The following is a 60,948-nucleotide window of genomic DNA, read 5'->3' as shown; positions in this document are numbered from 1 at the left end:
ATAGATAGATAGGACCATAATTTGCAAAATCGCGATCCGGATCGTAGGATCGTACGATCCTATGATCCTAAGACCCAAAATCGATCCAGGATCGTGCAGAATCGAGTTTTGCAGCAGGATCGCAGCAGGATCGGTAGGATCGGTAGGATCGGAGCAGAATCGGAGCAGGATCGGTGGAAGCTTTGAGAGGTCATAACTTTTGACTTGGATTGAACCACGGGGCCTATAATATATCAAATCAAAGCTCGTTCAGAAATCTTTAATAAATTTCAAAGTTTATCCTTAACCACCCTATTTCAAACCCAAAAAATATTATTTAAATCCTTTTCGGATGCCTAGAAGATTTTATTTTTTATTATTATATTTTTTCATCTTGTTAGGGTTTTAAATTATTTAAACATATATTTAATTATTTTTGAGTTAGTTTTTTATCAATAATATTCTGTCATTTTTCCCCCAAAATGATGAATTTTTGGATGTCTATTGTCTAGTATTGTGTGACATCAATCAATCTTTAGAAGATTATTTTCGACGTTCATATTTGAATCAAAGGATCCAATAACTTTTGTTATGTACGTTAAGTGCTTTATTGACCTTTAAATTGAATCATCTTATAAACCAAGGAAATATTTTTGACGTTGAATGTGTTATTATTATTGTGTTAATAGAAATTTTATATTCTTTCATTTTATGATATGAAAATATAAATATTATTACTATGTGAGAATAGTAGTTAAATTACTAGTTAATTTAAATTTGTACATGTAGTAATGCAATCTAAGGTGTTGAGTGTAAATGATTGCATATATATGCAAAATTAGTTATCTATTTATATGTAAATGAGTTTTTTAAGTATTTTTTCTAATTATTAATCATGTATGATAAGATTTTAAGGGTTTTTGGTAGGATCGTACGATTCTACGATCTGATCCTGACCGATCCGATCCTGACCCTAAATCGATTCTACGTAGGATCATGATTCTACAAACTATGGATAGGACAAATATAATGGCATGTATTCGGTATAAAATATGCTTAAAAGACTACTTTTCGTTAGTGTATAACGATTTAAATTTGTGTAATAATTATGTTAGAACAGGTTTAGCTTTATTATTATTGTTTTGAAAAAAAATTATTTATTATTATTATTATGATTGAATTATTGTTGTTTTTTATTTATCTAGTGGCGAATAAAAAAATTTTACGGAACCCGAAACTTTCAGAATTAATAGGTGGGGACTGTTAATAAAACTGAATATCTGGATTAAAAGAAAAAAAAAAAGCGAGAAATTGTGAGGGCGGACCCACACGGAAGGGGCCCGCGGACGCGCCTCCACTTCTCCGATATAATCAAAATCGTCCCATTCCTCGGCTGCACTCCTCCTCGCCTTCTTCTTCCGTTCGATTGCTTTCTCTCCTCTGACCCCGCGGCGGTTCTCCCTCCATTCTCGCCCAGATGAAGAGCAAGAGCGCCGATGGGGCTTCCAGGATGGAGCGGAAGACGCTGGAGAAGAACCGCCGGGTCCTGATGAAGAGCTTGTGCATGAAGCTCGCTTCGGTCATCCCCAAAGAGCATTACGCCAGCTCGAAGGTGGTCGATTTACCTGATCCTTCTTCCGTATCGCGTCCTCGCATATTTTCTGTTGCTATCTGATATGGAGTTCTCATCTAGTTGCTGTTTGTTCTTTGCTCCATTTTGAAACCTAGACAAAAATCAAAATTGTGTGCTTTTTTCTCGATGAATTTTCTAAAATTGTGTTGGAGAACTGCTTCTATCCGCTTGAAATTATGATTCTCACGCTCTTTCTTTATTACGGATGGATTAAACCTAACAGGAACTTGTTTTCTAACTATTTCCCTTCAAATGTAAACCTTGCTGATGTATGATACTTTGTTCTCCTCTTATTTGTGACTCTGTTCTTAAGTTTGACAAATTGTTCTTTGTTCTAGTTTTAGGGAATGTTTAAAGTCCATGCCAAACATGTGGGATTATAAAAATCTTGCTAACCTTGCTGTCCATGTTTGGATGGCGTAGTTTTTGTCTCACCTTGAATAAAAAAAGTACAACCTCAGTTTATTCTCTTATTTTTTCCAAAACATTATAGAAGCCACTGCAATAAATAATCTCAGTTGGTCGTTGCAATATTAAAAATATCTCATTATCACCTGCTAATTGGATATGAATTAGTTGGTATGCTAAGTAATTAGCATGAACTAACCTGTTTATCATTTTAATAGACAAATTGAAGCTAAAACACTCAGTTTTAAATATTTTGATGTCTTTATAGTGCTGAGCATACTAGAGTTTGCATGCTCAATTTTCTTTATTTTATGGTGCAGGATATGTTGAGCCAACAAGATCAATTGGATCAAGCCACATCTTACATCAAAACTCTTAGATCAAGGATTGAGAAGATGAAGGAGAGGAGGAGCAGAAATATAATCATCCAAGATACGGAAAAGGAAATTGACAGTGCGACTACATCAGAGTTCTCATTGCCATTCGTCGAAGTAAGGCACCAGGATTCCAATTTGGAGGTGGTTCTAATAAGTGGGCAGGAGAAGAGGTTCGTGTTCCATGAGGTGATCAGTGTTCTCGAGGAAGAAGGAGCTCAAGTTATCAATGCCAACTTCTCTGTTGTGGGTGAAAAAATTTTCTACACATTGCATTCCCAGGTATGAACTGTGAAATTATTCACTACTCTTTCATTTACTTAATTGGCTAATATTTATTATGTAGCTAGTAGTTTGGATATATGTTGAGACATGCTATTTTAGTCTCTCATGAAGAATTATGGACTAATAAATAAACTTATAAGCTTAGATTGATTTTATTTAGACATTTTTTGATATTAGAGTGGATCTAATTTTAGATACAATTGAGACATTTGGAAATGATTGCTTGTGTGATGATGAACTTAAATTTGAGCCTCACATGCTATCAGCTGGGATGATTCTTGAATATGAATGAAACTTGTGTCTTGATGAAGTTGTCAAATCATAAAAAGACATTGCGGTTCCCTAGTTAGTTTCATATGAGGAGTTGTATAATGAAAGAGATCCATAGACTTAAATGTACGATGTTCATTCACTTTCAACTCAAAATTATTTCTCCATCACCTCTCAAATGATCCTAATAAAATTAATTGGATTAGTTCTTTCATCTAGATTACCCATGCGTTTTTCACATTGTGGAATGCTTACCTTGGATTTGCATCAGCTCTGTGTTCCCTTGTAAGACAAGATTTATTTACTAAACTTGTGGGCTAGTTTTTCTCGTATGTTATAGAAACAAAACTTGTTCGAGTCAAAACAAAATTTGTTATGTCTAAATGGAGGAATAGAATACATGCTAACTTCATCTGTTCGTAGCTTATACATTCTAGGAAAGAATGTTGCTGAAAACACAGTTGACTTTGTCTTGTTGTTTCACTTTAACTAGGTTTTGTTTAATGAATGACCAATTGTTGCAGGCAGTGAGCTCCAGACTGGGGTTAGATGTTTCAATAGTAACTGAGAGGTTGAAGCAATTGATCAGATGAGATGAGCATTCGTCTGCACAAGTCGCTTTCCTCCATAATTGTAGCGTCGATGATCAACCTATGCTTCATCGATATGAATGGTTGTTTGAGGAAAAGATGAAAACTGGAAGTTCTTGGTCTATTGTTTTGGTTAACTATTGTGTTGCTCACGCTCAATAAGACAATGCAATGCCAGCAAAGTCTTTCGTTGGATTCTTCTTCTAAGTCATTCCTTGTTACTTATTAGGAGGATTTTGTTTTCTAATAGATGATATGAAATGAATTTGACTAGTGAGTTTGTCAAAGTCTATGATGATCCACCACACTTAAAACTAGTTCCATACCTCTTTCGCCTTCTAATTCATTAGTCACAATAAAAATATATATAAAAATTGCAGCTCTTTAGAAATCAAGGCAAGTCATTAAAGAAATTTTAACTAAGTTTTTTGATGACACAGATGGAATGTATTTGTACAAGTAGCAATAACTAGATAAAAGAATCAAATGACAAGCATTACATTTGCAAATGAATCAATCTGCCTTAAGATACAATACAACTGCAAGTGACTTCATGACCTTTACAATTTTTTTGCACTTGCAAATAAAAATAAAAGCAAAAAAGCAACTTCCAAAAAAATAACCTCAAAATTGATATGGAATTCATATGCCAATGCATCAGAGGCATTAGTGTGCATGTCTTCACAATCACGGTTGAAAAAGGAATATTACATTTGTCAAAGAACTATGGAGCCAAGAGCAGCAGAGAGCAATGGAATACTCAAATCAAGAAACACTTCCATCAGCATTTCCAAGCATTCCTTTTTTCAATCCATTCCATGATGCATCGTACCTTTCTCTTCCACAAGTACAAGTTACAACTATTTCTATCAACTGAAAAAGGAACTTTAAATTATATGCAAAAATAACTAATAATCAATTTTTCCAAATGCGATTTGCATGTACATGTTTCAAAGTTACAGACATGAACTCTGGAACACCATAATTTATATGCATACAGATTTCTCCTCAGCTGCAGGGAGATTGAATGTCAGTAATGCTTCAGAGTCCCAGTAATGAGGTACAATAAGAAGAGGAAAGTTTTCAAAGATTTCCTTCTTCTGTACGTAAATAGTATTTGAAAAATGTATTCTAAATTTTATCCCCAACAGTTTAACCTGTTTCTTCTATTGATTCCAACAGCTGATAAGTAGTATATCACAGTGATCTCTATAGATTATGCAACAATAGTTTCTTTGCAGCAGAACCAGCTACTGAAACTATACCAACTTCTAGTTCTCTCTCAATCCATGCGTCTTCACTTGAATCAATGACAGTCCTAACCAAGTTATTCATCTTTCTTTCCCTCTTTCTTTTCTTAAGAGTTGCCCTGATGCGATCTTTATCAATTTCACAAAACCTATTTTCACTGGGTTCTCTTTTTGTCATTTCAGGTTGATCCACTAAGTGCTGATTATGGTCCACAGCACCCACTAAAATCTTGGAGCCAGACACCTGTCTCTGAGGCCCAGTGGTTTGGTGCTCCATTGAAATCTGTTCTGTCACTGCACTTGAGACGGAGGCCTGACAATTAGAATCAATGGGCTTATGACTGTTAAGATCTGCATCAGAATCTTGACTTGAGCTGCGTCTCAAGATGCCTGCACTTTTTAGAACAGAATCGGGACTGCATGAGAGCTTCTCGTTGGTTACTACAGGAGTTTGAATTGGGTTTCGAAGTGAAGTTGATACTCGGTTACATTCCAAAAGCTGTCTCATTTCCTGAATCACCCCTGCAATTTTACGTGCATTAGGAATAACAGGGGCCAAACACTAAACAATCTGCACTACAAGATATCTAACCTTCCAATTGGCGAGGAATGATATCAAATTCGTGCCACCAGACATAACCCCTCTCTGAAGGAAGCTTTACATTGTGAAGTTTAGCAGCAAGAAAAAGGGAACCAGCTGCTATGTAGTGGGGCTTATATTGCACATACAAAGTAGTCCAAAGCCTATGAATACCATTATATCAGGTGATTATCGATCAAGTTAACAGTGATATAACAAAATAGATCAGTCATGGGTGATTTGGTCAGTATTTTATATACCAATCATTCACATAGTTCCATGCAGTTTGTCTAACTTCTCTTTGAGTAATCTCGAGTTTCTTGAGAGCATCAAGAAGTGGCTTGTAGGGATGGAGCACATTAAAATCAAACCGAATTGTGGATAGGAGCACTCTTTCTCCAATCAAAACAATATTCTTTTGCTTCTCAAACGTAACCTTAACAAAAAAGAGACAAATCAGCACTTTGATTATGAATCCAGATAAAAGTAATAAGAGAATTACAGTATCAGTCTATATTCTAGTATTGTGCTAGTTCTTTATATGAATGATAAGGTACATGTGTACTCTATCAACTAGAATTTATGTCCATGCACAGAAGTTTATTGTACCTTCTGCAGTATTCTAGATGCAGCAGTAGGGTCTCTTTTATGGATTGTCTCATATGCCATGACCACAATCTTGTCCAAACGACGTGGCGTCTCTTCTACTTTGGAGGCAAGAAACATGCACACAGTAGCAATTGTCTGAAATAATGACGACAATAAACCCGTGATAAGGAAATTTTTTTTTCAGAAGAGTTAATTTATTTGTGAGAACAAAATTTTAGGTGCAAATCAATGTAGTCTAAAAAGTATGGAATAACTTGCACAGTAGTTGCACTACTAACACATCAATCTATTGACCTTCCACATGGGGCTTAGATGCCTCACCACAAAGGTTAGTCCAAAGTTCACAAGCTATGCCACCATGATTCTCACTGGGAGTACTAAAGAAATTAATAGAATTCCTCTATTTGGCAGGTCCATATGTTGTCAAATCCAAGAAAAAAAAGGCAGTGCAAGGTGTAATATACATTGTCTACTTACATGAAAATTTATTATAAAGATGGAGCCATCAAGTTTGTCAATTCTCCCTATAGTTGCAAGATATCTGCTGAGCATATATGGTAACTTGATTTCCAAAATGCAACATGCGCAATATAGCAGAATTAGAGTAGCAAATAGTTTTTTTTGATAGTTTCACAATCAGCAAAACCTTTTAGAGAAGACTATAAATCCAAGAAGACCCCAAAAATTGGTATGGTCTGGGAAAAAGTCAATATCTGATAGAAAGAAAAAAGGAAAAAAAAAGAAGACAAAACCTTGGAAGAAAATATTAGGAAGAAAAATGGTAGTCAATGATTTGAGAAGGATACATGTGGTTGTGTAGACTACTAAGTTGGCAAAAAAAGTTCTAACCCTATCTAACACAACTCAAGTATATTTTCTCAAACAACAATAATACTGAGTCCCAAATATTTGAGATTGGCTACATGGATCTTATACAATTATGGTGCATGTAAGGTCAGCTCATATCACTAGTGATGCCAATAAAGAAGATTTTCAAATCTTTAAAAGGATTATACATCAAAATACAAGATTCTACCTTTTAAACTTTTTGACAATGTGATTAAAGATTTATTCATTGAAATGAAATATAATAAAAAACATGTATGAGTTTTACTTTTGTTTTGTATTGAGAAATACTAAGATTCATATGATCTGGATGACTGACTAGGCAGCATTAAACAATGCCAGAGGAACCTAAGTATTACATATTACTTTAGATATGCAAGAACTGTTTCTGTTGTTTATGCAATTCTTCAAAACTAAGTGTACACTGTTTATTTTCTCTTTTGAATGCATGTCTGATCCACTCAACTTGTATATCTCTCTTCCTCTTTTATATGTCTTTTTAGGCGAATGGAATTCTTCAGTAACATACCCAACTCTGTGGAGGATATATTGATCAACCATAAAGTAGCAGACTGAGAAGATAACCATCCTTAACTGAACAATCTGGAATGTTAAAACAGGACCTTCAACCATAAACAAAGATTGAAAACAAGTTTTAATGGCTTATTAAAATGTTTGCTCTCTACGGTGACTAAAACTCTGCCCTGTTTATTCCTTTATCTCTACACAAGTTATGATGCCATTATACATAAAAGCTTTAACCAATTCTATCCTAAGATGTCTAATGTGTTAATGATCTGCCTAGACCTGTATGTTATCAAGTGATGATGATATGATAAATAAAATAATTTAATCAACTTAATTTACTATATTGGAAAAAAAATTTCTGGATAACATTTTTTTATAAAAAAACTAAATATATGTTCTCCCAACCTATTTTATCCACCCATAACATTGCCAGGCCACTATTGTGGTAGCCAAAATAGCAGAGAAGCTGGAAGAGAATTTCATGATGGCTAATCTCTGGAACTGAAAGTTGGTCAGCGCTTGGTCCTATGAAGGACTATATTGAGGTGTTGCAATCTTCAGCACTTTAAGATTTAGAGAACACAGAAGCTGAAAGTCACTCATAATCCAAACTAATCCTCAACAGCCTGTGTTGCACCTCCGTCATTATTGTTGGCTTGCCAACCTGCCAGATTACACCACATCTATTCTTACATGCATCAGATAGTATTGCTTTTCTAGCTAGGTGAGTGCTTCCACATCCTCATCAAAATGAACAATGTCTTCGAGGCTAGCTGGAGTATCTTGTCCACATTGCCTCTACCACCTACTTGGCATAATAATATTTGAGACACCCCTGACTTTTGAATTACTAATTGAGTCAATACTACATTCTCATCAATATCAATGAAAAAGAAGGCAAAATATTAGGAAATATTTGGGGGAAGGTTAGTTTTCCTTTGGTAGTCCATGTGTATTCCCTCATTGTCACTTTGCATTAACATTATTTACAAGTAAAACACATCTATTTACAATTTGTTCCTCAACACTACCCTCAATTTGTTCCTAGCAAATATATTCAATTTTAAGCCCCCTCAAACACTTATAAAATGTACTGCAATTGAGCCCTAAGTGCTCAGGTTCACCCATCCATTTTAATGTTTGAGCAAAAACATTTGTATTTGATGTGTGTTAAATTGTGCAAGAATTTAGCAGAAGACACATGGAGCTCACAAAGCTCGTGACTCTATGAGGTCAAGTGTGGATGATGATTTGGCACAGCCAAAACAACACTTGATGCCGTCCAACTCAGGCTCCTTGCTGGATGCTGATGATGAAGCTTCTTCCAATGATGTGGACGGACCTGCATATATCAACACGCGTTAAAGGTCGTCAGAGATGTTCAGCAAGCCCTCTGATGCTTAAGTTAATCTCTGAGAGAAAGAGAGCTTGGAAGAGAAGATGCAATGAAGAGAGAGAGAAAAAAAAAAACTAACGAGAATGAGAGAGACCCCCCACCACCACTAACTTTACCCTTTTTATATGACCAAGGAGCCCTAGGATCGTTGGGCCCTAGGGATCATGATGTATTAGTACAAACTATGAGGAGGCTCTAACCAGTAATGATTGGGGTTTGCCCGCACCATGCCATGTTGTACTAGTATGTACCACACCTAGTTGTATTCGTACAATTTGCAAGGAGGTTTTGACCAGTCATGTTCAATGTCTGTCCGGACCACGCCCTACCACAACCCCCTTGTCAAGGCTACACCCAAGGACGAGCTTAGGCATGTGGTTAGAAGTGAAACCCATCGTAAGGAGCTTGAGGAAGCCCACGATGCTTAGAGGGGAGGGTTGAGTACGAAGCTTAGGCATTGAGTTATAGGGCACCATGGAGGGCCGAATCATAGGAGACCTGGATGGTCCGGCCACTTGAACGGACTCAAGAAATCGAGTTGTCTAGGGAACTTGAGAAGTTGTGTTTAATCTATAAATGTACAATTGTCATCAAGTAATAAATCGAATCCACAGGATCGAAAAGTCAAGAACGGATCAAATTAGAGAAGCAATTACCTAGAGAATCGAAAGTCAACAAGAGATTGAAAGTGCGTCTAGAGCCAACAAGAGATTGTCAGCAAGCGAATGGTCAAAGAAGAAATTTGGATTGAGAAAACGATCCTAGAATTTTCATTATGCCACAATGATCGTTGACATCCTAAGTATTGTTTACTTTCTTATCTCTATGTTGTTCGCGTGTAGGTGGACCTATCCCAAAATACCAATATAGACTTTGGGAATTATACATTCGAGGCGACATTGCTAATTGACCGCTTTCTCATGGAGACCTTGTCACATGAACTCACAACCCCCTAGTTGTCCTCTACTTCGTGACACTGAATTGGGGTAAACCCATTATGCTATGTGATAGCCAATGGTGCCCCAGTTGGGCTACATCACCATCTCCTAGTGGCATGCCAACCTACTTTCATGACCGACTCTCCACGTCTTGGACATTTATGGATCGGAGAGTTGGGTTCACCTTTCGGTCCTTCCCCGCATCTCATGAGATACAAAGGTGTAGGTTAGTGTCACAATCATGTATGCACAATAAAACCAGACCATGGAATAAATATGTCATTCAATAGAGAAAGCTAAACAAATACTTGAATTGAAATTGAATGTCAACAATTACATTGGGACACTCCCTAATCTTAGAATCAAGAATATACTCTATGAAAATCAAGTTACAGTAGAGAGATATTGAATGTAATCAATTACAACTCAAAATTGGAAATAGAGAGAGAGGAGAAAACTTAGTGGGATGGTTGTTGGTCTTCGAAAGAAACTCTAAGCTCCAATCAGTGGATGGATCATTGCGACGGCTCTTGGAACGACGACTCTATGGTTCCTTAGAATAGGGAAAACCCTCCTCCTCAAGTCAAGAGGCTTTTTGGACTCTTTATAGCCCTCCCCAAAAAACGGTTGGAAAACTTTAAATTGTCGAGGAGATATCCATGCGACACAGCCGTGCCTGGGAGGCCCCACGGCCGGGGCATGTTGTTCTCGACGCTGGATCAAGGCCAAACACGGGCGTGCTTGGGAGGCACGACTCGGGCATGTCCGACTTTGATTGTTGAATCAGGACTAGACACGATGTTGACAGTACTAAGGAATATTCTGATTTGATTTGACAACATTAAATAATATTCTGATCTGATTTGATTTGATTTGATATGATTAAGGAAATGACATAGAAGGAAAGGAATTAATTTGATATGATTAAGGAAATGACATAGAAGGAAAGGAATTAAATCTGTGATTGAGAGAGATTTTTATTTTGTAATCTTCCTTTCTAATGTCTCTTGCATCCTCCTATTTTAGTCGAACTCCTTGTAAATTATACAATAATGAAAAATAGTTATGCTCTTTTTCTCTTCATACAATTCCACATGGTATCAGAGCAATAGGATGTAAGGATGAATTTTAAGGCAGCCATGGTTGGCTCTGGTCCAACATCTTCGAATGCTAGGAGTGAGATGATGCCTTTGGAGGCCAAAGCCCAAGCAAATGCTCAACCGATGGCGGGTTTTTTTCCTGACAACTCTACTGGATCTCTCCAGATTACTCTTCATAAACTGAATGGAAAAAATTATCTTGAGTGGTCTCAGACAGTACGATTGGCAATAGACGACAAAAGAAAACTTGGCTATCTCAATGGTGAAATCAAACCTCCAACCACAAAGGATCCAAGATTCAAGCAGTGGCGGTCTCAAAATTCTATGGTCACTGCTTGGTTAATAAACTCTATGGATCCTGTGATTGGAGAGCCATTTATATTTCTACCCACAGCTCGAGATGTGTGAGAAGCTGTTAGAGAAACGTATTCAGATTTGGACAATCATTCTCAATTGTTCGAATTAAACACTCGACAGTGGAAAATGGAGCAAGGAGATCATGAGATAACAGCTTATTATAATGAGATGATTGTTTGACAAGAGTTGGATTTGTTTGAAGAAGAAGATTGGGAAAATCCAAATGATAGTGCTCGCTGTAAAAAGAAGATAGAAAGAAGTCGGGTATTTGTGTTCCTGGCTGGTTTGAACAAGGAACTCGATGAGGTTCGAGGGTGTATCCTGGGACGAAAGCCTTTGCCTCCTCTAAGAGAAGTTTTCTCAGAAGTATGTAGGGAAGAAGCAAGACGATATGTGATGCTAAAAAATATTCCTGAATCAAAACCAGAAATGGAAGGGTTCTCTCTTGCAGTTCGTGGTGCAAAATTTGAAGGAAATAGACAAGGAAAGCAAAGGCCTTGGTGTGACTATTGTAGAAAACCGTGGCACACTCGTGAAAACTGTTGGAAGTTGCATGGAAAACTAGCATATAGGAAGAGGAAACAAGGCAGTGATAACAAGTTAGGGGGAGCACATGAAAGTCGTGCCCTTCATGTGAACCATTCAGATCCAAAGCAGCAATCTTCCTCAGAGTCTTTTCCCTTCACTAAGGAACAAATGGAGCACTTACAAAAACTATTTCAGTCTCAATCCTTAGGAAATTCTAATTCTTCATGTGCCCTTGCTGATTCAGGTATTGTTCCCATCGGTACCCTTGCATGTACCAAATCTAATGGCTTCTGAATCTTAGATTCAGGTGCTACTGATCATATGACTGGTACTTCGCAATATTTCTCTTCTTATACACCAAGTGCAGGGAATCAAAAGATCAAAATTGCAGATGGTTCCTTTGCAACTGTTGCAGGAAAAGGACCAGTACCTATTTCTCACTCTATAACATTGAAAGATGTTCTACATGTTCTCACCCTTTCCTACAATCTTCTATCCATCAGTAAATTCACCCATGATCATAATTGTAGAGCTAATTTTTGTTCCTCGCATTGTGAATTTCAGGATTTAATCTCGGGGAAGATGATTGGGAATGCTAAACAGGATGGCGGGCTTTACCTCTTTAATGAAGGGTCAGACCATAAAACTTGTTTCAGCTCTATTTCTGTTCCAAATAATAGTCAAATTTTGTTATGGCATTATAGATTGGGTCATCGTAGTTTTCAATATTTAAAGTTGTTGGTTCCCAAGCTGTTTATTAATAAAGAGCAGTCAATTTTTCAATGTGAATCATGTGAATTAGCAAAACATCATCGATATGTTTTTCAATCTCAACCATACAAAAAATCAGCACCTTTTACTATGATTCATAGTGATATTTGGGGCCCTTCTAGGGTGACCACTCTTTCTAGGAAACGATGGTACATTACTTTCATTGGCGATCATACTAGGGTCACATGGGTTTTTTTGCTAAAAGAAAAATCTGAGGCTGCAATAATGTTCAAAAATTTTTATAACATGGTTCAAACTCAATTTCAGACTCAGATTAAAATTTTTCGAAGTGATAATGAAATGGAATTCTTTAACAATATGTTGGGAAATTTTTTTTATGAGAAAGGAATTGTGCACCAAAGTTCATGTAATTATACACCCCAACAAAATGGGATTGTTGAAAGAAAAAACAAGCATCTCCTTGAAGTTGCTAGAGCCTTGAGTTTTACAAGGTTCTTAAGTATCTTTGGGGAGAAGCAGTTCTGATAGCAACCTATTTGATTAATCGAATGTCAACCCGAAATTTGTCGTTTAAAACTCCAATCCAGGTTTTCGCAGAATGCTTTCCTGATTCTCGGTTAGTGACAAACATCCCTTTAAAAATTTTTGGAAGTGTTGCATTTGTTCATAATGTTGATCCTAGAAAATCAAAACTTAATCCAAAAGCACATAAATGCATATTTGTAGGATACCCCAACAATCAAAAGGGTTACAAATATTTGATCCAATTTCGAAAAAAATATTTGTCTCTATGGATGTCACTTTTCTTGAGGGAACTTCATACCAGAACACTCATCTTCAGGGGGAGAACAGACCTAATGAAGATGAATGTGTTGATAAATCTGACTTAACCTTTGCGCTTGTTCCTAATGATGCTCTATTACTAAAAGTAAAAGAGGTAGAAAATGGGGAAAATATTGAGTCTACCGACAAACAAGAACAAAATGAAATAACAGAAATGAATGGGAAACGATATAAAGGTCTGGTCTATTCAAAGAAAAAGGAAGGCCCTAGTTCCCAGCATCCTCAAGTATCCGATCAAAGGTTCAATCATGAAATTCATGATTCACAAGGACCCAATCTTCCAGGTAATCCTGAGTTTTCTAGTCAACTGGATCTTCCCATTGCTCTTAGGAAAGGTGTTAGATCTTGTACAAAATATCCCCGTCAAACTTTGTGTCTTATGAAAATATTTCACCTTCCTATTGTACATTTATTTCACAATTGTCTAGTGTATCCATTTCTAACAGCATCCAGGAAGCCCTGAATGTTCCTGAGTGGAGAGAAGCTATTCTTGAGGAGATGAAAGCTTTGGAGAAGAACTCTACTTGGGAGAAAGTGGATTTTTCTAATGGGAAGACAGTTGTTGGTTGTAAGTGGGTATTTACTGTGAAATATAACTCAGATGGATCCTTGGAGAGGTACAAGGCCCGCCTGGTAGCCAAAGGGTTCACTCAGAGTTATGGAGTAGACTACTCCGAGACTTTTTCTCCGGTTGCTAAATTAAACAAAGTACGAATACTTCTATCTATAGCTGCTAACCTTGATTGGCCATTGAATCAGCTAGATGTGAAGAATGCATTCTTAAATGGGAACCTAGAAGAGGAGGTTTATATGGAACCTCCACCTGGATTGAGAAATTTGGGGATAAAGTGTGCAAGCTGAGAAAGTCTATATATGGACTCAAACAGTCCCCTAGAACTTGGTTTGACAGGTTTACAAGGTTGGTTAAAGGTCAAGGATATACTTAAGGCCTATCTGATTATACTCTATTTACTAAAAGATCCACCAAAAACAAGATTTCAATGGTGATTGTTTACGTGGACGACATAATATTGACTGGTGATGATGCTGAAGAAATGAGCAAATTGAAGCAAAGCTTAGCAAAAGAATTTGAGATTAAAGACTTGGGCCAACTAAAATATTTTCTGAGAATGGAAGTTGCAAGATCCAAGAAGGGCATAGTGGTTACCCAATGGAAGTATATTATGGATCTTTTAAAAGAAACTGGATTGAATGACTGCAGACCATCAGAAACGCCAATAGATGTTAGTGTTAAGCTTGGAGAAGTCAAACAGGGAACTCCTGCAGATGTAGGAAGGTACCAAAGACTGGTTGGAAAGTTAATTTACTTGTCACACACACGCCCTGATATTGCCTTTGATGTGTGTATGGTAAGTCCATTTATGCATTCTCCATTTAAAGAGCACATTAGCTGCATATCGAATTCTCCGATATTTGAGAGGGACTCCAGGACTCTTCTTTAGGAAAATTGATAAGAGAGGGATTGAGATGTATACTGATGCTGATTGGGCAGGATCAATCACTGATAGGAGGTCAACTTCAGGGTACTGCACATTTCTTTGGGGTAACTTAGTTTCTTAGAGAAGCAAAAAACAAAGTGTAGTTGCAAGAAGCAGTGTCGAGGCAGAAGTTAGATCTATAGCTCAAGGGATCTGTGAGGTTCTTTTAAAGAATATTCTGATCTGATTTGATTTGATATGATTAAGGAAATGACATAGAAGGAAAGGAATTAAATCTGTGATTGAGAGAGATTTTTATTTTGTAATCTTCCTTTCTAATGTCTCTTGCATCCTCCTATTTTAGTCGGACTCCTTATAAATTATACAATAATGAAAAATAGTTATGTTCTTTTTCTCTTCATACAATTCCACACACGACCGTGCCAAGGAGGCACGACCGTGCCAGGGAGGTACAACCTTGGCGTGTAAGGCCGGATGATGGAGACACGACTAGAGCATGTTTAGCTCGATGATGATATTGGGTCAGACATGGTCGTGCCTAGGAGGTATGACCGGGGCATTTCTGGCTCGGTGGAAGGAAACACGGTGGCTGGAAGCTCCGGATGAGGCACGACCGTGCCTGGGAGCAGGGATGGTAATGGATCGAGTTCGGGTTGGATTTCATATCCTCCGTCCCCATACCTATCGAGGATCGGATATCCATCCCCATACCCATACTCATTAAAGGATTGATATCTTCTATTCTGTTTTTTTTTCTTTCCTTCCAACTATCATCATTCATATTAGAATTAACATCACATTAAATATACATATATATATATATATATAATTAAAACAATAGATTAAACATCTATATAACCTACTCCTAACATCAACAAAAATATTTAGTGGGTTTTGAAAAAAAAAAATCTCTAATATATATATATATATATATAATCAGATATTTGTGTTGGATATCGGATGTTGCTAGTCCTCCAAACCCTCCTCCATTTGGGTCGGATATCAGATCCTCTATCAGATTTGGAGAAAATTGTCATCCTACCTAGGAGGCACGGTTTCGGCGTGTTAGCGTGTTTCTTGTTGTAGCTTATCGTTCCAAGGTTTAAATTACTCTATTTTTCTCCAAAAACGCATCCTATCAAAGAAAAGGTACAAGAGTAGTTCTCCAAACTTAAAAAGTACAATAAACTAAATGAAGATGTGAGAATGCGAAATATACTCATGAAATGCCACATAATGCATGCTAAACAATGCTAAAAACACGTAAGAAAAACATACATTAATACCCCACACTTAAACTTTTGCTTGTCCTCAAGCAAAACCTGCAATCTAGACTTATATGTATGAATCGTTCATCATAATCCCTAGTGAAGCAGTCTAATTCTATCATGTAATTTCATTAATGAGCAAGACAACTGAATTGTTCTAGTGTGGCATAAGTGAAAGTTTTCAGTGTTGCGTAAAGAGTGACTCAATTTTTTCAAATTTCAACTTCTAATTCTAGTCAAGTCGTTATCTAATCATGTTCCTAATGCTTTCAGCGATAAACACTTACCTGGCACATGCAAGGTTCATTCACCTCAAAAGTGTCATTCACCGTCTACATAAGGTCTCATAAGAATACTCGGTATCAAAAGAAACTTAACAAGTATTTCCCCAGTAACCTAATTCGGTCTCAAAGGGGTACCTTGTTAGTTTCCATTCACGATAACTATTTTTTTATCCCTTATTTCTTTCCTCTTGTATATTTTTTTTTCTTTTTTTTCGAAATGAAACCCGCTCTCATCTTTTTCTCTCATATTTTCTCTAGGATTTTGATTTTTTCTAATGAGTACCAGTTCATCTAATAACTAAAATGTAGTTGAGGGGTCATCTAGGAAACAAGAGTACTAGTCTAGTCCTATGAATCATGACTATTTTCATATGCATCACTATCAAAATTAAACATATGTGTAGAGAGATCCTAAACAAGTAGGCCAACACCAAAACTTTTACAAAAAAAAAAACACTCCTCAAGGTATGCTACTACAGATAGAATTAAATACCTCACTAAGCATATTATCACAAACATAAAGTCTATCATGATAGAATCATGTTATAAGAAACAAACAAGTGAATGCATGAATGATATGGTGACATGATAATGCAACAAAAGAAAAATTTTATGATGCAAAACAAAAAGAGACATGACAAAACTAAAACTAACAAAATCTAATCTAAAAACTAAGCTAACATACACATGCCTCGGAGGCATGACTTCCCCGTGTTGAACTTAGGTGGAAGAGCAGAGTCGTGCCTGAGAGGCAAGACCTACTCTTTTCTTGGCCAATCTTCTCTCCACGTCCGTAGCGGTTGCCACAGCCAACTCATGGGTATTCCTTGCCTTGAAATAAGATAAAATAAAAGCTTTATCCCTGTGAGGTCCATGCTTCATCCTAGCCATTCCTTGTCTTGAGGCCCATGCTTCATCCTAGCTTTATCCCTGTGAGAGTGGTTGCGAAGGCAGGAAGGTCTTCAAGGAGTTTCGACAGCCACCTTCATTCGTCGGAGATTAGCTTCACGGAGTTGTTCTTGATTCCGGATTCATCAAATCTGGCTAAGCAAGTTCGCCGTGATTCGCGTGGGCAGAAGCTCGGATCGACGGAGAAAGATCAACCCTCCACCTATTTTGCTCAACTTCGGTGGAAGATTCGCATCATTGTCGTTGTCGAAGCAAGCACCGCCAGCATCTTCACTGCTGTCCACCGACCCTGGGGGTTCCAGATCCGGGTCTTTCGTGTGGCGACGAAGGATAGTCGATTGGAGTTGATTGCGGGAGAGTGGTTTGGATAGTTTAGCTACTTATTTAATTGTTTCATGTTTGGTTATTTAGTTTCTTTTCTTGTTGATTGTTTCATGTTTACTTGTTATCAAGGTTAAATTTGTTAGTTGTGGTATTTTGTTTAGTTTCACTATGCATGATTGTTGATTTTGTATCATAGTGTGACAATGTGATATAGGTTATCAATTATGCATAGTTAGGTTTTGTTTAATCAATGTTAGTTTGTTTAGTTTAATTGCACTTGTTTTACTATTTTTTTTTTCCTTTATGCATGTTTGTGCTATTTATTCTGTTTTTTATATTATGTCTATTGATAGATGTGCTTGTGTCGTAGGGTGACAATGCGGTGCAGGCTTGTCTTTGATAGTTAGATAGGATTTTAATTTCATTTCTCACAAGTTATTTCTGTTGATGATGTTATCTGTAGCATAGAGTGACACTGTGCTATAGGTTCATCGTTGCTGGTTAGATAGGATTTCATTTATTGCATTAGGTTTAAAGAACAAACCCTAAAACAAAACCCTCTTGGTTCGATGTGGTCTGAAAACAAACATCCTGCCATTAGTTCCGTGAGAAACGACCCGGTCCTCTACTATGCAACCTTAGTGTAGGTTATGCGGATCGGTTGATTAGAAATTATTAATTTGATTTGAGCGAGCAACAGTCGCACACTTATCATGAACCTATCACGAAATACCAATATAGACTTTTGAAATTATATCGACATGTCTACCCAAATGCGACGCCTACTTTCTAGGCGACATTGCTAGTTCGACCGCTTTCCCGACAACGTGAACCCACGATCCCCTAGTTGCCTTCTTTTACTTCGTGACACTGAATTGGGATAAACCCATTATGTTGTGTGATAGTCAATGGTGCCTTTGCTGGGGAAGATCATTCCCCTCGTGACATATCAGCCTACTTTCATGACCGACTCTCCACGTCTTGGACATTAATGGGTCAAAGAGTTGGATTCACCTTTCGGTCCTTTCCCGTGTCCCATGAGATATGAAGGTGCAGGTTAATGTCACAATCATGTATGCACAATAAAACAGGATCATGGAATAAACATGTCATTCAGTAGAGAAAACTAAACAAATACTTGAATTGAAATTGACTGTCAACAATTACATCATGCTACTTCCTAATTCTAGAATTTAAAAAACTACTCTATGGAGATCGAGTTATGACAGAGAGACATTGAATCTAAGTAATTACAACTCAAAATTAAAAATAGAGAGAGGAGAAAACTTAGCGGAATGGTTGTCAGTCTTCGGAAGGAACTCTAAGCTCCAATCGGTGGATAGATTGTCGCGACGACTCTTGGAACGACGACTCTAGGGTTCTCTAGAACAGGGAAAACCCTCCTCCCTGAGTTAGAATGCTTTTTGGGCTTTTTATATCGTTCTAAAAAATGGTTGGGAAACCTCAAACTATCAGGGAGATATCCACGCAACACGGTCGTGCTTGGGAGGCACAACCAGGCATGTTGCTCTCGGCATTGGATCGAAGGTGAAACACGAGCGTGCTTGGGAGGCAAGGCCCGGGCGTGTCCAGCTCGGTTCCTAAATCAAGGCTAAACACAATTACGCCTAAGAGGCATGGCCTAGGCATGTCTGGCGAGATGATGGAGGCAAGGCCATTCCTGGGAGGCACGACCGGGGTGTGTTCAGCTCGGTGATGATTGTGGGCCAGACACGACCATGCTTGGGGGGCACAACCAGGGTGTGTCGGGCTCGGTGGAAGGAAACACGACGGCTGGGAGCTTCGAATGAGGCACGACCTAGGCTTATCAATAGCTAGAAGCTCCATTTCCACTCCGTTCTTCAGTTAATTTCATACAGAGGAACACGCCCGTGTCAGAGCGTGTTCCTCGCTGTAGCTTCTCGTTCAAAGGCTTAAATTACTCCATTTTTCACTGAAAACGTATCATAAGAGCAGTTTTCTAGAGTAAAATAAACAAAATGAAAATATGAGAATGAGAAATATGCTCATGAAATGTCACAGAATGCATGCTAAACAATGCTAAAAAAACACGTAAGAAACACACATCAGAAGGCGAGATGCTTGGAGCACTTCGGAAGTTGAGCTACCTAAGGAACTCAAGATGTCGAGCCGCTTGGGGGTCTCGGGAAGCCAAGCCGCCTAGAGCACTTGGGTTAGGGTATCAAATAGAGGGGGGTAACTTGGGATGTTGAGTCATCATGGGTTGTCGAGTTGGATAGATATTCAAGAGGCTAAGTACTCGGGCTACATAAACTTTGGAGACTGATGAAGGTGCTTGGGCTACCAAGCACTAAGGATGTCGAATGCAAGCCGCCAAGCATCGAGGTCACCACAATAGAAGGTGTTGAGGTCTGACTGAGCTAGGAGGAGTATTGACGCCACATGTAATGAGTATGTTGCCATGGAGCTAGGCCTCATAGGTTGATCCTACTGAGCTGGAGGGGATCATTATCTAGAGTATCAATGCTCAATGGTTTGGAGGTCTCATGGAGTTTGGAGAAGGTTGCATGAGACATCCAAGGAAAACAAAATAAGAAAGTTTAGCAATTTTTTCTATTGTTATTTTTTACTTTTTAAAACATAAAACTTAAAAGCTAAAAAAAGAGGTAAAATAGACATTTAGCATTGATTATTTTAACATATTTAAATTTATTTGAAGTAAATTGTGCGAAAAATATTTATACTTTATTTCTTTCTAAGATAATAGTTTTCCTTTACTTTTAATATATTATCGTAAACTGAAAATAGAAAAATTTTCACAAACCAAACAAGGCCTAACTTGTGGTTCTTCTTGTTCTAGTGGTGGTCAATAGAACAGGTCTTACAAAACTAACAAGGACAGACAAAATTAATTAAAGCACAACAAACCCTTTGGTCCCAAGTTCCTAACACAATCAGATAGATCGGAGAAGTAGAATTGGGGTGAATGTGGGCAATAAAACAAATATAAGTGAAAGTAAAAAACAAAAGCTGCAACACAAAACAGGTGATTAACAGTTGTTGAAAAAGTAGTCAAACATAATAGCCTTATTATTTCAGAAATCGATTAAAAAAACTAATGGAGGTATCTTTACTTATTTCCTTAGCCCAGTTCTGTTTGTTTGGGCAACCAATAAGCTTCTCTAGTAAAATTAAGTGGAAAAGTTCAAAGATAACAATGATGGTAGTTATATAAAATATGTCAATCAATCCCTAAATCTGTATATTCAGTAATGAACACTTAGTATAATTTATACAAACATCATGTTTTGAGTGGATGCAACACAGAGAAATTGGGATGAGAAGACAAACCTGCCAATCATTTTTGACATGGGATTGGTGGAGATAGAAGCGATGGCAATATACAATTGCTGTGGCAATGGTAACTTGTGGTCTGCACAAGTCAATGTTATCAAGGCCTTAGATATGTGGAAACAGTAGCATGAATTATGAGATAATGATGTATTTCCAAAGCTCAACATAATCATCTCCGAAAAGGCAATAACTAAAATTTAATGATCCAGAAGAACATTTATGGACCATAAGAGTGTAAGAAAAAAAATGGATGAAATACTACAGAAACTTATAAGGCAGTAATTGTATTCTTGCACTTAAATGAGTGTGATATGTCATCATGTAAGCATAAAGGATTCTATGTTGCACAGTACAAATCATCAAGAAAACATTTCTAATATGTATGCATGTTTTTACTCTCTGACTCTTATACTCAATAAACACCTATAAATACACTAGAATACCCTAACTATAAGCACTTTCTCTGAAGGGAAAACCGCTATCCACGGTTTGGAAGCCAAATAACAAATGTTTAACTGACATATCAATTTAGTCTCACATGTGAGGTTGTAGATTAATAATAGGTGGGTAAGGCTTAGATGAACATAGTTGGATCGATCAAATTAATGAGCCATTTCTCTAAGTGGATTGATTGTATTAAAATGGATTTCCACAGGTGGTATCACAGCATGCCTTTTTTAGCCATGTTGAGGTGTTTGAATTAGAAATGTTGCATGTGGTGATGGAGAGAATGGGAGTCTTGGCGCAACGGTAAAGTTGTTGCTTTGTGATCAAAAGGTCACGGGTTCGAATCTTGAAAATAGTCTCGTGCAAAAAGTAAGGTAAGGCTGCGTACAATGGATTCTTTCCCGAGACCCCGCATGGCGGGAGCTTCGTGCATCGGATTGTCCTTTTTTTTTGCATGTGGTGATGGAGAACAGATTGGGCCTCGGAGGTCGTTGATTATAAATTTATGTGCTGAGGCAGGGAGGTACCGATGTGACTTCTAGACTTCCTAACCATCTAACACCATACCCTTCTTATCACTCAATTCGTAGATCTATCCAATAGTAGGAGACATGACAATTGGGGCAACACCTTAATAGTGCACCCAAGCTATTCCATGATAGTAAAAAATTGAAAAGAGTCAATAGAAATATATTCACATGCAACCATGTAAAAAATGCTTGTTTTAGTACTTAAAAAAATGTTATTGTGGTGGTAAGGATGCCAGAATTGTCAATATGAGTATTGGTATCTAACATTTAAAAGACTTAGGTATTGATGGATCCTTATTGATAGGATTCGTATCAATATATGAAAAAAAAATCAAAGAGAAAGAATCACAAAAAAAATTATTGAAAAAAATAAAATAAATTCATCTAATGTATAAACTAAGAAAAGATGTTCAAAACCCTAAGAGCTTATGATACATTGTATCGAGTACAACATTTCAATTTTATTATAAACCACTTAATAAAATATTTATATTAAGTTTATATTGTTGTCATGAAGCACTAAGAAGGTGTTTAAATCAAGTGGCCAATGATCTTGGTAAAGACATTCTTTGTTTGCTAATATGCAAGTGAAAATGGTGAGGTTAAAAGTTGAAGAACTATTCCAATGAACAACCATAGGTAGCCCCTCTATTTATACATGCTATGAACTAATCTGTAAATGTGTATTATATGGGTGTACCTGTAAAATCCTTAATTTGATTAACAATATATATATATATATATATATATATATATATATATATATATATATATATAAGTAGAAGTGTACTTACTACCTAAGTTACTTAGGTTGTGTGTTGGAATAATTCCCCCTATAGAAGCATTCAGAAAACTTTATCAAAATGATCCTTAATTTGATGCCATTTAGAAAGCTAAGATGACCTTTTTCAATAATTATTGATTCAAGATGCCTTTTTTTTAAGAGTGTCGAACTTATTATGGAATAAAGATGCACTCTTAAAGATGAGTTCTTTTTAACTAGGGAGAATGACGCAGGGACTACCTGTGTGACTTCTATACTTTACGACCATTTGACCTTCTAACACTAGACTCTTCATCCAATTGCCAGAATCGAAATAGGAACTGGAGCAACCCATCTAATAACACACTTAAACTACTTCAACCTATCTGATTTTAGAAGTCAGCATGAGACCTGGAGCAACGCCTCTAATAGCATGCTCAAGCTACTTCATGATAGTCAGACAATAAAAAGAGATATGAAAGGGACAGCAAGCATGCAAGAATGTTTATTTGATACTTGGGGATTTTAATATGTGAACATGGGTAGTTTCTTGGGATGTGTGTGAGATCATTTACTCTTGGACTTACCCTCCAAATTTATCTAGTCTACAGAAGTCTCATTGTAGATCTTTCGAATCATGATACTTTCAATGTAATAAATTAAATTATATTTTCTTTGGAAGATTATTTTTGTGTCTCTTAAGTAAGATGGGTTTCTTCTTAATCCTTTTGAAGGTGGATTCCTCCATAGTTATCTTCCCTCTCTCTTCTTGGTAGATTCTTTGAAAAAAGAATACTTTTATCCTCCATCTAGTGTCAGTATAAATTCGACATTTCACCTTGAGGAGTACAACTTTGAATTGATGATGATTGTGATACAAGCCCACTAAAAAATTATGGACTAATAAGGCTCGTTCATAAAAATGCTTAGATAATGCAACTACCAATAACTTAGAGTTAAGAATGTGGAGTGAGCGGTTGGGTCTATATAATTAATAAGACGATTCTTTATTCAAGAAGATTGTGGCCTAACTATGGTTAAGACTTGGTAAACTTGTTAAAACAAGAAGCATTTCATGGTAAAAGTACTCTGATATCTTGAATGATCTTAATTGTTAACACTCAGTAGTCAGGACAATGAAGCAAGAGATACCATAATAAATTGTTTTGTGCATGCATGCGTATAAGCCGTGTCTTCACAAATGTAGTAAGCATATAAGAAAACCATGAAGGATAATGGAGGAAGAGTCAATCTATATAACAGACTAGGAAATAGGAAAAAATACATACAATCCAAGCCTGAAGCCGATATCCTTAAGGAATGAACAGTAAAACATCCGAAGTTTTGATTCCTTGATCAAATCAATCCCATCTTTCCTTGAAGGAGAGTTTTTTTCGATCTCTTCCTTACTAAAGTACCAACTTGACATGTACAAGCGGTGTGATTCATCTTTCATCCTGAAACCTCCATTTACCATTCCCTGGTCAAGAGAAATGGTAGAGGTCTCTCCCATCTTTTTCATCAAATTTTGCAATCAGAATTATAGAAGCAAACTATACTCTGAAATTTCTTATGTTTCTATGATGCCAAATTTCTCACTTGCTTGAAGGACCAACTCACCAACCAACATCCTGTAAATAGACATGCTAAATAAAAAGAGAAGGAATAGAAAACATCACGTGTTTAAGAATCAGCAATTGAAACCAAAATAAGTCAAGAACAAGTTACGTAATACAAACCTCTTTTACAAGGAACTAAAACATGCCTTTTTCAATGAGTGGATGACAAATAAATGGAATGATAATTAAGTATAGCATAGAACTTTCAACTTTAGTAAGATGGTTAGTGACATTGTCTACTTGCAGGCACTCAATCCACCGAAACCCACTGGAAAAAAAAATGCAAAATTATATGGCATAGTGTCTACCAGATTTGAGGGGAAAATAGCCATGGCAGCTAAACCAACCGTTCGCAATATAGATAGGGCTATAGTAGGAGAGGGGGAGAAAATGGATATAAGAAAACCTTACCTCAGATATAAAAGAGTCAGGGTAGAATAGATGGAGTAGGCTGACTTACAATATACCAAAATAAAAACCTAGGACAGAGAAAGGGGCACCAAGCCACTAAAACATCATGAATATTACACAGAACTGCAAAGGCCAAGGATGAATTATAAATTGAATTCAAGACATCAATAGCATGCCCAACAAGAGTTGGAGAATGTGGATAATCATATCTAACATGTCATACAACTATTGATGGATCACACGTGCAAAAAAAACGCATATTCTGATAGTTGGTGCTATAACAAAGATAGAATTCATGTCTAAACCTCAGCATCTATAAAGCACTAGCCAAACAGTTTGTGAAAAATACATCTTCAAATAGACCATCCTATCTTCAGATAGTCGAATTCAAATTTAGAAAATAAAACCAAAAGTTTGAAAAGCAATAATTAACTTTACAATCAGACAACATTGAAGTCGTGAAAGTCATTCTTACTCCACCCATAATTTCTAGTATTCTCTTACCATTTTAAACTTTTTATTGCACATGCGAAACGTCATTAGCACATAAAATAAATAGACTCCATATCCATCACGCAAACCTAAAGCTTTTGTTAGTGTGTGCACTTATGTGCCAAGACACTCCTTATGTATTCTGGGGATAATTATTTAATAAAGGCAAGAATTTATCATCAATTATTTACTTTTCTGTACGTATATGATTAATGATAAAGTCCCACAGATTAATCGGTATATTAATCTGAAAACAGTCCTTGATCGGATAGATATCTAGAGGGGACATGGATATCTAGATCAACGCTGAGTATGACTAGGTCGAGATAGACCGGAGAGATGGATATCCAAGTTGTACTTGGGGGTGCCTTGAGTTTAGAGGTACACTAGACACGACCCGCTCAAGAGGAGACCACATATTAAGCATCATTGGTTATTTCTCTTATGAACGAGTGTAACTGATCTTTTGACTTGAGACCTTCATTTATTCTATGCGTGGAGTTATGTGCTTTGACGCCGTTAAAAGCAGTCTTTAATCAGATTGTGATTAATACGGTAGTTGGGTGTATGACAAAGCGTAGAGAGAATAGTGTTGAGTCAATAGAGGATTCATCGCTCTCTTGGATTAGGAGTTAACATCCTGGTCGCTTGATAGAGATATTAGTGACTCAAAATCCATGGTCATGGGAGGAATGATTTATCATTCAACAGGAGTCTATTATATCTTGGAAATCAAGTAAAACAATTAATTTGGTAATGATGCATAATGTACCGAATTAATTGGGATGTAGGCTTAGATGAAGAGATTGAATTACACACTAATCGGTTCATAGTATTTACAGTTTATGACTGATATTAATTTTATCGCGTTGGGTGGCTAAAAACTGTTGCTAGACGGTTACCTTAGTCTGTGTATGGATTTACACTGCCTTCGTGAATAAAACCTAGAGGGTCGCACGCATAGCACGTAGACATGAACAATGGTATCGAAAGCTAGTCGAGATCAAGATCAAATATAAATTTATTTGATACAAAGAAGAGAGAATTCGAATAGCCATAATCATGATGATTAATGGAGAATTCGAAAAGTCATCATAATGATAATTAATGAAAAATTTGAAGAGTCATCATAATGAAGGTTATAAATGAAGAATTTATGGAGTCTATAACTCTTCATCTTCCTAATTAATGAAGATCATAAATGATGAATTAATTGAGATCTTAACTCTTCGTATTCCTTGGAGGCTATAAGTAGCCATCCTTGGAAAGATGCAAGATGGGAATTCCTTCTCTCATTTTTTTTCCCTCGTCAACTTCTTCTTCGTGGACCTTCCACCGGAAGAGGTCGGTAGTGCTTCCAAGGCTTTGTCGATCCAAGAGGCTAGCACCTAACGGATCGTGTCAAGTTCGTGATCTAGTGTGCATGGATACCGCTAGAGGAGTCACACGTGGGGCTCTTATCTGTCTGTGATATTATTCACACTTATCGAGGACTCGAGGTATGTTTTTATATTATTTTGTGTAAAACTATATGTACCATGAAAGATCCATGATTCAATATATATCTTCCGCTACGCTCCGAACCCAACAGCTTTATCTAATTTTCTTTCAGTTGGCCACAATAAATGAGGTACATCGCCACAAAAACTAAAGAAATTTAATCATCCTATATGCAAGCAACAAAACTGATATACTAGTTTAACTCGTCTTCAATCAGTTCAACTGATTGCAGCCAGTCGAAAATTACAAAGGAAGATAACACAAACACGAGAAACTAGAGATTCCTTCCCTCAAGTTAATTGATCATCAGGACTACAGCAACTCAGACAAATACGTCTTCAGGGCCAACAGGTCTGATCAAATAATCTAGTGCGCAATCATAACCAGATCATCGATGCTCCGGTGAAAAAAAAAAATGGAAGAAATCACTAGGCACGCTTATTCCTTGATTAATACCAAAAAATACCAAATCATTGTATCAATCAAGAAGGAAAGGTGATTTTTTTTATTCTTAATTTTTCCTGATTATTAGGGAGGAAAGCATATACAAAACTGAAAGGCGATAAAGTAAATCGAAGAAAAGAAAAGGCAATTACCTCAAACAAACGCAGAAAGGATCGTCTTTCAACCACCCAAATCCCGATTTGGGAGAAGAAGGGGACACGAAGAAGGAATCAGACGGAGATACCGAACCTTCACCACTTTCCTAATTTTGCAATTTTCAAGCTCCGTACAAGTAATAAGTCCAAGTTTTGAAATTACGAAAATCAAAAGGGGTTACCACGGTGCCTAGTTGACAAAAAGGATGATTGATTCATTATAAAACAAGTTTCCAGGTGTAATTTCTTTTTGTCAGATGGTTTATTTGCAAAAATATTTTTGCCCTTTTCGGAATCGCACGAGATTTTTTCTAGCTTCTCTATGACGCATAGCATGCACACGTGGCAGGCGTTAGCGTGTCGAAGTTCGGTGTCTCCTGTCTTGACCACTATACGATCCGCTAAAAAATTCTTGTAAATTTAGCATGTAGCCCATGAAAATTTCAGCTCTAGCACACTTTTGCACTAAGGCCCATAAAACTATAATTGGTTTACAAGTTACAACACTCCGTAAAATATTTAGTTGCTAACAAATATTGACAATAAAAAATACAATACAATAGGGATGAAAATGAATGAAGTGCAACTTCAATTCATGGTAAAATAATATAAAAAAATAATGGAGCATGTTTTTTTAAAAAATATAAGTTTTTATCATTATTCATGTCAAAAGCTTATGGCAAATAGTTGCTTAGTTTCAATTCTTTTTCAACATTATATTATTTTATTTTAAAAAATAAAATAAACATGAGCTTATTATAATTATGCGATAGGGAGAGAATTTTGAAGATTATTGATTTAGATATTTCACACTAATTTACTTATCTAAAATATATAATTTATAATGAAAAAATATTTTATTAAATTTAGATATTCATTTTTCATTATACCATATATTAACTTCTTTATTTTTTTTCTTTCTCTTTTATAATGTTTAGTGAATGAAGTTTATTACTAAATTTAGAAAAATATTATTCATAAATATAAAATTTAGAAAATGAATAGAATAATTGATACAAAGATTTTTTAACTGCCCTATCTAAATTTTAGAATAAAATTTTTAGATAAGATAATTGATGTGGATGGTGTTAGGTCTCTTAAAGACATTAGTGCAAGTGACTATGCACCATTAATTAATCCCTCACTTTTGCTAATTAACTTAGATTATGGAGTTGAAGATGGATTAGTTAGTGGCTACTTTGCATTCTTCATATAAAATTATTGGAATGCTTTCGGTAGGTAGTTGGTATAGTGATAAGTAATCTTAAATTGAATGCTTGATACTATCTTATGAACAAATATACTCCGAGAATGATTTCTTATGTATAAATGATTAAGTTGGAGAGTCAAAATATATCAAAATGAGAATATGTGTTTTAAAATATGGTTTAGGTAGTTATTCCTTGTCGAAAGTATCTTAACTTGATCTAATCGGGAAACACCAGTCCAATTGGACGATAAAGGAAAACCGAATGTTTATTAGTAATCGAAAAAGTCAATGAACGAAGAAGTTCAAGAACAATAATCAACCTTATCCCTAGTTATATTATGTTCTGAAATGCTTTATACGTGGAGGATGAGATAAGGATCAATTAGTTTTAAATGGAATAATTTATTTTTGGATTAGAGTTGATTAGGTTATTAATTTGGTTTCAGGAAGTGCAAAAGTGTAAAAATAATAAGCATTAAAATTAATCATTATTTTCCATCTATTAAAAAAAAATTAATCGTTAATTTATTAAAATTGGGACTGAAGACTCGATTTCGATCATAGGGATAGACACTGGTGGATACCATGCTATAGTGTAATAGTATGTTGACCATTTACCTCCTCCGTGTTGGCACTGGGACGGGTTGGCAGAAATACTGGGGACGAGCATATTCGTCTTTTTGCCACCAATAGTATGTTGACCATTCATCTAGTCATGACCTTTCATCTAGCCATGACCCTTCACCTAGTCTCTTAATGGATGACCCTCCATCTAGTCATCTCTTCATATGTCTTGGTCACCCCTTTCATGACTATAAATAGCTAATACATTGTCTTCCAAAAGCACACTCAAATCCTTTGATCAACACTTTATGAAATTCGACCAAACCTCAACTGCATTTTGTGCAAGTTTCTGCCCAAGTTTCAATTAACACATATAAGTTCAAGTCTCATAAAGTTTTTGTCCAAAATCGAAGAAGCTTCTAACCAAGTAAGTGGACTTTTCGTTTTCGATTATAGCTTTGTACGATCTATGTTTTCTTTTCATTATTGATCATTTTATACTGCTCATTTTATTTTTTTGAATTCTAAGATGCGCTGTTATGATTCAAATTAGATATGGTAAAAGGGAATTTTTAAAAACATACTAAGATATGATAAGTTATGATCCTGATGCGGTGGGTAATAATTTTCCAGAGCACTCACCCCCTTACTTCCATCCCTAGATAAAGACGAGGAACAAGTCAAGAAAGAGGAGCAAGTGATGTTTTGAGGCGGGTAATAGAGCCCTGTTCAAGCAATTATTCCTTTTAGCTCATGTTATTTTTACTTGTACATTTTCGCTTATCGCTTTTGAATTTTCACTTTGTAAAGATAATATTTTCGTTATATCATTACTGGTTTAATATTTACTATATAAAGCTTGTTATTTTCGAGTATTTATATTCACGAGCAACGCCAGTGTCGGTACACCTAGGTCTTGGGGTGTGACATTATAGTGATATCAAAGTCAGGTTCTAAAATATGGTTGGAACATTTGTACGCAAATCTGACAAAGTTAGATTTTTGACAAACGCCTAGTGCCCCTCCGAAACGACCTAATTAGCAAAAATCATGATCCGTGACGCATGCAATTTTTCTACCGAATTCCATCATTTAGACTTCCGAAATCATATTTTTGCCATTTCAGGAAGGTTTCTAATTGCCTATACCTTCTCACAGGAAAGTCAAAATCTGATTTCGTCATTACTTAAGCAATTATTTCTAAACTATCATGAACCATTTCGCTTATCCAATTTTAGGAAATGACCAACAGACCTGTCCGGAATAACCGTAACCCTAACTACGCCAACTGCAACAACAATAAAGATGCAAACTCTCCCCCAGGAGTTAGCCTCAGCTAAGAAGATTTAATGGCCATTGCTACCATCTTATCAACCACCCTGTAAGGCTCAGCGACCCCAAGTGTTAATCAGAATACCAACCCGCCACCAGAAGCCTAACCACATGGTATTAAGTATCACTATGAGTCTCTTTGGAAGAACAGAGCCTCGACATTTGATGGCAACCCCGACCCAGAAGTTAGTCAAAACTGGCTCAAGAATATCGAGACTCAACTTTGACTACTAGAAATCCCGGAGGTGCTTAAGGTGAATGTCGTGACACCCTTCCTAGAAGATAAGGTACGCAAGTGGTGGGAAATCATTTCACTAGCAATGACTAAAGCCGAACCAGTGACATGGCAATAATTTAAAGAGATATTCTTGAAGCAATACTATCCGACTGAGTTCAGGTTACAGAAGCTGAGTGAATTTAATAACTTTACTCAGGCTCCAGGTATGTCTATAGTGGAGTACACCTCAAAGTTCAACTCACTCGGGACCTATGCCCTAAACATTATGGTAGATGACACCCTGAAGCTACATCGCTTCAAGAAGGGTTTGAGTAGCTGAATTCAATCAGCATTAGCAGTCTACAAGCCAACTAACTTCGTCGACCTGATGGGAGCAGCCATTAGAGCTGAAACAGACATCAAACGACGTGAAAATGAAGGCAAGAACAAGTGACCCCTTGCGAGCCAGTCTTCCCCAAGTGAACAAAGGTTAAAACAGCCCAACCTATCGAGTGGCACATCCAAAGGACCCCCTTTCACTTCGCCCTCCCAAGGCATTAAGTCATGTTCTACTTGTAACTTCAGACATCTTGGAGAATGTCATAGGATTTCCGGTGCATGCTTCAATTGTGGGAAGATGGGGCACCAAATTGTGGATTGTCCTGAACCTAAGAAACAAGGTGTTGGTTAGTCCTAGGAAAATTGTACCGGTTCTACTGTATAAAAATTTTGTACAAGTGTCAAACCTTTCCTTAAATAACCTATTGTGTTCTTTAGAAGTTAAATTAGGAATCGCAGACGGAACTTAACATCATTGATTCAAAATTTAACTTATCTGTTCTTAATGGTTTAGATTTAAATCGCAAGTGGAACTTAACACTATTGATTCAAATCCACCTATGTTATTAATTACATTAAATATTAATTTTCAAAATTGGCTTCCAGGACTGCATGGCGAGGCACATGACCTTCTGGATATGAGAGCAACCACCATCGCCTAGACAAAGCCTTTTAAGGAAAGCTAATATTTAATTTCCTTAAATAACTCTTGGTTAACCAAAAAGAACAATCGAATCACAAATTCAAAAAATAAAAGAAAAGAAACACAACTTCGAAACTAATCCGAAAACTATAGAATCAAATGCCTCTTGTGTTTGATATTTCCAAAAATAACTATACAAAGAAAACTAGTATGATGCGGAAAATAATTACTAGTTATACCTTTCTTTATAAGCAAATAACCTCTTGATCTTCTACCGTATTCCTCTTCTTATCCCGGACGTTGTGTGAGCAACGATTTACTGAGATGAGAATCCACCTAAGCCACCTTCTTCTCCAAGCAAGATTCGGCCACCATAATTCTCCAAGAGAAGTAGAGGCCCGGCCACCACCACCAAGCTCCAAGAGATGCTAGAAACAAAACCATCTTTCTCTCCTTCTTCTCCTAGCTAGAACTGGCCACCATGGACTTCTCTTGTGTTGATGCCGCCGGCCACAAAGGAGGAAGAGAAGAGAAGAAGAAGAGAATACCCTAGGGTCGGCCACACAAAGGAGGATAAGAGAGGAAGAAAAGAATAGAGTCGTTAGCCATGAAGACACCTCTACCCCCTCTTTTATAATCCTTGGTCTTGGCAAATAAGGAAATTTAAATAAAAACTTCCTTAATTCTTTTGCCATGAAAAAGAAAATTTTAATTAATTAAAATTAAAATCCTTTTCTTTATTTCAATGGTCAGCCATTTTAATCCCCAAAATAAGGAGAGTTTTAATTAACACAAGAATTAAAACTTCCTAATTTGTTTCCGGAAATTTATAAAAATTTCTCCAATAATTTTTCCCTTCATGGTGGTTTGTAAAAAGAAAATTTTATAAATTAAAATTTTTCTTTTAAACATGTAGATGATTTCCAAAATGGAAAGTTATCTCTAAAAATTAAAATCTCCTTTCAATCTACAAATAAGGAAAGATATCAAATCTTTTCTTAATCTTTTGTAGAAACTTATAAAAGAAAATATTTAATTTTTAAATTCTCTTTTAAATCATGAACATGATTAAAAAAGGAAAGTTTTCTCAAAATTAAAATCTACCTTTCAATCTACAAATAAGGAAAAATTTCAAATCTTTTCTTAATCTTTTTGTAGAAAGTTATAAAAGGAAAGATTTAAATTTTAAACTCTCTTTTAAAACCATGATATCCACATAAGAAATAATTTTAATAAAAATCCCTTTTAATTTTCTAGTGGCCGGCCACCTAAATTTAGCTTCACTATTAGCTTTGGTCGGCCCTAGCTTGGGCTCCAAGCTAGCTTGGCCGGCCACCTTAAGGTGGGTAGAAAGGTGAGTATAGGTGGGTATAATTCTCTATATACAAGAGGCTACAATAAGGACTGAGAGAAGGAATTAGTTTTGGTCTCCCGATGAAATTAAGCTTCCCGTATTCGCCCCGAACACACAACTTAACTTCATCAATAATAATTCATACCACTAAAGAATTATTATTGAACTACCGCACCAATCCCAAATTACATTTTGGGCTCCTTCTTATTATGAGTGTGTTAGTCTCCCTGTGTTTAAGATGTCGGATGTCCATTAATTAATTGAGTTACTGACAACTCATTTTAATTAATATCTCAGTCCAAAAGTAGTACCACTCAACCTTATCGTCATATCGGACTAAGTCCACCTGCAGGATTTAACATGACAATCTTTATGAGCTCCTCTTGGGGACATTATCAACCTAGATTTCTAGGACACAGTTTCTTCTATAATCAACAAGACACACTATAAGTAACATCATTTCCCAACTTATCGGGCATTTTAATTTATCGAGCTAAATCTCACCCTTTGATAAGTCAAAAAAATAAATATTAAACATATGTGCTTGTTATTATATTAGGATTAAGAGCACACACTTCCATAATAACTAAGGACTTGTTCTTTTATTAAATCAGTATAAAAAGAACTTTCCTTAAATGATCTTGCTCAATACACTTAGAGTGTACTAGTGTAATCTATTAGTCAAGATAAACTAATACCTAATTACACTACGACTATTCCAATGGTTTGTTCCTTTTCATCTTAGTCGTGAGCTACTGTTTATAATTTATAAAGAACCGATAACACAATCTTCTGTGTGTGACACCACACACTATGTTATCTACAATATAAATTAATTGAACATCTACATTTGGTATATATTAATGTAGACACTTGACCAATATAATTCTTATAAATGTTTATACAAAAGCTAGACTTTTAGTATACACTCCAACAATCTCCCACTTATACTAAAAGACTATGCTGCCATAAATGCTGCCATATATCTGATTCCCATCCATTCAACATGTCCATCAAAAGCTCTTGCCTTAAGGACCTTAGTGAAAATATCTATAGGTCATCACTTGATGTAATATAGGCGGCAACAACTTCTCCTCGTTATACGATGTCTCGTATTGGGTGGTACTTGCGCTCTATTGTGTTTACTTGCCTTATGGACTCATGGTTTCTTCGAGTTTGCTACTGCACCACTATTATTATAATAAATTGTAATAATCTTTGGACAAACCAGAAATCATATCTAAGTCCATCTTGAGGTTACTGAGTCATTCAGCTTCTATGGCTGCCTCTCAACTTCCATAGTAGAGTCTGAAAAGCACCTATGCTTAACACTCCTCCATAGTTATGGCTTTACCTCCTAAAGTAAACACAAAACCCCGAGGTTGACTTACTATTGTCCCTTATCTGATTGGAAGTCAAAATCCATGTAATCTACAGGGATTAAATTATCTGTCTTATAAACTAGCATATAATCTCTAGTCCCTCTAAGATACTTTAATATATGCTTTACGACAATCTAGTGTCCCTGTCCTGGGTTACTTCGATATCTGCTAACTATGCCCTGGGCAAAACAGATATCCGATCTCGTGCATAGCATACATTAGACTTTACAACAGCCGAAGTATAAGGAACTGCTTTTATGTCCTCTATCTACTTTGATGTCTTCGGAGACATCCTTTTAGATAAGGATTCTCCATGTCCAAAAGGTAGAAAAACCTTTCATGGAGTCTTGCATGCTAAAACCAGCTAGGATAGTATGAAGCTCGGGATAATCACAACATTCTTTTCTTGTGATCCCTTTGATCCCGAGAATATGTGTGCATTCTCCCAAGTCCTTCATATCGAATTGGTTGGACAACCATACCCTTACCTCCGACAACACTTTGATATTGTTTCCAACTACCACAAATGTCATATACGTATAGTACAAGAAATACCATCACGCTTCTATCACACTACTTGTATACACAAGACTCATCTGGACACTGAATAAATCCACAGGTCTGGATTACTTCATTAAAGCAGATGCACCAAGACCTTGAAGCTTTTCTTCAGTCTATAGACTGATTGAGCTTGCACACAAGATGCTCTTTGCCCTTTGCGATGAACTCTTCTGGTTGCTTCATATGGATATTTTCTTCAAGACTTCCATTAAGGAAAGCTGTCTTGACATCCACTTACCAAATCTCATAGTCCTTATAGATAAAAGAATCCGGATAGACTTAAGCATGGCTACCGACGAAAAAGTTTCTTTTTTCAGCAAGCTTTGCTTTGAAAATTTCCACCTTCCTGTCTATCCATCTTTTCCTATTGTAGACCTATTTACACCCAATGGCGTTTACACCATTTGGTGGTTCTACAAGCTCCCAGACTTTATTAGAATACATATATTCTAATTTTGTATTCATTGCTCTTTTCAAAGATGTTGCATCTTTATCTTGGAGTGTTTCGTCATATGTCCGAGAATTAGGTTCATGTTCACCAGGGATCAAGTCTAAAGACTCTCCCAAAACATGAATATTTTAGGTTGCCTAACAACCCTCCCAGTATGACGAGGCACTTTCTGCAATTGTGTATCATCTGTGATACGTGTTGCAGTTTCTTGTGATATTTCATCTTGTACAGTTGGTACTAGATTAGACGTGTCCTTTTTTATTTCCTTAAGAACAAATTTACTTATGGGCTTATGGTTTATTACATAGTCCTCTTCTAAAAATCGTGCATTGGTGCTAACAATGACCTTTTGATTTTTAGGACTATAAACCTCCTTTCGTTTTTCTAGGATAACCTACAAACAAGTGAACTCCTGTCCAACTTATCAGTGTCTCTCATGTGCTAGACCACCCAAATCCGAATATGTTTCAGACTAGGCTTACGCCCATTCTGTAATTCTATGGGAGTAGAGAGTTCTGACTTAGAAGATACTATGTTCTATTCCGTTTCGAGTGTATATCCTTAGAACGAATTTGGTAATTTTCTGAATAACTCATCATCAATCTAATTATTCCATAAGGGTCTTATACCTTCTTTCTACTACACCAATCTGTTGAGGTGTACCAGGTGCAGTTAGTTGAGATTAAATCACGACTTCTGATAAGTGACTCCTAAACTCTCTTAAGAGGTACTCATTACTACGATTTCATCGTAGTAACTTGATACTTTTACTTTGACGTTACTCCACTTCAGCCTAGTTACTCTTTGAACTAATCAAAGCACTTAGACTTGTGGCACGTCAAGTAAATGTATCCTTATCTCGAATAGTCGTCTATAAAAGAGACGAAATATTCGAAACAACCTCTTGCCTAGATAGTCAAAGGTCTACACAAATCAGAATGAACAAATTCCAACATATCTTTGGCTCCATACCCCTTAGACTTAAAAGCTTCTTGGTTATTTTTCCTTCCAAGTAAGACTCACAGGTTTGAAAGATTTCCACTACCAATGACCCAAGAGTTCATTGGTTATTATCCTTTGAATCCTACTCAAGTTAATATAACCTAGCCTTAGATGCCAAAGATATGATTGGTTTACTTCCGAAGGTTGCTTTCTCTTATTCAAGTTAGAAGATGTGTCATTAATTTCTATTTATTGCATCATGGGATTATAAATTGTTAACCAACATACCAGAATAGATAACTTCCCTCTTTATCCTGATAACAACTTTGTTATTAAAAAAAAAAGCAGAATATCAAGTTCTTTGAATAGTTTAGAAACTGAAAACTAGTTCTTTCTAAACTTGGTACGTAAAGATAATTTCTCAAATATCCATGTTTTATTCCTATCGAAGGATAAACATCTCCCACTGTAATAATTGCTACTTTTGCAGCAGTGCCCATGTAGACAGTATTTTCCTTTCATATAGTTGTCGGGTTTCCTGGAACCCCTGCAATAAATTACAGACATGATTAGTGACTCCCGTATCTACTCACCAGGTATCGGTAGATAACACCTCTAATCATGTATCAACTAATGAATAAAATACACATATATTGTTCTCAGTTCTAAGAGGACAGTCTACCTTAATGTCCAAGTTTTATTTCCAATCATTATAACTGGGACTGCTAAGTCTATTCTATAGTATAACAACTAGGGGATTGACTACATTTGAAATCCTAAGAATCACAAAAATATTTGGTCAAGACCAACATCTCAAAGCCCCCGTGAATTTTGTATGCCACATTAGTGTGGACGTATACAAATTCTAAAAGGAGATTTTATCCATTAATTTTATTATCTTGTTAAATAAAATTAATAGTTGGTCTTTCTTTGATCAAATATTTGGTCAAGACTCTAAATTTAAAATAATATTGATTCCTCAAACAATACTATTTAAATTTATCAACACCTTAAAATACCGTGATTTTTGCATGTCACGTTAGTGTGGACGTATACAAAATCAACATTTGTAAGAGGAGGGTTTTACCCATTAACTATCTTGTCAACGTAACTTTATGACAAATAAAATTATCTCAAACACCGTTAATTTTGTATGTCACGTTAGTGTGGACGTATACAAAATCAATCATTTGTAAGAGGGGTTTTAACCCATTAATTTTATTATCTTGTCAACCTAGTTTTATGACAAATTAATAGTTGGTTTCCTTTTGGTCACACAAGTAATAGCAGTGACTCTGTTGGGGAGGATACTATTAGATGCATCTAAGTGTATACCATTACTTTGATACTAAGTCCATTAAATAGAATTATGCCCCTTCAGTTGGAGAAGATCACACACATCCTAAATAATTTCCTATAACCATCCATTAAGGAAGTTTGATCTAGTGATCCCAAAGAAACTCATCCGTTGTGGAGGGAGACACTCAGAGCCAACATGCAAGCTTGTTGCATCACTTATAAACCAGTAATGGAGACCGTGGGATTTATATACTAATCCCTCTCCCACTTAGTTATTTAAAATGAGAAATTTTATCCTATGCTAGCATATAACACATGCACACACACAGTAAATAAAAGCAATAAATTTGAAAATTAATTTTCCAACTATTATGGAATTTTCATCACTGTCCTCCGTGTGCTCCAACCCTAGCTGCTGCCATCTTTAGCCACCGCCATCGGGTCGAGTTGTCGCATCTATCTTGCTTCTTATTCTGCTGCGCCTCTGGTCCTCCGATAGCACCACGCCTCGCAAGGATACGATCCACGACAAATATAGAATTTTACATACATCGATCCTATATTCCATAAAGGAATGTACATATATTCTAGATCGAACAAAAAAGTAAAATTCTAAAACTAATACAGCTCCTGCTGTATTTGATACATACAATCATGCACACACAAAATAATGCCCTTGACATGTCTAAGGGTCCAATCACACACAATATCTATATGTCATAATAGTTGGAGCCTGCAACCACAAAGTTAGTATATCTTACTATTATCCTGCCTAAATTATGTATGACATGTGCATAATCTATTTGAAAACCAAACACACAGAGGCAAACCCTAGCTCTGATACCAATTGTTGGTTAGTCATAGGAAAATCGTACCGGTTCCACTGTACAAAAATTTTGTACAAGTGTCAAACCTTTCCTTAAATAACCTATTGTGTTCTTTAGAAGTTAAATTAGGAATCGCAGACGGAACTTAACATCATTTATTCCAAATTTAACTTATCTATTTTTAATGGTTTAGATTTGAATCGCAAGCGGAACTTAACACTATTGATTCAAATCCACCTATGTTATTAATTCTATTAAATATTAATTTCTAAAATTGGCTTCCAGGACTGCATGGCGAGGCACATGACCTTCTTGGATATGGAAGCAACCACCACCGCCTAGACAAAGCCTTTTAAGGAAAGCTAATATTTAATTTCCTTAAATAACTCTAGGTTAACCAAAAAGAACAATCGAATCACAAATTCAAAAAATAAAAGAAAAGAAACACAACTTCGAAACTAATCCGAAAACTCTAGAATCATATGCCTCTTGTGTTTGGTATTTCCAAAAATAACTATACAAAGAAAACTAGTATGATGCGAAAAATAATTACTAGTTATACCTTTCTTTGTAAGCAAATAACCTCTTGATCTCCTACCGTATTCCTCTTCTTATCCCGGACGTTGTGTGGGCAACAATCTACCGAGATAAGAATCCACCTAAGCCACCTTCTTCTCCAAGCAAGATTCGGCCACCACAATTCTCCAAGAGAAGTAGAGGTCCGACCACCACCACCAAGCTCCAAGGGATGCTAGAAACAAAACATTCTTTCTCTCATTCTTCTCCTAGCTAGAACTGGCCACCATGGACTTCTCTTGTGTTGATGTCGCCGGCCACAAAGGAGGAAGAGAAGAGAAGAAGAAGAGAAGACCCTAGGGCCGGCCACACAAAGGAGGATAAGAGAGGAAGAAAAGAATAGCGTCGTTAGCCATGAAGGCACCTCTACCCCCTCTTTTATAATCCTTGGTCTTGGCAAATAAGGAAATTTAAATAAAAACTTCTTTAATTCTTTTGCCATGAAAAAGAAAATTTTAATTAATTAAAATTAAAATCCTTTTCTTTATTTCAATGGTCGGCCACTTTAATCCCCAAAATAAGGAGAGTTTTAATTAACACAAGAATTAAAACTTCCTAATTTGTTTCCGGAAATTTATAAAAATTTCTCCAATAATTTTTCCTTTCATGGTGGTTTGTAAAAAGGAAATTTTATAAATTAAAATTTTTCTTTTAAACATATGGATGATTTCCAAAATGGAAAGTTATCTCTAAAAATTAAAATCTCCTTTCAATCTACAAATAAGGAAAGATATCAAATCTTTTCTTAATCTTTTGTAGAAACTTATAAAAGAAAATATTTAATTTTTAAATTCTCTTTTAAATCATGAACATGATTAAAAAAGAAAAGTTTTCTCAAAATTAAAATCTACCTTTCAATATACAAATAAGGAAAAATTTCAAATCTTTTCTTAATCTTTTGTAGAAAACTATAAAAGGAAAGATTTAAATTTTAAACTCTGTTTTAAAATCATGATATCCACATAAGAAATAATTTTAATAAAAATCACTTTTAATTTTCTAGTGGTCGGCCACCTAAGCTTGGGACCCAAGCTTTGGTCGGCCACCTAAATTTAGCTTCACCATTAGCTTTAGCCGGCCCTAGCTTGGGCTCCAAGCTAGCTTGGCCGGCCACCTTAAGGTGGGTAGAAAGGTGGGTATATGTGGGTATAATTCTCTATATACAAGAGGCTACGATAGGGACCGAAAGGAGGAATTGGTTTTGGTCTCCCGATGAAATTAAGCTTCCCGTGTTCGCCCCGAACACACAACTTAACTTCATTAATAATAATTCATACCACTAAATAATTATTGTTGAACTACCGCACCAATCCCAAATTACATTTTGGGCTCCTTCTTATTATGAGTATGTTAATCTCCCTGTGTTTAAGATGTCAGATGTCCATTAATTAATTGAGTTACTGACAACTCATTTTAATTAATATCTCAGTCCAAGTGTAGTACCACTCAACCTTATCATCATATCGGACTAAGTCCACCTACAGAGTTTAACATGACAATCTTTATGAGCTCCTCTTGGGGACATTATCAACCTAGATTTCTAGGACACAGTTTCCTTCTATAATCAACAAGACACACTATAAGTAACATCATTTCCCAACTTATCGGGCATTTTAATTTATCGAGCTAAATATCACCATTTGATAAGTCAAATAAATAAATATTAAATATATGTGATTGTTATTATATTAGGATTAAGAGCACACACTTCCATAATAACTAAGGACTTGTTCTTTTATTAAATCAGTATAAAAAGAACTTTCCTTAAATGGTCTTGCTCAATACACTTAGAGTGTACTAGTGTAATCTATTAGTCAAGATAAACTAATACCTAATTATACTACGACTATTCCAATGGTTTGTTCCTTTTCATCTTAGTCGTGAGCTACTGTTTATAATTTATAAAGAACCGATAACACAATCTTCTGTGTGTGACACCACACACTGTGTTATCTACAATATAAATTAATTGAACATCTACATTTGGTATATATAAATGTAGACACTTGACCAATGTGATTCTTATAAATGTTTATACAAAAGCTAGACTTTTAGTATATACTCCAACACAAGGGATGGTGTCAAATTCTGTTGCGGTTTAGAATAAACTAAAGGAGAATAAGTCCAATGCTCGGGTGTTCACTATGACTCAAGAAGAGGGGGAGGACACATGCGATGTGGTGACAGGTACCATTCTAATCAATAAAATGACTGCCTATGTATTGTTTGACTGTGGTATCACTCATTCTTTTATATCTAAGAAGGCCTCAAAGCTGAAATACTTAGTGAACCATATAAAGTAACGATGCCCACTAATAAGGCCATCGAAACTCATAAGTTGCATCGAAGTTGTCAGGTCAGTATTGAAAATCATACATTCGAAGCTGATCTAATTCAACTAAACATGGTGGAGTTTGATGTCATTCTTGGAATGGATTGGTTGGCTAAGAACCACGCATTAGTGGATTGTCACAGGAAGAATGTCAAACTTCAGACTTCAAGTCAAGAAGAAATCATCTACCATGGCAAGGCCAAAGAAAAGAGACTACTCCTGTCCTCATCTCAGACTTGGAAAGTCATGAGGAGCGGTGGTGGAATCTATCTGGCTATGATAAGTGAGACGGAAGAGAAAACTGAGGCCAGGCTAGAAGAAATTCCAGTTGTTCAAGAATTCTTAGATGTATTTCCTGAGGAACTACCTGGCACCGTTCCAGATCGTGAAGTAAACTTTGAAATTAATTTGGCATAAGGTGCGGCGCCAATATCGAAGGCATCCTACCGAATGGCCTCCGCATAGCTCAAAGAACTAAAAGAACAACTTCAAGAGTTGTTAGACAGGAAGCAAATCAGACCGAGCGCATCTCCGCGGGGAGCCACAGTTTTATTTGTGAAGAGGAAAGACAAGAGTATGAGATTGTGTATTAATTATCGGGAATTGAATAAAATCACAATCAAGAATAAGTACCCCTTTCCAAGGATAGACGACATCTTTGACTAACTAAAGGAGCTACAGTATTCTCCAAACTCGATTTAAGGTCAAGCTATCACCAGCTAAAGTTCATGGCCGAAGATATACCAAAAACAGCTCTCAAACTAGGTATAGACACTATGAGTTCATGGTAATGTCATTCAGCTTAACCAATGCCCCTGCAACATTCATAGATCTCATGAATAGAGTGTTCATACCATGTCTTGATAAATTTATGGTGGTATTTATTGACGACATCCTTGTTGGAGCAATCTAGTGTGACCCAAGATTTTGATGTTTGAGCAAAGATTTAAGTTAGGTTTATTGTTGTATTTGATATGCATTATGAGTGTACAGGATACAGGTGTAACAAGGAAAGTCCAAGTGTAATCTTGGTAAAGGAGGAAAGTCCAAGGGTGAGTCTTGGCGGTGTAAGTCCAAGCATGTAGTCTTGGCAATATAAGTCCAAGTGTGACTTGACAATGGATGAAGTCCCCGAGGCGCGACCTCTTGGCAAAGGAAGATCCGACAACAATGACAAGGTCGATGGAAACTTTAGAAGGCAATGCATGAAGGATAGAGAGACATCCGAGGGATACGAGACTGATGGAGGAGGCTATAAGGCTATACAAGCAAGGACGAGTGCATGAGAGACTGCACTCAGGGTAAAATTCCAGTGTTACTGTAGCATTATTGTAGTGTTACTGTAGCATTATTGTAGTGTTACTGTAGTAGTTGACTGGTGTTTTCATCAGTCGACTGGTAGTTGACCGTTGACTTGTAACGGTCGAATTTCACTTAGGATTAGTCGACTGGTGGCAAAAAACACAGTTAGGTGTTTTCTCCCGAGCTTTATTTAATAGTGCTCGGGGTGCTTGACCAAGGTTGACAAAAATATAGGTGGTTAACCCCTATTAGAGTCTCCAAGGTCTTCTTGAGTGATCAAAAGCTTGTGCAAGTTTGTGGCGAGGTTTCTCCATCCACAAGAAGTTACTCTAGCTAGCTGGAGGTTTTTAGGAGAGTCATCCACCAACGAATCGGGATTGTCCACCTTACAGACAGCCGTGGAGTAGGAGTTTTATCTCCGAACCACGTTAAACAACGTATTAGGTTTGATTTCTTTTGTCAGTGTTTCTCTTGTATTTCCGCTGTGCACACTAACCATTATAGGAAGCAACGTTTTGGGTGAGACGCTATTTATCCCCCCCCTCCTCCGCCTTTAGCGGACGTCAAGGTCCCAACAATCCTTGTATATTGACCTACTAAAGAAGCTAAGACCACAAAGAACACCTTCGCCTTACCTTCCAGACACTAAGAGAAAAGGAACTATATGTCAAATTCAAGAAGTGTGAATTTTGGTTAAAAAATGTCACCTTCTTGGGTCACATAATCTCCGAAGCAGACATTTCTATAGACCTCCAGAAATGGAATCAATTTTAGACTGGCCAGGATAAAAAACTGTAATAGAGATTCAAAGCTTTTTGGTGCTAGCTGACTATTATCAAAAATTCGTTGAAGGATTTTCCTCGATAGCTATATCTCTCACCAAGATCATATAAAAGAACTCTAAATTTAACTGGAGTGAAGAATGTGAGAAGAGTTTTGTAACTTAAAGAAAAGGCTTGCATCTACACTAGTACTAGTTCTATCTGCAGAGGATAAGGACTTCACTATTTACAGTGATACGTCAAAAAGAGATTTGGGGTGCATCCTCATGCAAGAGGGAAGGGCTATTACTTACGCTTCACAACAACTGAAACCGTACAAGCAAAACTATCCAACGCATGACCTCAAACTAGCTACAGTAGTATTCGCGCTAAAAATTTAGAGACACTACCTATATGGTGTTAGGTGCCAAGTGTTTACAGATCATCAGAGTCTTAAGTATCTATTTATGCAGAAAGAATCAAACATGAGGCAACGATGATGGGTTGAGCTCTTAAGGATTATGACTTAATAATAAGCTACCACCCAGGCAAAGCAAACAAGGTAGTTGATGCATTAAGTCGGAAGAGCATGGGCAAGACAGTTTTGGCATCATTCTCAGTACAACCATGCCTTCGAGAAATAATCAAGTTGAAGCAGAAGCATGACCCGACATTGGCAAGACTTATAGAGCATATCAAAAAGCGAAAAGCACTTGATCTTCAAACAAACGATAGCGAGATCCTATGGATAAAAGGAAAGTTGTGGGTGCCTGACATTGATAATCTTTGACAAGAAGTAATATCTGAGGCTCACAAATCAAAATTCTCAGTCCACCCTGGTAGTACAAAGATATATAGAGATTTGAAGAAGAACTTCTGGTGGAGCGGAATGAAGAAGGATGTCGGGGAATTCGTCTCTAGGTGCCTAGTATGCCAATAGGTCAAAGTAGAACACCAACAACCTGAAAGACTTCTTCAAACTTTAGAGATTCCAGAGTGAAAATCGGAGCACATTTCCATAGACTTTGTGGTGGGATTGCCAAAGTCAAGACAAAGTCATGATGGGTAGTGATGGATAGACTCACAAAATTTGCACAGTTCCTACTCGTCTGCATGAATTATAATCTGGATAAGTTGACTACTCTATACATGGACAACATTGTGCGACTGCATGGAGTTCCGACAAGCATGCTATCCGATAGTGACCCAAGATTTGTGTCCCATTTTTGGCAAAGTTTTCAAAAAACTATATGGACTAAGATCACTCACAGCACGACCTATCACCATCAAATTGATGGCCAAACTGAGAGGACAATACTAGACCCGACCCCGGGCCGGGTCTGGCCCGGACTCGGCCCGGGCCCGTAACCGGGTCAAAGGGCCGGTTGCTCGTTGACCCGGTTCGCCGAGTCGAACCGGAACCGGCCCGGCAAGTTGCCGGGCCGGTTCCGGTTCATTGGGTGTAAAAACCGGCGAACCGCCGGTTAACCGGCGGTTCATAGCCGGAACCGCCGGTTAACCGGCGGTTCGTAGCCGTTTGGAGGGGTTTTTAGGTATTTTTTTCAACGGTTAGGATCATTTGACCGTTTTTTGATCAATGGCTATGATTTAGTGTCCGTTACTATCAAAACTCTATAAATAGAGAGCTTATTTCATCATTTTTCGCACACATCTTCTCTACTCTTAATCTCATTTTCGTATTCTCTAATCTCTACACGCTTTCGTTTTCAATTTTCAATTACAATGGAAGGAGGCCGCGGAGGTGCATCATCTTGAGCTCGGAAGGGAAAGCAAATAATGAATCCGCGGGAGGAGGACCCCAACATTCAATCCACCGATGATGAGATCGAGCATCTTCTGAATCCGACACCCGACACACAAGGAAGTACCGATGCAATTACTTCTAAGGTTCGGGAACTTCCTCCTCTAAAGTCTTCTATTTTTACTAAACATTTTGAGAATGTCACTCTTCCGTCGGGAGAAATGCGTGCAAAATGTAAGCACTGCAATGCTTCCTACAAATTCCAAGCCGGCGGCGGCTATGGGTCGTTGAAACGACATGTAGAAACGAAGCACCCGACGGAATATGGACTCGACCGTTCTCAAACACAATTATCAAGATTTTCTTCAACTAGCGGTAGTACCGATTCCGGTTTATTTTTATATTCGGATAATAAATTAAGAGAATCATTAGCTAAATTTGTTTCCGTAGAACATCTTTCTTTTAGTTTTGGATCTAAATGCACATTTGAAGATTTTTGTAAAGAATCTCTTAATCCATGTGCTAAACGTGTTCCTAGGACTACACTTACTCGTACAATTAAAAAATTAGTAAAACAAGGAAAAAAGAATTTAATTGATGAATTTAGTAAATTAGATAATAAAGTTTCTTTATGTTCCGATATTTGAAGTGATCATTGGCAAACACATTCGTATATGGGTGTGACTTGTCATTGGATCGATAACTCTTGGAACCTCCAAAAAAGATTATTAGCTTATAGAGTTTTTGATGAATCACATAATGCTCATAATATCGCACAATTATTATGTTTAATTTTAGAAGAATATGGTTTAACTCATAAAATATTTTCAATATCATTAGATAATGCTAGTTCTAATACCGCTTGTATAGATGATCTAAAATTTGTTTGTCAACCTATTATTGGAGGTTTATTTTTTCATATTCGTTGTGTATGCCATGTTTTAAATTTATGTGTTCAAGATGGTTTAAAAATTTTAGAAAGTTATATTAAACCAATTAGAATTGCAATTTCTTATTTATGGTCTCATCCATCTATAATGAAACAATGGGGTAGGTTTTGTAAAATTAATGGAATGAGACCTAAAAATTTCACGTGATGTACCAACACGTTGGAATTCAACATACCAATTATTACAAGATTCATTTCAATATAAAGAATTATTATGTTCATTTTTTGCACAAAACACTAATACTAATATATATTTATTTTCACAACAATGGAATATTTGTAGTAGTATTTGTGAAATTTTAAAAGTATTTAATGGTGCAACCGAACAACTTTCCAGTGTTTATTATCCCACTGCTCAATTAGTTTTAGAAAATTTTTCTAATATAGTATTAGTTTTAAATGAACATATTAATAATGAATCTTTATCTCCTTGCATCTTAGCTATGAAAACTAAATGGGAAAAATATTTTTATTTAATTCCTGAAATTTATTTAATTGCATTTGCTTTAGATCCTAGATTTAAATTAGAAGTTTTACAAGAAATGTTAACTTTATATTATGATGCTTTAATTCCAATTAAAGATTCTTCTTCCCCTGATCCAGCTAATATTATATATAATGTTAGAATTTATTTATATGATATTTATAATCAATATTATGCAAAATATGGAACACAAATTAATATTTCTGAAATTCAACAAACTACTAGTAGTAATTTAAAACTTACAAAAGCACAAGTCTTATTAAAAGAACGGACAAAACGTCCACGGGGATCCTCAAGTTCCACACAGGAACTTGAGAATTATTTTACGACTTCTTTTGATTTTAATGAAGCAGATAGCGAAAACTTCGATATCTTAAAGTGGTGGTCACAGAAGGCTCAAAGCTTTCCCGTCCGTGATCGTAAAAGAAATTTTAGCTTGTCCAGTGTCAACTGTTGCTGTGGAGCAGACGTTCAGTGCCGGCGGCAACATATTAGATGAACGACGATCAACTTTGTCTCCCGACTCATTGGAAGCCCAAGCATTACTGGACGATTGGACCAGAGCGGAGAAAAGAATCCAAGGAATGCAACTTTCAGATGACGAAGTTGAAGATTTTGATACTGAAGGAACAAATACGACAGGAACAGGAAATGGAAGTGAATGAAAATGTAAAAGGATAAAAATGTAAAAGAACTACGTGGGCTTTGATTCCCCTAAAGGGATACGTAGGCAACTTAAATAAGTGCAAGCCCTTTTTTTAATAAATTTTAATTTCTAATTTTTAATGTTTAATGTTTAATTTTTAATTTTTAATTTTTTTTAACATATTAATCTTGAACCGTGACGAACCGTGAACCGTAACCGTCTTGGGCGGTTAAGGTTAAGGGTCGACCTGCCTGGAACCGTCGAACCGGCGGTTCCGAACCGTGATCAGGTCTAGACAATACAAACACTTGAAGACATGCTAAGAGCATGTGCTCTAGACTTTAATAGTAATTGGAGTGAGTGTCTACCCTTAATCGGGTTTGCCTATAATAATAGTTATCATAGCAGCATTGGAATAGCCCCATATGAGGCTCTATATGGGCACAAGTGTCGGTCACCTCTATATTGGGATGAAGTAGGAGAAAAAGCTATCACTGGACCTGAGTTTATCCAAACAATGGTAGAAAAAGTGATTGTCATCGAGGAACGACTCAAGGCTGCTCAAAATTGATAAAAAAAAAGTTGGGTTGATTTAAAAGGAAGACCAGTGGAATTCGAAAAGGTGATAAGACCTATATAAAAGTTTCACCAATGAAGGGAGTGGTTCGATTTAATAAAGTTGAGAAACTGAATCCTAGATATGTAGAGCCTTTCGAAATTCTGAAGAAAGTGGGATCACTAACTTACATACTAGCATTACCACCGGATATGTCAAGGATTCACAATGTCTTTCACATTTCCCAACTAAGAAGATACATTCCATATCCAAGCTACATTCTTGAAACTGAACCACTCCTAATCGAAGGGAACTTGAATGAAGAATTGAAGTATGAAGAAGTTCTCATTCAAGTTATTGATACTAAGGATCAAGTACTTAGACGAAGAACCATCTTGTACGTCAAAGTACAATGGTCCAATCACACTGAAAGGGAAGCTACCTGGGAACCCGAGGAAAATATGTGCAAGCATTACTCATATCTCTTCGAAGATCAAGCAAACTCAAATTTTGAGGACAAAACTTCCAATAAAGAGGGTGGGATGTGAAGACCCGATTTTGGTCATGGAGATGGACACTAGTGAATGCTATGCTATGTTGTAATAGTATGGTGACCATTCATCTAGCCATGACCTTTCATTTAGCCATGACCCTTCACCTAGCCTCTTAATGGATGACCTCCATCTAACCATCTCTTCATATGCCTTGACCACCCCTTTCATGACTATAAATAGCCAATGCATTATCTTCCAAAGGCACACTCAAATCCTTTGATCAACACTTTATGAAATTCGTCCAAACCTCAACTGTATTTTGTACAAGTTTCTGCTCAAGTTTCGATCAACACGTGCAAGTTCAAGTCCCGTAAAATTTCTGTCCAAAATCAAAGAAGCTTCTGACCAAGTAAGTAGGCTTTTTCGTTTTTTATTATAGCTTTGTACAATCTATGTTTTCCTTTCATTATTAATCATTTTATACTGCTCATTTTATTTTTCTGAATTCCAAGATGCACATTCTGAATTCCAAGATGGACTGTTATGACTCAAGTTATATATGGTAAAAGAGAATTTCTAAAAACATGCTAAGATATGACAAGTTATGATCATGATGCAGTGGGTAATAATAATCGATATATGACCTCACCCCTTAGAGGAATTACATATAGGGGGCTGATCAGTAATACCATGAAAAATAAGATGATAAACAATACTATAAGTATATGTTTTTTATTAAGTTATGTTTTTGCCATCTTTTATGAAATATGTTCCTGTCATGAATTTCGAATGTCTTGTTATGTTTTGTATTATGTTGTTCTATGTTTGATCGACCCCGACTTACTAAGTGTTTTCCGGAGCACTCACCCTCTTACTCTCATCTCCGGATAAAGACAAGGAAAAATTTGAGAAAGAGGAGCAAGAGATATTTTGGGGATGATAAAGGAGCATTGTTCAAGTAATTCTTCATTTTAGTTCATGTTATCTTTACTTATACATTTCCGCTTATCGTTTTTGGATTTTCACTTTGTAAATATAATATTTCCGTTATATCATTATTTGTTCAGTATTCACTATATGAGACTTGTTGTTTTCAAATATTTATATTCACTAGCAATGTCGATATTAATACACCTAAGTCTTGGGGCGTGGCACAATCCTCCTATGATATCCCATCATGTCTGAAAAAGATATCATATCGCTACATATCGGGAGGAATATAAAACTCTTCATCTATATTGTTGCTAGTTAAGTTTGAATAATTATCTCAGCCACTTTTAAATTATTAATAAACTTTTAAAAATAAATATTTTATAATTTAATAATGCTCTTTAAAAATATAATTAATGCATTAATAAAACTCAAATTAAAGAGGGATATGATACATTTTAAATTAATAAAGTAACTAAATTATTTTTAAAATTAATTTATAGAGTTAAAAAATAAATATAAATACTAAAAGAAGAGATACTAATTTTTTAATGGGTGCTCCGACTTATTGAAATATACTATTTCGGAAAGATATTAGAATATGCTAAAATATGTTATTAGGAAAAAATTATCAGCTCATTATTTTTACTATTTATCTTGTTGTAATAAATGCCAAATATTTATTATCTTTTTTTTCTTTTTAACCAACTTGTATATATATGTGTAAAAGATTCGATACGAGATTAATTGAGAAGAATGCTTTCCCACATTTCTATTATTTATTCTATCCCCTATATTCCTTTTTTTACATGTTATTAGAGTAATTTGTTTCTGGGAAGATTATTTGTCTAATAGGATGGATTCAAGTTATTTTTCATTAAACAAATATAGATATGCTACATTAAATAAATTTGGAGGAAATATTATTGACATTTCTTATCTATTTCTTCTTCAACACTCAAATTATCTATTTCTTCTTCAACATTCAAATCATCCTAGAATCATTTTGGCCATCAAACATTTGAATGATGACAATTATGACATTTGAAGTCTTTCAATGAGTATAACTCTCAACGCTAAAGTAAAACGAGTTTTATTGACGGAAGCATCAAGAAATCAGCATTGACCGATGAAACTTCTCTCGGAAAAGGTGCAATGATATGATTTTACCATGGATCCCCAATTCTATTGAATCTGATCTTACTAATAGCGTGATTTATACTGAGTAAGTTGTTGAAGTTTGGACTGATTTGAAGGAAAGATTCATCCAAAATAATGCGCCTAGAATATTTCAAATCAAGAGAGCTTTTATCTCGCTACAACAAGATTCTGTGTCTATTGCAATTTATTTCACTAAATTAAAAAGCCCTTAGGATGAATTTTCTTCTTATTGTGATCTTCCAATTCGCATTTGTGATGTCATGAAGAAAGTAGAGGAACAAGAACAAAGAGACAAGGTAATGAAATTCTTTATGGGTCCTAATCAATCATATTCTGCCATTTGTGGTCAAATACTTCTTATGCAACCTCTTCCTACTATTGGGAGAGTTTATTCCATGGTTTTAAATGGAGAAAAACAAAGAGACTTGGTTGTCTCCAAGGAGATCATGCTAGTAAATGCACGTAAAATTCATTATAAGAATTGATACAATACATGATAGAAAGGTCGGATAGCTGATGTGGTTGAAAGTCAAGTTCACGTGGCGATCAAAAGTAAAGCCTCCGTGACGGTCAGAAGTCAAACACACATGGCGGTCAGAAGTCAAGCCCCCATCGAGGTCAGAAGTCAAGCCTACATGGCGGTCAAAGGTCTCACCTACGTGGTGGTCCAAAGTCAAGATTACATGACGGTCAGGGTGGTCGAGCATAGGTGGCATTCAGGGGTTAGGCCTATGTGGCAAGTAGGAACTTGGAAGGTAGGACGTACAGTTCAGGATAGGCGGACTAAGGCTTACAGGTCAGGAGTTACAGAACAAGATATACAGACCATGATGTACAGTTCAGGATAGACAGACTAAGGCTTACATGTCAGGACTTACAAGATAAAATACGGAGCAGGATCGTGTATACAGGACGAGACTTAAGGAACAGCAAGCGAGGGTTTCGATTGGCAGGGCGGTAAGTGCAAGGCTGGATTTACCGTGATTTACCGAATGATAAATGCAAGGCTGGACATACAGATCTGGATTTACGGGGTAACAAACACAGGCCAGGGAAGGCAAGTCTGTGCCCACAGGTCAAGGTGGCAGGTACAGGGACATAGTCCAGGGTTAACGGACCTAGGCGAACACGCACTATGCGTCAATCAAACTAGAGAATCATAACAACCTGTCAGAGAATAATTACCGCATGTCAAGGAATATGCTAATGGTCTAGGGCTCCTTGCCCACCGGTCCCTCCTCAGGCCTATAGGAAGATGCCATGTATCATTCACCGCTAGACAAATCCTGACACCCGACATTCCCTGAGTCTCAGACTCCAGAAGTACCCACTGCCATATAAAAAGGGAGGCTTTTTCCCTTATGGAGGTATGCTCACTCATCTTTTCACATTCGTCCTTTACTTTTTCATCCTTTCGTTTCACTGTACTTCTGGGGAAAAAGTACATGACTTGAGCGTCGGAGGACCTGCTCCGGGGACTTTGTCCCTGGTTCTTAGCCTCTAACATGAGGGTGGTTTGTCTGAGTGTGCGCAGGAGACCCTCACTTCATCGTCCTAGTCATCATACCTCGTCACTCGCCCATGGGAACCTTTCCGGTAGGTGCCATGTCAACAAGGCATCCCCACGACTTTCCGTCAATATCGAGGACAGCGCGGCCAGCCTCTGTCTAACTCAGCTTCCGGATGGGATCAAGAACCGTTCATCAAATAAAAATAAAACGAAGTTATACTATATAGCAACTACAATAAGAGTAATCATACCGTTGATAGATGCTACCACTTGCATGGTTTCCCTTGAGGATATAAGAAGAATAAAGGGAAGAAGAAATCTTTTGCAAATAATTTTTGGTCAAAGACTCTAAGCTTCACACATAAACAATATCAACAACTCTGGACTTGCTTTAATAGTGGTGCCACTGATCATATGGTTTCATCATCTTAATTATTACTAGACATAAAAATACTTTCATATTCATCCGTTGAATTACTGGTGTCGGCCTTTTTGCATGTCACGAGGCGCTCCAAATTAATTATGATTGAAACTCATTGTAACTAAAATAACAAGTGTAGTAAGGAGTCCCAAGTCGTATTTTTTTTTCAAGGATTAACTAGTAAATGTGTGCTAATTCTAGAATTGCTTCAAATCGAATTATTACATTACCAAGGTCAACTAAGCACTTCCATTAAACTCACAATTCAAATTGAATTCATCTAATAAGATCAAGAACAGATTCAAGAAAGATCCCTCACATTTAAACATGATTCTATTCCATCTCATTAATTAAACAATAATTAAATCAAACTATCATGTAACATTGTATCAAATGCATCAATTAATTCATTCTCCATTTCATTCTCAGTAATAAAACATTCAAACACTAAGAATTCATATTTACAGCAGCCACTGAAATCTTCCATTACATTCACGAATTGAGCATTCATCATACTAGCATGATCACAATTACAACAATCAGATGTTCAGATCAAGGAATTTGATCTAGGAATGGATTAAATGCAAACTAGAATATAAAAATTAAAACCAAGATCAATTGCAAGAATTAAGAAGCTAAACAAAATCTGAATTGCAGAAGATCATCAAGTTCAGATTCACAAACAGAATTCCAGAAATAGAATTGCAGAAAGAAGTAAATCTAAGACTGAAACGAGAAATGTAAAAACAAAGATTAAAATGCAATCTAACTATCAAATCTTAAGATCTGAGCAAGTTCATGGATAATTCAAAAGCAAAGATAAGGGAAACAAAACCTAAATGGCATTCCACTCACAAACCCGAAGCTAAACCTCTCCTCTCTGCCGAAACACTAATCTGCCTCAGAGAACGCCCTTGTGGCAAACACAGCAACCCAATGAATCCATAGCTCATCCAGGTGAAGTCCAGAGCTACTGGGAATGCCTCTTGAGCTCGGAATCATCTGAATTCTCCAACCGACAAAGAAAACAGAGCACTCTTGCTAAAACTAGAACGCGAGGTGGAAGTGAAGATGGATTGATCTCTAGAGAACCGGAGAACACCCCTAAATCCCCCAGAGAGAATGTCCGAAGCTCATATCGGAGAACGCCCCTAAATCTAGCTTGGATGAAGCTCGCGGACAGGAGGATCACAACTGGAGAACGCCCCTAAATCGCTGCTCTGCGCTTCGTTTGCTGGACGCCGGATCACTAGGGTTTCGCCGGAGATGAGTAAGGATGAAGTTCAGATCTGGAAGTGGAATCGGAAGCTGCGACGGGGACGAAGACGAAGGATGAACAGTGGCGGTGTCGTGGAAATCGCTGAGCTCCAGCTTGCACTGTAGCTTCTCAAAGCCTTTATACCCTTTTCAAATCTGATCGGATGGTCCAGATTAATTAGGGTTTAATCAACGGTGGAGATGTCTCAGATCAGAATAGAAAGCTCTAGATCTTCATCAACGGCTGAGATGTGCTCCTCATTAGGTTGGATGGGCCCGATCTTCAACGGATGGCCTAGATCTGCTTAATCTTCAATGGACGGTCCAAAATACTCCAAGGCTTGATCGACTTGATTAGCCCTTGATTTGAGCCCAAATATGGCTTGATCTGATTGGGTTCATGACCCTTTTGACGCCTACAAAATAAGAATCAAATATTAGTACCAAATACCATGAAAATTAGTTAATTTACAATTAGGTCCAAAATCAAATGTAATATTGAAATATGATGTAAAATGTAAAATTAAGCTATGAAAAGATCATGAAAAATATGCATTATGAATTAAAACAATATAGTCAAATCATAGTAATCAATTACCTAATGGAAATAAAATACAAATTATTTTCATTGAATTTGCAAAACTAAATTCAGATAGTAAATGTCCTTTGTGTTCCATCTTTTTGTGTCAACTTATTATCTATTAGTAAGATGACCAACTCTTTAAATTGATTGATCACTATTTTTTCTTGATTTTTGCCAACAAAGAAGATGATTGATTTGGGGAGGCAACATAAATCTATATTACATTCCTTCTACACCATCAAATCCATCTATTCCTGAAGTCAATAATGTATTTTCACAATATGATCTTTGATATAAATGACTAGGTTATTCGTCTATGTAACCTAAGAAGCATCTTGCACAATCGGTTAGTGAAATTTATATTTATCCAAATAAAGTTTGTAATGTTTGTCCTTTAGCCCAGCAAACAAAACTTTTGGTATGAGTGTTGAAATCAATAGGTAGAGGAAAGAAATAATATAAAGCTTTTTGATCATCTTATTTCTAAAGCCAATAGGTTTATTTATACAAATTGTCTAACACAAATAATGGAAAGATTAGATAAGACATACAATCATAATAATTATAAACATAGTAATATAATAGACTTGGAAATATTATTTTTCCTATTTAATTCATGTCGATCTTGGTTGTGTGTCAAATATAATAAATCCCAATTGATTGAAATCAATTAAAGATTATTTCTATTTTTGTCATTACCCCCCGACAAACTCAACGGGAGTGCATGAACGTTTAGTTTGAGTGCTAACTTGATGAAACGTTGTCTAGATAATGCTTAGTAAATATATCAGCAATTTGATCTTCCGTAGAGATATAAGAAATCGAAAGTTGTCGAGTTGTCACACGCTCGTGAACAAAATGAAAATCAATCTCTACATGCTTGGTACGGGCATGAAAAATAGGATTTGTCGCAAGATAAGTTGCTTCAATATTATCACACCATATTTTAGGCGTAGCAATTGGGAAAAAGTGTAATTTTGAAAGAAGAGATTGTAGCCAAATAATTTCTGACGTTGCGTTAGCGATAGTTTTATATTCAGCTTCAGTACTCGAGCGAGAGACTGTAGGTTGCTTCTTTGAAAGCCAGGAAACAAGATTTCGCCCAAGAAATATAGCATATCCACTAGTAGAACGTCTATCTTCAGAAGATCCAGCCTAATCTGCATCACTGTAGGCAATCAATTCTCGTGAAAACTGACGATATGAAAGAAGACCATGTAGAATAGTTCCTTTGAGATATCGAAGAATTCGCTTAACACTTTCCCAATGATGTTCAATAGGAGCATGCATAAATTGACAGGCACGATTCACAGCAAAAGTAATATCGGGTCGTGTAATTGTGACATATTGTAGGACACCAACAATACTACAGTAGATCTGGGGGTCAGACATCGAAGAGGAGGATGAAGGTGCAGTGAAACCACCTTCAATGATTGGTGTGGAGATAGGACGTGCACCATCCATTTTAGCTCGTTGTAGGAGTCCAGTAATGTATTTTCTCTGAGAGAGAAGACAACCTTCAGAATGTGAGAGAAACTCTATGCCAAAGAAAAAAAGAGCATTGCCAAGATCTCGAATAGGAAACTCTTGATGGAGAAGATGTAGTAAAGTAGTAATGTCATTTTGATCACTACTAGTTATTAATATATCATCCACGTAAATCAGAACAAATATTAAAAATTTCTCATGACATTTGTAGAATAGGGAAGAGTCTATTTTTGAGCCAGAAAATCCCTGAGTATTAAGCCAGGCAGATAGACGATGAAACCATGCACGAGGTGTTTGTCGAAGACCATATATAGATTTCTGAAGTTGACACACATGTGTTGTAAGTTGCGGATGAATGAATCCAGGAGATTGTTCCATATAAACAGTTTCTTCAAGGTGTCCATGAAGGAAAGTATTAGAAATATCTAATTGGCGTATTGGCCACTTGGAGCTTACAGCTATAGATAGTAGCAATCTGATAGTTGTAATTTTGATGACTGGACCAAAAGTATCATTGAAGTCAATACCTGGTTGTTGATTAAAGCCATTAGCAACAAGACGAGCTTTGTAACATTCAATAGAACCATCTGCACGATACTTAATTCGGTAAACCCATTTAGAGCCCATAATATTCATAGATGGGGTACGAGGGACTAAGCTCTAGGTTGCATTACGAAGAAGAGCATCAAATTCTATAGTCATCGCAACACGCCAATTTGGATCTTTGATTGCCTATGTAAAACTAGAAGGTTCAACAAAATTTGAAGAAGCGATAAGAGCACGTGCAAGAGGATAACAAGTGGAAACTGGTTGATATCGTGCATAAATATCGCTTAGAGGAAGCATCCGTCGAGGAATATCATCATCGGAGCTACTTGGAGAAGAGTGGTCGGACGGATGAGAATCAGAACTAGAGAGTGAATCACCACTAGTCGTCGAGTCTACAGAAACTTGTGGAGATGGAGCAGGACCCAAGATACCATCCCCCTTGTACTTTCAATATGTCCTGATGAGTCAATATGTGGGGCTTCTAGTATGTTTCTTGGTGATATTAGATAGTTGCCTTCATTATCTGAAGGAGGATCTGAGGTAGCAACTGCAAACGGAAATAGAGATTCATCAAAAGTAACTTGTCGAGAAATATATATCCGACCAATCAAAATATGGAGGCAACGGTACCCATGATGCAAATTACTATAACCAAGGAAAACACATTGTAAAGAGTGAGGGTTTAACTTGTACTTAGAGTAAGGTCGTAGCCAAGGATAACATGCGCAACCAAAGATACGAAAGAAGGAGTAATCTGGAAGACAATTATAAAGTCTTTCCAAGGGACACTTATTTTGAAGTAGTAGAGTTGGCAAACAATTGATAAGGTAAACTGCGGTTTGGACAACATCATCCCAAAATTTAAGAGGAACCGAGGCATGATTAAGAAGAGTAAGGCAGTTTCAACCACATGACGATGTTTTCTCTCGGCGGATCCATTTTGTTCAGAAGTGTGGGGGCAAGAGACTCGATGGATGATGTCAGAGGAAGTAAGATGACGATGAAGCGCTTGATACTCTCCACTCCAATCAGAATGAAGGGAGAGGATTTTACGATCAAAATAGCGCTCAACCTGTTTTTGAAAACGATAAAAAATATCAAAGAGATCAGACTTTCTTTTCATAGGAAAAATCTAAGTAAACTTGCTGAAATTATCAATGAAAATAACATAATAAAGAAAATATTGATTAGATAGAATAGGAGTAGAACCCCACACATCAGAGTGAATAATTTCTAAAGAAAAACTAGAAGTGCGAGAAGAAGACACAAAAGGTAATTTATGAGATTTTGCTTTCATGCAAGCTTCACATAAATGAGAAGAGGAGGCTAAAGAAATTGGTAAATCATATAGATTAATGATATTCTGAACAAGACGTAGAGACGGATGACCAAGACGTGCTTGCCAAGAGAATTTATCGGTGCGTTCTCCAACAAATGCATTAGTATAGGTGGGTTGAAGATAATAAAGATTGTCTTTAATATTTCCTCGAAGTAGAATATTTCCTGTTGTGGGATCCTTTATAAGACAATGATGAGGATGAAATTCAAAGAATATATTATTATCAAGAGCAAACTGACGGATAGAAAGTAAATTTTTAGTAATAGAAGGAAGATGAAGAGTGTTGCGCATGCAAAAAGTACGACAGCATGAGTGAAAAGATGTATTTCCAATGTGAGTAATTTGCAAACCTGAGTCATTACTTATCTGTACCATGTCGGGTCCATCATAAGGTGAAGCTTCTGTGATAATATTATATTCCGGTGTAACATGATGAGTTGTTCCAGAATCTGGATGTCATCCTGGGTTCTCAAGAGTCGATGAAACTATATTAGGAGAGATATAATGTGAGAATGCTCCAGAATGAGATGACTGGGCTGTAGAGTGCCAAGAAGGTGGTGGTCGATTTGAAGATGCGTGCTCTCCTTGTGAAATAGTTGGTTGTCCCAATGCTACAGGACCACCAGCAAAATTTGAGTCAAATCTTTTAGGACATTGAATACTAATATGCTCAATTCTGAGACAAATTTAACATCTTCTCCGACTATAAGACCAATCAAATCTTCTATAGCAATGAATACCAGTATGAACAACGATGTGACAAATTTGACATCGGTCTAAACTTTACTTTTGGCCACGTTGATGTCGTTGAGTATTTGACATCGAAAATAAATAACTCGTCCCTTGATAGTAATAGACCTTACAGGAAGAATTTTCGGTGGCTGTAAATAATACTTGGCACTATCGGTGGTGAATAAAAGCACTTGCTACGATGAAGATGAACAACAATAGAGAATAAGAAAACTAATTAATAGGAGAATAACGTTAGGAGAAAAGGTAGAGAAAAAAGAGAAAAATAATACTAGAGAGAAGATATTTTTTTTCACTCTCTCTGTTTTTTTTTTTTTGCTTTTTTTTCCTCTCTGTTTTTTTTCTCTCTCTGTTTTTTTTTTTGCACATTTTTTTCCTTGCTTGGTTTTTTTTTCTAAAAGAAATGAAAGAGAGGACAAAAAAAACACAGAAGATAAGGAGAGAAAAAAATTCAAAGAGAAAAATAAAACGAACAAATAATAACTTTGCCTTGCTACAATTAATGTTGTCGAAGCTGCTACCGCCGATAAAAAATAGTTGTTGATGAAAAGAGAAGAAAAGTTGTTATTGTCAAAGTTGCCGAGATTGCCGCACTGTAGACGATGATGTCAAACCTTGATGTAGAAATTCCTGTAGCTGCTGTAACAAAAATTTGGAAGAGAAAAATTAAGAAGAAGAGAAGATGACTCTGATACCATGTTGAAATCAGAGGAAAGAAATAATATAAAACTTTTTTATCATCTTATTACTAAAGTCAATAGGCTTATTTATACAAATTGTCCAACACAATAATGAAAAGATTAGATAAGACATACAATCATAATAATTATAAACATAATAATATAATAGACTTGGAAATATTATTTTTCCTATTTAATTCATGTCGATCTTTATTGTGTGCTAAATATAATAAATCTCAATTGATTGAAATCAATTAAAGATTATTTCTATTATTGTCATTAATGAATTCCATTTCTACTCATTTTCGGACACCATGAGTTCACTTAGTTGTCTGTGAAGTCGCACACGTATGGATGCACAAGCTAAAAGTCCTATGTGTAAAAGATTTTGTACTAGAATATTTTTTATATTTATATTATTTTTTTATTCTGTGTGATTCTATCCGAAATCGGTAAAGGTGGCTGGCTGAGAACGCGTCTCTGAAGTTGACCAAACGAAGATTCAATATGTCCTATGTAACACAGAGAGTGTTAATGCTGAGCCAGGAAAGGTACTCCGACGTTGACCCTCTGACGTTCAAGTCAACGATCGAGTTATGAGAAGAAAATAGTGGAACAAAATGGAAGCAACAAGCATGTGGAATTATAGAGTATCGCATACCTCTGCCTGTAGATAGACCCCTTCTTATAGTGTTATTGTTGTATCTATGCATGTATCTCAAAATATTTACATATTTTCCAAAGCGCTTCTAAGATATGACATGTCATAAAGTGATTCTGATACTTTTCCTTAAATAGACCCGCAAATCCTTGTGATTTGATATGATGAAAGGTTCGAAGGTGCGATATTTTGTAGGATATTCTCTATCTCTCGTGACATAAACTTCCAAAAGAGAGTACGAAGTCGTCGGGCCTTGGGGTCCACACTGGGCTGACTGACCATTACTCAAGAACATCGCCCGCTCGGGCTCACGAAATGTGCTAAGCGACTATGTCTTCACTTGGCCTTTTCACTCGCATTAAGGATGTCATATGCCTCGATCGGGCTGTATGTCTGATCAACCAAACGGAAGGCCTGGCCGGCTAGATTTTCACTACTTATTGTACCCTAACATCTTGAGACTTGATCGGCCATCTAAGGCCTGGACAGGCCACCCTAAGATCCGACCAACCACTCGAGGGTCGATAATCCTATGACCCGTTCGGATATACCTTTATCTCAATTGGTGACTCTAACGATTGACCGCTCAGTATCACCAGTAGGGCTGTAAACAAGTCGAGCCGAATTTTGGAATGTTCAAGCTTATTTGATAAGATAACCAAGCCGAGCCGAGCTGAGTTTAAAATGAACTAAGTTTTTGAAATGAGTGGTCAAGCTTGACTTGGTTTATTTTTTATGAGTTTGAGATTGTTTGAAGCTTGATTTGAGCTTGGTTCGTTTAGATTTTATCAAACTCTCAATTCAAGTTTGGTTTGAGCTTGGTTCGTTTATATATCATCAAGCTCTCAATTCAAGCTTGTTTGATTGTTTGAAACTTTAATTGTTTGATTGGTGATTGAGCTTGATAATTTAAATTTATTTATTTATTTTATTTTATTGTTTATTTAGTATATTGAAAAGAGTTTTATTAATTAATATTATTTACGAACATTGCTAATATTATTCACGAACGTTAACTAGTTAAACATATATATATTCAGATTTATTTATTTAATTTATCGAAGTTTAAATTTATTTATTTAATTAATTTTATATATATTGAACATATATAAATAATATTTATTTAATTAATTTTATATATATTGAATAAATATAAATAAATTTTATTTTTAACATGTACGTTTATCACCGTATCAGTGTGTATTTCCGTGGTAGATAGATGGTCCTATCTATCTGTCACCATTAATCTCGCTCGCTTTCAACAGCCATTATCTTCCACTTCCTCCACGCGTCTCTTTCTCATTCTATCTCCTCCTTATTCTCCATATATCCTTTTCTAAATTCTATCTATATATACCACCACCGCCGCCGTCACCGCCGCCGCTACTCCATCTATCTCAGCCATGGAGGTCCCAGACTGCTACTACATCAAACCGCCTCTGTTGGTC

The 60,948-nt window shown here is 36.4% G+C and overlaps 3 protein-coding genes across 3 annotated transcripts in view; 2 read left to right on the top strand and 1 right to left on the bottom strand.

Moving 5' to 3' along the window:
- Positions 1-1,371: 1,371 nt before the first annotated feature.
- Positions 1,372-3,812, top strand: LOC122013373 (transcription factor bHLH167-like). The gene is made up of 3 exons (XM_042569630.1): positions 1,372-1,591; positions 2,341-2,676; positions 3,474-3,812. The coding sequence occupies exons 1-3, from the start codon at positions 1,457-1,459 to the stop codon at positions 3,540-3,542; spliced, it is 540 nt and encodes a 179-aa protein (XP_042425564.1). The 5' UTR covers positions 1,372-1,456; the 3' UTR covers positions 3,543-3,812.
- Positions 3,813-4,444: 632 nt separating this feature from the next.
- Positions 4,445-27,371, bottom strand: LOC122013371 (cyclin-T1-2-like). Its single transcript, XM_042569629.1, has 7 exons — positions 27,186-27,371; positions 23,857-24,198; positions 20,825-20,906; positions 5,979-6,113; positions 5,630-5,805; positions 5,382-5,533; positions 4,445-5,311 (listed from the first exon to the last, which is right to left on the bottom strand). Exons 2-7 carry the CDS (start codon positions 24,087-24,089, stop codon positions 4,749-4,751), a joined length of 1,341 nt encoding a protein of 446 aa, XP_042425563.1. The 5' UTR covers positions 24,090-24,198; positions 27,186-27,371; the 3' UTR covers positions 4,445-4,748.
- A 33,476-nt stretch (positions 27,372-60,847) lies between these two features.
- The window catches only part of LOC122014442 (alcohol acyltransferase 9-like), a 1,535-nt gene continuing 1,434 nt past the window's right edge, over positions 60,848-60,948 (top strand). The window contains exon 1 of the mRNA XM_042570676.1: positions 60,848-60,948. This exon is cut by the window's right edge and continues 369 nt beyond it. Coding sequence (XP_042426610.1) covers positions 60,904-60,948 — 45 coding nt within the window. The 5' untranslated portion in view covers positions 60,848-60,903.

The sequence above is a fragment of the Zingiber officinale genome, chromosome 8B (assembly GCF_018446385.1).
Source record: "Zingiber officinale cultivar Zhangliang chromosome 8B, Zo_v1.1, whole genome shotgun sequence".
NCBI lineage: Eukaryota > Viridiplantae > Streptophyta > Magnoliopsida > Zingiberales > Zingiberaceae > Zingiber > Zingiber officinale.
This window is presented reverse-complemented; position numbering and strand designations above follow the sequence as displayed.

Coding starts and splice junctions, on each gene's coding strand:
- LOC122013373 (XM_042569630.1), top strand. CDS start 1,457: ATGAAGAGCAAGAGCGCCGATGGGGCTTCCAGGATGGAGCGGAAGACG. Junction 1,592..2,340: donor AGCATTACGCCAGCTCGAAG/GTGGTCGATTTA, acceptor TTTATGGTGCAG/GATATGTTGAGCCAACAAGA. Junction 2,677..3,473: donor TCTACACATTGCATTCCCAG/GTATGAACTGTG, acceptor CAATTGTTGCAG/GCAGTGAGCTCCAGACTGGG.
- LOC122013371 (XM_042569629.1), bottom strand. CDS start 24,089: ATGAAAAAGATGGGAGAGACCTCTACCATTTCTCTTGACCAGGGAATG. Junction 5,534..5,629: donor TGGAACTATGTGAATGATTG/GTATATAAAATA, acceptor TGGTATTCATAG/GCTTTGGACTACTTTGTATG. Junction 5,312..5,381: donor CATTCCTCGCCAATTGGAAG/GTTAGATATCTT, acceptor GTAAAATTGCAG/GGGTGATTCAGGAAATGAGA.